We start from the raw sequence: 72089 nt of genomic DNA on the forward strand, positions 1-72089 counted from the left end.
CTTGTTATTGATATCTAGTTTTATTCCATTATGGTCAGAAAAAAATACCTGATATGATTTTGATTTTTTTGAACTTTAGACTTACTTTGTGACCTGATATATGGTCAATCCTAGAGAATGCTCCATGTGGTGATGAAAAAAAATGTGTATTCTATAGCTATTGGATGAAATGCTCTGTATATATCTATTAGATCCATCTGGTCAATGGTGCCATTTAAGTCTGATGTTTCCTTGTTTGTTTTCTGTCTCGATGATCTGACCATTGCTGAGAGTGGGATGTTAACATTCCTAACTATTACTGTCTTGTTTTGTATCTCTCCCTTCAGATCTGATAATTTTTGCTTTACATATCTGGTTGCTTCTGTGTTGGATGTAAATGTATTTATAATTGTTATATCCTCTTGCAGTATTGATCCCTTTATCATTATGTAGTATCCTTCTTTGCCTCTTAATACAGATTTTGATTTAAAGTTTTTTAAATTTGATATAAGTATAGCTATTCTTGCTTGCTTTTGTTTTCCGTGTGCATGGAGCATCTTTTTACATCCCTTTACTTTCAGTCTTTGTCTGTCTTTATAGGTAAGGAGTGTTTCTAGTAAGCAGCATATGGATGGGTCATGTTTTTTTGTTCATTCAGCCAGTCTGTGTATTTTAATTGGGGCATTTAATCCATTTACATTCAAGGCTATTATTGATATGTGAGGTCTTACTCCTGTCATTTTGTTGGTTGGTTGTTGATTATTTTGTTTACCCTTTGCTTCTTTCTTCCTCTATTATTGTTCTTCCTTCCAGGTTGGTTGTTTTCTGCATTGATATGGCTTGCTTTTTTTCTTTTTTTACTTTGTGCATCTACTTTACCAGTCACTTTTATATTTTCACAATTTTTTTTTGGGGGGGGGAAGCTAGTAGGTGGTGAATTCCCTTATTTTTTCTTGTCTGAGAAAGACTTCATTTCTCATTCATTTCTGAAGGATAGCTTGCTTGCTATAATATTCTTCACCAGCAATTTTTTCTTTCAGTGCTTTGAATACATCATCCCATTCTCTCCTGGCCTGTAGAGTTTCTGCTGAAAAGTCAGCTGTTAGTCTAATGGGGATTTTCTTGTAAGTGACTTCATGTTTTTCTCTTGCTGTTTTTAGAATTCTCTTTGTCTTTAGCTTTGAAAAGTTTGACTGCAACGTGTCTTGGGGAAGACCTATTTGGGTTGAATTTATTTGGGGACCTTTGAGCTTCCTAGATTTGGATTTCATATCTTTTCCAAGACTAAGTAAGTTTCAGCTATTATTTCTTTAAATAGGTTTTCAATATATTTTTTGACTTGTTCTCCTTCAGGAATGCCCATAACTTGAATATTTTTTCACTTGATAGTATCCCATATTTCTTGTAAGCTTCATTCATTCCTTTATATTTATTTAATTTTTGTCTTCCTGTGTTATTTCAAAACCACTATCTTCAAGATCGGAAATTCTTCTACTTGATATAGTCTGTTGTTGAGATGCTCAGATGTGTTTTTTAAATTATTTCATTCAATAAATTCTTCAATTACAGCATTGTTTGATTTTTATTTATGATATCTATTCATTGAATTCCTCATTCAGATTGTGAATTGTCTTTCTGATTTCACTAAATTTGTTGTCTGTATTCTCTTGTATCTCAGTAGAAGTTTCCTTAAGATAATTAATTTGAATTCCTTTTCCTTCAAGTTGGCAATTTTTGATCCTTTGGGATCAGTTACCAGAGCATTATTTTGCTTTTTGGGTGGTGTCAGGTTGCCTTTTTTTCCCCCATGTTTCTTGTTTCCCTGCTTTGTTATCTGTGAATGTCATGGAATAGTCACCTTTTTGAGTTTTGTAGTGTGGCCTCACATTGAGAAAGATTTTCACTGGCAAATATTTTCCAGGGGGTCAATTGGGTACAGTGAAATGGCTTTGTTCAGGATGTTGTAGTAGTGTAAACTCTGTGTAGTTTCTTCAGCTGTGATCCACTTTCACTATGTCTGCACAGGTCACTTACTCAGTAGACCTGCTTTGGAGAGTCATGGCAACAGTGGCACAACTTTGCCAGAGGAAGGATAGCTGGGTTTATTCATAGGCCAGGGGGTGTGTACATGCACCTTGTGGGTCAGTCATCTTGGGAGCTGGCTCACTGGGGATGTAGTTGCCGGATTGATTCTCAGGCTGGGTGTGTGGCTTGTCAGGGTCTCTGCAACCGGTTTGTCAGTGGCACGGTCACCATGCTGCTTCTGTGACTAGGAATGGTACTGCTAGGGGCACATCAGCCAAACTGTTCCTCACTTGGATTCATTTGTGTATATTGACTCAAAAATTCAGGGGCAGGTCTTCCAGGAGTATGACAGTTGAGCTGTTTCTCTGAGCTAGAGTCATGGGTATGCCCTGGCTTGGCTAGCTGAGTGCCGGTCTACCAGTGGCCCTTCTGCTGTGTCACTTCTTGGGGCCAGATGCAAGGTTTTACTTCCGTCAGCAGTTTGGGAGCTGATCTGCCAAAGGCTGAGCTGCTGAGGCATTTCTCAGAAAGTGGGCAAGAGCTTTAGGCTGGGCTTCAGTGAGTGGGCCCATCCAGCTGCTTCTTGACTGGTGGGCAGGGCTACTTGGCAGGCCTTCACTGAGAAGGCCTAACCAGCCTCTTCTTGGGTAGTGGACAGGTTTGCTAGGCAGGCCTGCAGTGAGGGGGCCTGTCCAACTGCTTCTGCCACTAGGTAGCCTGCAAGAAGGGAGTTTGTGCAGCAACCTGGGACTGGCAGCAAAGCTGCTAGGTGGGACTGCTCAGGATGGAACTGCCTGGCTGCTTCTGCAGGAGGGTATGATGCACTTTATTTTCACCAGCCCAAGGGTATATTCATTAGGGTAGAGACCTGTGAGCTGTTTTTCCAGATTGGGGGCTCAGGTGCACACAACTCAGTCAGTTGATGGGGCTGAAAGGTAGGGGGAGGAATGGAGGGTGGTCCGCATGAGACAGATCTGCCTTTCTGATCTCAGGCCTGGGACCTGGGGGTGCATCAGTCAGCAAGTCTAGGGTTGGCTTCCTAACCCTAGAACTAGAGTCACAGCCACTATGGGCACAGGCTTCTAGCTGCTGGGATCAGGGCATTGTAGCTTCTCATGTGTGTCTACTGGCACAAGGGCAGAGCCTCAAGGTTGGGGAAGCTCCATGGTTACTAGCCCCAGGACAGTGCACACTCCTGGCAACAGGTCTGGTTTCAAGATGGTGTCATCTTGCATTGGCTTGGGTCATGAGGGTTGGGGGTGGGGAGTGCACAGTTTGTGCTCCTGTTCTACAGTGATGCAGTGCATGTACTCTAGGCAGCTCTCCAGTTGGTTCCTGGCTTGTCCTGCCAAAGGATCTGCCAGACTCTTTGATGTAGATGAGGTTAGTATGGGTCCTCTGCCTACCTTTTCTCAGCACAGGAAAATCCCTCCTGTACAGATCTTGGTGCTGGAGATGTGGCAACTAAGGCCCCATGCCTCTTTCTCCTCTCTATGCTGCCATCCTGGGCTTTTGTGCTCCACAGGGATCTCACCAGTCTCCTGCTGCACTCCTATGCTCTCCCACAGATGTTCCCATCAATATTTAGCTGTCTATTTGTTGTTCTGGTCCTTTTCTGTGGGATGAATGAGCCCTGGGCACCTCTAGTCCACCATCTTGTCTTGCCTCTCCTGCTCTGCTTTATTTCTGCCTATAAAACTCATCCACTATGTTCAGCTCATCAGAGCTCTTCTATTTTGTAGAGTGGATGCTGCTCAGTTCACAAATTGCTATTAAAAGCCAATCAGATGTTTGGAAGTCAATTTGTTGAAATTTCATTTCTTGACAGTAGCTTTCAAATTTTATTCACTCAGCTGCCTCAACACGAGCATAAAATTTAATCATTGCTGCCCTTGATCTAATCCCATAATCTAGTCTACTTTAACTCTTCTTCCCCAGACAACCCCCTTATAACTCAATCACCTTCTTCAGTTAATATAAGCTCATACATGCACATGCATGGGCACACACACACACACAGGTCTGGATAACATCTGAAGTCTCTTCTCTTAAATTGCTTGAAAATTTTAACAAATAAAAAATTTTAACAAATATAATACCAAACAAAAACAGATAGGCTTCACTCTGAAAATCTGATTTTAAAAAAGAGCTTTTATATTTGTGAAGATAACCTGTCTTCTCTCTTCAGTGTCTAATGCGATCAAATTTTGCTAAACTAAAAAGCTTCTGCACTGCTTTCAACTTCTAAAAAAAACCAACCAAAGGGGGGGAAAAAACAGAAAGACAGTAAACATATTACCCTCCTCTTATTTGGATTTTCTTGAAAAAACAGGGATGCAAAAGCAGATTTTTTTTTTTTAATTATTTTTTTTTTTTTGACTGGTAAGGGGATCGCAACCCTCGGCTTGGTGTTGCCCCCACCGCGCTCAGCCAGTGAGCGCACTGGCCATCCCTGTATAGGATCCAAACCTGCAGTCTCAGCGCTACCAGCACCGCACTCTCCCGAGTGAGCCACAGGGGCCGGCCCCAAAAGCAGATTTAAAATTAATTTATGTATGGTGTTGGTGCAGCCTGTGCTGACTAACCAGAATAATAGGTCTCAAACTATGGCAGGGAACCTTGTTCAGCCCACAAAAATCAAAGTCATGGATTCTGTGTGCCTCATGCAAGTGTTAAGCAGTGGTAAGTACATTTATAAAAGTTTTTCTTCTTGGTATCTAGAAAGCAACCATTTGCCAGAAATAAGAAGAGTGCATGATTTCAATATCCAGATTGGTTTTGCCAACCCAGACCCTCCTTATAGAAATGTAAAGGTGGATATAAGATGTATGGGGTGATGGAATGACTCTGATTCTGTCTTTTCCTGATTGTGGGGACTGAGAAACTCCTCTGCCATGGGACGCTCAACACAGGAAGAGAGAGGAAAATATTTGAGGTTCATATTTTTTACAGGAGTCAAAACACCTTCCAATGTTTGCTTAGATTGTAGAACTGATTAAGTGATGTTGTTATCCCTGTCCTACACCAGAAAAAAAAAAAAAAAAAAAAACTGTGATGGCTAAAAGTTTGGGACAATCATCTAGGGCTTTTTCAAGTGTATAACAAAGCAGAAGAAAATGACATTAGCTGTTTACCCTGATTAAAATAATGGAGGAATTAATCCTGGCTGAAGATAAAGCAGACTCCAAAATGTACTGTCTCTGGCAAAATCATTGTGTTCCCTGAGATTCCATGAAGTCACAGTAAGCATTCCCAGAAACTTCCTGAGTGAATTCCAGAAGAGCTGGCATGGCCAATCAATGCCAATTCAACACACTCTGAGCTTTCCCAGTAAAAGGGAGCTATAGTGTTGATCCAAGTCATTTTTGTGTGCTCTGACCTAAGAGAAAAATAATCCTTCTGAATCAGGGATATCACAATGGTGTGAGCTGTTTTCTGGTTTGTTTGTTTGTTTGTTTGTTTTTTGTTTTAACTCAGTGTATAAATATCTACACCTCCATACAACACCCAAAATGACTTTTCATTATCTCCTTATAATTTTCCAATTAACACTAGCTGAAATGTCTGATGGCTTCGGTGAAGAAGTGGCATTATGAAAGTTGGTGCTACAGAGGTCTGTTTCTTCGAACCTTCTAGATTACCTAACACAAAGTGAGAAGCTGTTTAGCATGCGAATAGATGCATAGAAAAAACCATGGAGGACTGGAATGTTTCCTAATATTCCAGGAGATGTAAAAGTGTGATAGTTGAGGGCTGCCCAATCTAAACAACCATTTCACTCTTGCCTGAAGCTACTTGAGGAGGAGAGAGTTCTACCAGACATCTTGCTTTAGGACCTAGCTTCTGTTCAACCTTCTTTGTTCACTGTATGTCAGAATACTGTGCAAAAGGGAGAGCAGAAGAAAGCGACATTCTCTTTCTGTTGGATGTAAACCTGGGACCAATTGGGCCTGGAGCTCCAAGCAACCACCTTGCCATCTCACAGAACCTGAAAACAAAGCCACTGTTCAAGAAGCAGAACTGAGAGATAAGAACATTTAGGTTCTAGTGGCCTCTGTTGTGTCTCTGGAGACACCTGTGCCTGAAACTGGTTTTATCTTAACACTTTTCAGTTAGGAGAGCCAAAAAATCCACCCCCAGCCCCTACCTTAGGTTTTTGTTTCTTTGGAATTTTTTTTTTTTTTTTGGCTTAAGCCAAGTTTAGTTAGGTTTTCCATAGTTGCATAAGCAGGAGCTGATACAGATGGTGAATAACTGAATCTACAAAATCTATTCCAAAATTAGAGTTCCCAATGTTCTAGGTTAATTAAATTATAAACTGGGTGTGGTGTGTCTCACAAGTAAAATTGAAATCTGAAATAAAAATAACATAACTCATCAGCCAAATTTGAGCATAAAATTTTAAAACCCTACAGTGTTCCACCATTGGTACTATTTTGTAGGATAGATGGATGGAAAGAGAGAGAGAGAAAAAGAGAGAGAGAGAGTCTTACTTGGAGGTCTGTAGTGATGCTGATATTGCTGAGACATTTGTAGCCTTTGGAGAGATGATCTTATAAAAGTGTAAAACCTCCCTCCCTTGCACAAAACATAGTGTATTGTCTTCATTGGAATCAATGGTATTGTGAATGCCCTTGGTTCCATGATTTCTAAATCACATGTTTTTCCTTTTTAAGATTAAAGGGGCATACCGCAATGGTACAATATCTTAATAAGAGATCCCCAGTTTCCCTTTGGCTGATAGATTGCTTTTAGTGCAATGAAATTTAAACTATACAGAGAAAATCTGTACCAGGTGGTGACCTTTCAGGGACAGTGTTGAAATCTGGTTTATGAATAAAGCAGGGTGTGGTTACAAGGGGCAGGGACAGATAATTCTCTTTTGGCAGCTTGGTAGATATATGGAGTTAAACTGCTGAAACAACCACAAAAGTCTTTTTCTAGAAGAGAAAAATAAAAACCCAATAGCAGTTTTACTTTGGGCCAAGCACTGTGTTAAAAATGCTTGAGGTATGATCTCATTCAATTCTAAAAGTGATGTAGATTTCATATTATTATGAACATGTTGCAGATGAGGAAGTTAGAAGGGAGTGGTTAAATATTTTGTCCAAAATTCCAGAGATCACCAGTGGTGAAGGCTGGGTTTGAACCCATGTCTGTCAAATTCTTAGCCTCATGTTCTTACCAACTAAATGATAGCTCATCCCTGTTGCCACTTCTAATCTAGAGCAGATTTTATAAATACTTTTTTGCTCCCTTTCATGCACAGGATGTTTTTCCCCCTGAAGATTCTCATATCAAAATCCTTTTTGTTGAAAATCAACATGCACAAAATATTGATTCACAATCATGAAACCATGTTTTATTTTTCCTGATAATTTTCTTCATCTCTATCCCTCAGTCTGGAGTAGCACAAGGAAATTTTTTTTTCCTCATCTGATTTTGAATTAAAGGAAAAAATATACCACTTAATTTTTTAAAGCTTAAAATCTCAATGTTCTTTCCTAACTCTGTGAAGTAGGGTTTTTTTGTTTTGTTTTGTTTTGTTTTGTTTTGTTAACGGCAGTGAAAATTTTTAAAGCCTCTAAAATATTAAGAAGGTAGAAATCAGATCTATCCTTACTTAGCATGCATCCTTAGATGTGTTTTGGAAATCGGTGATCTGTTGGTCAGTTGCCTGATAGCAGCACTATTAAAGGGGAGTAGCTTTCTAGAAGAAGAAATTCACCCTCATATCTTCTCTGGTTAAGCATTACTTGATCACAGAAAATGGCAAATGTACATGTTTGTGAGTCTTGTATAGGATGCTTGGGGATCTGTTTTTATCTCTAACAGGAACACATTCTTAGCATAGGCAAATATTGTTTAATACTGAGGTGTCTGGAGGGAAGTGAGCATGCTGGCCAACTGGAATCAATTTAATTAAGATTTCATATTGGTTAAGACAGACTTTTTGGTTAGGACAGATTTTTTTCTGTTTGTTAAAATTTTAAGGCATCTTTAAACACTACTTTTTTAACATTAAAATTTGAGGACATGAAAGGTTAAATTTCTCAGAATTAAAAAGAAATTTTAAAAAATATATTACATTTGAAAAAGATATAGGCTTATCATGGAAAACAGTATGGAAGTCCTTCAAAAAACTAAAAATAGAATTATCATATGAGTCAGCCATCCCACTTCTGGGTATACATCCAAAGGAATTGAAATCAGTATGCCAAAGAGAAATCTTCACTTCCATGTTTGTAGCAGCTTTATTAAAATAACTAAGATATGAAAGCAACCTATGTATCTGTCATCAGATGAATGAGTAAAGAAAATGTGTTATATATTCATATATACAATGGAATACTATTCAGCCCTGAAAAAGAAGGACATACTGTCACTTGCGACAACATGGATGAAACTGGAGAATATTATGCTGAGTTAAATAAGCCACAAACAGAAAAGCAAATACTGCATGTTCTCACTGATATGTGAAATCTAAAAAAGTCAAACTTATAGAACAACAGAGTAGAAAGGTTGTTGCCAGAGGCTGGGGAAGGGGATGGATGGAGAAAGAAGAGATGTTGGTCATAAGGTACAAAGTTTCACTTAGGAGGAATAAGCTTTAATGATCTATTGCACAGAAGGGTGACAATAATAAATAGTAATTCATTGTATATTTCAAAATTGCTAAAAGAATAGATTTTACATGTTCTCACTACAAAAAATATGATAAGTATGTGAGGTGCTGGAAATGTTAATTAACTTGATTTAATCATTCCACAATGTAAACATATATCAAAACATTACATTGTGCCCTGTAAATATATTTATTTATTTATTTTAATTAAAAGTAAAATAAAATTTAAAAAATAGTCTTACTATTACTGACCACACAGGTGTCCCACACAAGTTACTTATCTTTCTCTATATACACCTTCTCAGTTTAAACCAAGAAGTATTTTCCTAAAACTAATATATGCTTTGAACATTAGACTTTTGGAAACAAACTTATCTTAAGCATCCAAATATCCTGAAAGGAAAGTAAGAGGCAGATGTAAAAACTTTAAAATGAAGGTGGTTAATAGGAACTCTGAGGAAGGGCAGCTCTTCAGTTAAGGAAGGTAAAATCCCGTTTTACCCTGGTCAGCAGAAGCCTCATTATGCAGAGAAGAGAGGATTCTGTGCGGGCTCCTAAGGCCAGCCATGTTCCTGAAGAGAGAACATGATTTCTTACCAGGTTAGTAGCATGCAGCCCACCTCTGAGAATATGCAACTAGAGAACAGTCCAGTTCTCTTAACTGCCATAGCTGTCACACTGGTAACTAAGAGTACTTAATTCATCATTCAATTGTGGTCACATTATATAAAGCAATAACTGCTCAGGTAACCATCACCATGCCCTGCATCAGGGCAATGGAAAAACTGGCATGGTTGCTGCCTCTTCAATAAATTGTGCTGAGAAAATTGGACATCCATGTGTAGAAGAATGAAACTAGACCTGTACCTCTCACCATATACTAAAATCAACACAAAATGGATTAAAGAATTAGTGCCCTGAAACTATAAAACTCTTAAAAGAAAACATAAGGGAAACACATCAGGAAGTAAGACTGGGCATAGACTTTATGAATACAATCCCCAAAATACAGACAACAAAAGGAAAAATAAACAAAAGGGATTATATCAAACTAAAAAGCTTCTGCACAGCAAAAGAAACAATTAACAAAGTGAAAAGACAATGAACAGAGTGGGAGAAAGTATTTGCAAATTATGCATCTGACAAAGGATTAATATCCAGAATATACAGGAACTCAAACAATTTAACAGTAAAGAAACAAGTAACCCAATTAAAAAATAGGCAAAGGAACTGAAAAGGCATTTCTCAAAGAAAGACATACATATGGCTAACAGACACAGTAAAAAATGCTCAACATCACTCAGCACCCAGGAAATGCAAACCCAAACCTCATATCATCTCATCTCAGTCCAGTTAGACTGGCTATTATCAAAAAGACAGATAATAACAAATGCTGGTGAAGATATAGAGAAAAGGAACCCTCCTACACTGTTGGTGTGACTGTAAATTGGTGCAGCCATTATGGAAAATGGTATGGAGGTTCTTCAAACAACTACAGATAGAACTGCCATACGACCCAGCAATCCCAGTGCTGGATTTATACCAAAAGGAATGCAAATTATCATGTCAAAGGAACACCTGTACTCTCATGTTTATCACAGCTCTATTTACAATAGCCAAGAGTTGGAATCAACATAAATGCCCATCATCAGATGAATGGATAAGGAAAATGTGGTATGTTTATGCAATGGAATACTACTCTCACATAAAAAAAGAATGAAATGCTGCCATTCACAGAAACATGGATGAATGTAGAGAAAATTATGTTGAATGAAACAAGCCAGACACAGAAAGAGAAATACCTCATGTCCTCACTTATATGTGGGAGCTAATAAAATAAATAAATAGAAGAAAGAAAGAAAAAAAAAGATACTACAATCACAATGATAAGTTAAAGAGAAGATAATAGAACCGAGGTTGCCGGGGGGTAGGAAAGGGGGAGAGGAAGGGGGGAAAAGAGAGGAATTGGTAAAGGGCCTCAAAAAGCAATTACTTTTGTGCAGTGATAAGTATACTTATTATCCTTACTTGAACATCTTATTGATACTGGTTGACCATACTTATTGAACACTGGTATTGATAGATATTCAATGCTGTATACTACAGACATGTAGAATCAACTATGTCCCAATAAAAAAACAAAAAATTAAAAGAGGGAAGAGCAAGGGAATGGTGCATGTTAAGGAAAGTCATATGCTAGGAAATGGCCAGCTTTATAATTACAGATCATTCTATCCTAGGCAGCCTTCTCATATATGGAAAACAACAGTATCTGACCCACAGTAGTCACTCAAAGGGTTGCTCATCTACCTAAAGAGAATCATCCAGCATTCATTTAACAAGTAGGCATTTCAGTATTGGTTATTGGTGGATCATTAATTACATTGTAAATAGGATTTTCAGATGAAAAGTCTGGAAATAAGTCATTAATTGAGGTTCCCTTTAGGGGAAGGAATAATAACAAAAACAACAGTAGAGAAATTAGAAGTTCTGTTAGATGATCTTAAACATACTATACACAGGCTAGTCAATGCATTTAACAAAAAAAGAAAAGAGCAAACAAGAATCCTCTCGAGAATTCTGTTCTTTTCATGCTAGAATTTTTCAGGAGCCACAAAAGGAGGTTACTCTTATCCTAGAATGCTGCCAGTATGGATCTGGCCATCACATCTTGGGCATGAGTGGTGACAATCAGCTTTGTATCTCATGAATATTTATAACCAGTAAAAAAAAAATCAGCATCAAATCCATGGACTGAATTGTTCCACTGTGGCATGAACAGTTCTCAAGAGCTGGAAAGATTCTGAACACAAGTCTCCAATGTGCCAAGAGGCAGTTAGCTAAGCCTAATCCTTTATAAATAAATAATTTGCTGTGCAAAATTTCTGTTAGAGACACAGGGCTATTTGGAATAAAGAGGCGGTAGCTGGGGCCTCCTCTTCAAACTCAAAACAAGATCTCTTTCAAACTCTAAAAACATTTGGCTAAGCATGTTCCTAATGCCTCTGGATCTTGAGATTTGGACCTGCCAGACCAACTACAACAGTGATTAAGTACCCACTGGGTATCGTGTACAAGTGAGTTCAGGGGGAGTTACAAAGAAAGCCTATAATCTGGTCCCTGTCCCCTGAGAGCTTATGGTCCAATGGAAAAAGAATTACCACATAATTGTTTACAAGAAATGCTGGACTAGAGCAGGCTTTTAGCCAAATTGCTTTAAAGTATTTCCAAAGCTGTTTGATCAGCACGCTTGTTGGCAGACTTTCCTTTCAAGGATCCCTCCCTGTCTGCTTTGTTTCTTATGCATAATCTCATGTGGCACACTCAGGAGCTTTGTACTCCAGGACACTGCCCACAGGACATACCCAGGTGCCCACAGCCAAAAGCTGATGTATTCTCTGATTTTTATGATCTCCAGTCTGGTAGAAGTCATTTTTGGAGCACCATTATAAAAAATTGGGCCACCATTTTCTGGCTAAAGAGAGTCGAATGAAGTTGCTGTTAACTTCTCCCTGAGCCTTGAAACAAATACAGTATTGCTGATGGTTGTGCCTTATAATTATTTACAGATGACCCAGCCACGTCAATGTGCAGATGGAATGGTAGATTTTCAGCACTAGTTTTTCTTTTCTTTTCTTTTTTTTTTTTTTAACACCCAATTTGTTTACTGGTTACTTTAGTCAAGTTAACTGGGATTAAGAAGATCAGAGACAACAGTGACTGCAGAAAAGAAATCTGTGACTCACGCAAGTGTCAGAATCATAAGTTTGGGTGGGACATAGTAATCATTTGAACCATCCCCTTACCTTCAAGTAGGGCCATCTTTAAATCATTGAGGTTTTTCCCCTTGCTATACATGTTCATATCTTTACATATTTTACATGTATCTATATCTGTGAGTGTGTGTGTGCATACTGCATGTATATACAGTTTTGGTAGACAGTTACAGTTGCAGTTCCCACTGAAGCATGCATTCCTCTGGGTATTCATACCTTGTGTAGGCTGCACCCACACTGGCTCTGGGCTCATTGAGACATAATCAAGCACTATGCAAACAGAGGCTTGATAACCACTTGCATATTGAGACTTGTCACCTCAAAATACTTGCTGTTGGAGCCCTGAGCAACATTGTAAAGAGATCTAGTGACCCAGCCAGGACAGCACAAGTTATAACAGTCATCCCCACTCAAGAGCATGAGTGAAGAAGCAATCTTAAGTAGTTCAGCTCCTGTCCAGCCAAACTACTATGTTTGGGGTAGTGTGTGTGATAAATAACTTCAACAACCATCTGTGTCTGTGTGTATGGCCTCCAGAGAAGTCCCCCAACTTCCTTCTTATATTTTTGTTTTATTTTTTTAACTGTAGAGTATTTAATAAGTAAAACAAAGTAAATGAACCCTACATGCACAATTTAACTAATTAACAATTGTAAAGTAAACACCTGTGACACCACTACCCAGGTCAAGAAATACAATATTGCTAGCACCCAAACACATGTTGGATTCTCTTTCCTGATCAAACCCTCTCCCATAGGTAACTTTTGTCTTGATCTTTTTATTTTAATTTCTTAGTTTTTCCTTATAGCTTTGCTACTAATGTATACATTCTTAAACAATATGGTTCAGTTTTGCCTGTTTTGAACTTTCTGTGAATGGAATCACTCTGTGTGTATTCTTTTATGACATGTTTCATTTGCTCCACTTATATTAGTGTTGTTCATCCCTGCTGGTGCACATCACTGTAGCTAGTTCATTTCTCCTGCTATATAGCAGTCCATTCGTTATATGAACATACCTCACTTTATTTATCCATTCCACTCTAAATAGACATTTGTGTTGTTTCTATGAACAACTTCTGTCATCATGCTGTGTATCATGCTGTTGTGAACTTACATCCCGGTGCTTGAGTTTCTCTGTGGCTGCAATCCTCAAAGAGTGATCAGGGGACCCTGGGGGTTCCCCAAGACACTTTCAGAGGATCTATGAGAGCAAAACAATTTTCATGATAAAACTGAGACTTTCCCTTTCCATTTACCATGTCTCATAAATGTAGAGTAGAATTTTCAAGAGTCTACATCACGTGGTATGGCACCTGCTCAAAAGCAGAGGCAGATATGAGAATCCAGTTATCCTAAAGCCAGACATTAAAGATATTTGCAAAAATGTAAAACTATGCTGCTCTTCTGCTTAAATCTTTTCTGCTTTTGAAATTATAATTGTTTTAATTAAAGTATGTTTTTAGGTTAACATTTATTTTCAATATTATTTTAACAACATTGTTCTTTTTAAATGAATTAATAAATATGTTAATTTTTTCTTATTTTTAATTTCAAATACAGTAAATATCTATATACAAAGCAACATAAACAAAACTCTTCATAATTTTTGCGTGTAAAAAAATTCTGAGACCAAAAACTTTAAGAACTAATGTTCTGGGTCATAATATATATATCTATCAAAATTTAATAGATAATGCCAACCTATTTTCTAAAGAAATTGTATGTTTTTCTCTCCCACCAGCAACAAATGAGTTTCCTCTGTTTCATAAACTCATCAACACTTAATTTTGTCATATTTCTATTTTCAGATCTGGTGGAGTATAAATGTACCTCATTATAGTTTGGTTTTGCATTTCTCTGATTATATCCCTGATGGAGTTTGGATGTATTGTCCTCCCAGAATTCATGTGGAAATTTGATCCCCCAATGTGACAGTGTTGGAAGCTGTTTGAGTCATGGGGGTGGATCCCTTATGAATGGGTTAATCCTCTCCCTGGAGGAGGAGAGGTAGTGAGTGAGTTCTCGCTCTATTTCCCATGAGAGCTGATTGTTTAAAGGACCCTGGCACCTCCTCTCTCTCTCTCTTGCTTCCTCTCATCATGTGATCTGCTTGTACCCGCTGGCTACCTACCACTTTCCACCACGAGTAGAAGCAGCCTGAGGCCTGAGCCAGACACAGCTGTCCCTGAATGGTAAGCCAAATAAACCTCTGTTCTTTATAAATTACCTAGTCTCATGTAATTCTGTTATAGCAACACAAAACGGACTAATACAGTCCCTATTCATAGGAATAGTGGCCACTTAGACTTCCTTTGTATCAGCTGCCTGTTTCTATTATTGATATGCAAAAACTTGATACATTTCAAATATAATTTTTAAAATTAATTATACATATTGCCGGTATGTATTAAAAGCATACTACTGCTTATCTTTTCAGTATTTTTATAGCTTTTTGATGAACAGAGTATTTAACAGTCAAATTTATCAATCTTTTACTTTATGGTTATTTTAAGAAATCCTTTCCTACCTTGAAGTTATTCTTGTTTATTACCTACTAAAGCTTCATATTTTTACTTTCAAACTTTGGCTTTAACCTTACTAGAATTTATTTTTATGTATGGTTTAATGTCCATTTTTATTTATTTTCCACTTGTATACTCAATTGTCCTAGGATCACTTAATGAAAATTTCTTTTCCCCACTAATCGCTCATGCCACCCTTGTCATATATCAAGTATCAGTCTATGATTTGGCCTGTTTCTGGGCCTCTTTATTCTATTTCACTGGTCTGGTCTATTTGTCCCTATGCAAAGCTGCATTGTCTTAATTCTGTCTTTATAATAAATCCAAATAGCAAGTTTCTCTCACATCCTTTTTCTTCAAAAATGTCTTGTGTTCTTGGCTCCTTCTTGCATTTTAATCTTGTGTTACTTCCCCCAGTTTGAAATCATGCAAAGTGTGGGAGTCGTGCATTGCACACGACAGTAGGCAAACGTTTGTTGGTAGAAAATTAGTGCAGGAGTGAGTATTTAGGGCCCACAAATGATTCGTCTATTTCTAATCTAGTAAACGGAGAAATATGTCTATGACCCATTAAAAATGAATTTTATCTATTAGTAATCAAATTAATTGGAATGGAAAATTCTTTTTATTGGTCTTACCTGATTTATTGAGCTGAATTTGATAACTTAATGAAATTGAAGCAAAGGGAGAGAAAAGCATGACTTTCATTTTTCTAAAACTGTGGCTAAATCCTTTATTTCCTCCAAGTTTTCATTACCATATTAGAATCCGACTCAGCCAGGATGGCTGTGCCTTGAGGCATTTCTTCCTGGAGTGACTCAAGAACAGAGATTAAGTAAATCACTACTATATACTGGAACCTACACAGCTGGTACACAGTAGGTACCCAATAAATAATGATCACATAAGAAAACAAATTTCTCATTATCTTGAGTCTGAACACTGCAATTCAGAAAGAACCTGTAATATTCGCGATGGTCTGAATGTTGGTGTTCCCCCAACATGCATATGTTGGTCATAATATCCAATGTGATAGGACTAAGAGGTGGGGCCTTTGGGAGGTAATTAACTCATGAGGGCTCCACCCTCATGAATGGGATTTATGTCCCTATGAAAGAGGCTCATGGGAATTCCCTGGACTCTGCCATATGAGGACACAGGAACAGGGCACTGAAGCAGAGAGCCTTCACCAGACACCAAAGCTGCTGGAACCTTAATCTTGAAATTCCAGCCTCCAGAACTGCAAGCAACAAATTTCTATTATTTGCAAACTACCCAGTATAAGGTATTTTGTAATAGCAGCAGGAACAGACTAAAAGAATATGCTTCTAAAAACTTTACTTATTAAGATAAGGTAAAACATTTAGGCCTCTCCTCATTTTTAAAAATGGCTTTCCTCACTGTACTTTTTCACCTACTCCGAGTTACCACATTCTTTTCCAAATTTTCACTTAGGAACCTACTTTTTCACTAACTCTTCATTCTTAAGTCTGTGAAATTTGGCTTCCACTCTCTATTTCTCCAGCCACTGCTGTCTCAAAGGTTTAATCTTCCAGTTGTCAAAGTCAAAGCTTTATCTCTAATGATAGGGTCATTTTTCAAAGATGATAACTACTTATAACCCTACTGTTAACCCCTGTTTTCCACGAATATTTTGTCTTTGATGAGGAGGAATTGTAAGTAATCATTGGGTATAGCTCAAATGCCAGTGTCTACAGGGGACCTCTCCTGATTACCCTGTCTGGGAATGATCTCACCTTCCCTAGAACACATATGCATTTCCCTGAACCATAATTTCCCAAGCTGTGATGCATATTACACTAGTGTCCACGTAAAATAGTTTGTGAAAACCTCCAGTGCCAATTAAGATCTGAAAACTCTTTATTATAACCCCTCAAGCAGAGTGATAATGCATGTTAGCATATTACGTTCTGATAAGCCCCATAATAAAGAAAAAGATATAAGTTATTTCAACATTTCTAAAATCCTTGGCATGAAATCCTTTTTACTTATAACACCTATTAACATCTCAGGGGATGTGAATGGTACGTTGAACACCATTCAAGAAATGCTACTCTGCTTTTCACTTGATTCTTATGTTGTGCTGAATTTTAGTTACATGCATACACACCTTTCCTCCCTCTCTTGAGTAGAGTGCCCTCAAAGCTGTGGCCTTTTCCAATATACTTTGGTGTCCCCATGAAACCATGCTTCCTTCCCAAGGGCGGATGAAAAAAATTCAGTCACAGTCTGTAGTCCTGGACACTATGGAGAGATTATAATTCTGAATCTGAGCGATTTTATTTGTAATCCAGTAAAATTACTGCCCTAAGGTCATACTGAAAAGTTTAACTATCATACTTGGGTTGAAACTGAAAACAACTGTGAGAGCCTAAACATGTATTAAGCTATGTCAAGATAGTTTAAGGAAAGAAAACATGGAATAGTAAAGTTACATTCCTGGGTGTATAGCATGTGGTTATTAGTAATGTGTCCAGATCAGAAAATGCCTGTTGATCAGGTACATCAGAATCCCTTGGGGGAGCTTATTAAAATATAGGTTTCTGAAGCTTATTGCAGACCCATTGAATTATTTGAGACATGGATTTCAGGGTATCTGCAAATTTGTTTTAATAAAATTTCCAAATGATTCTATACACATTGAAGTTTGAGAAAAACTGTTCTAAATGTATAAGTATTGGCATGTTCAAAGAAAATACTTCTCCCTTTACATTTTAAGAAAGCAGTTGCCTTAGGAGACAACATATTTATTTCAATGACATTGCTGTTTCTCAGCCCATTTTGGGGGAATACTCATTTTGTGTTGTCGTAAGGTCCTCTAAAACATTCTTTGACATCTCAGTGGTGCAAATCTGCGTTTTTAATCGAGTGTATTTGAATGTTAACAACTGTCACAATCATTCAAAATCACATTTGGTGAATGAGGTAAATGACCAAGCATGGTAACACAGTTTGGGGTCCTAAATAGGGTGTGATTATATAGCAAATTAAACTAATTACCTTGGGTAGCTCTCAAAAAATACTAAGATGAGTATGTTTAACAAAACATACGCATGTTTTTACAATCACTATATCTATAATTAAAAATTGTTACAATATTGCATTTGGCTTATGAAAACAAATATTTTAAATGCTCTGTTTCTAAACATCCCTTAAAATACATGTATGCATTACTGTTGTACCAGAAATGTGTACACATGGGTATTAATTCAACATGATGCCTCAAATTTTGTCCATGATGATGACTTTTTAGCACACGTGTTTTCAGCTCAAGTTTTAAGTGCATGAAATCAAGAGTTAGAAGCCAGACTGGAAGGAGTCCATGAGGACTACATTCCCAATTTTTGAATAACACTTTCACTTGGCTATTGTTGCTTGATCAGATGTAAATCCACTGTTTTTAATTTTTACTTTCTTTGTACTAATTTTTGTTTTAATTCTGTCAGGTTCTGTCCTGCGTTCTTGACTTCTCAGTCCTGGTGCCTCCAACAACCTCAGTTATTTGACCAACTCACCACAGATTCACATTATCCTTGCTTCGAGGAGACAATAGCAATAGCCCGTGATCAACAAATCTGTATATGGTTTAATAGACTTATGGATTAAACACTATTGCAACTTTCAAGGCCTTTTGTGTTCTAAACAAGTTTACAAAAATAGTCTCAATATTACCAAAACTAACAATCAAAAATCTCTTAACTGGCTTCCCCCAGTTAAATTTACTTTTAAAAATCTTTCTAAAGGTCACTTAAATTTTCAAAGTCTTAGTTCTGTGATTTGTATAAAAATAAAAAATAGTGAAATTGACTTCAAGGGGTTTTCAAAAGAATTAAATTAAGTGATGCAAGTAAAAAATATAGCACAGTATGTAGCACACTAAGTCATCAAAAGTGTTAGCTATTGTGACTACAATCAGAAAACGCAACTGGCACAGGACATGATGTATGTGGTTGAATAAACAATACTATTAATATTGTTATTTTCTTTTAAATCTTACTGATGAAATTATCAGAAAGATTCATCAATCAATAATTTAATTGACTCAATTATGCACCCTCAGTGTAGATACAATGTTAAATTCTTAGTTTTGTACATTCCCTAATGTGTTTTTTTCCTAATGTATTTTTGATTCTAAATAAATATTATTAAAAGCATGAATTCCCATGCTGAGCTTGACTTTCTGGCTGGGATCTGTCAATACATTAAAAAGTCACTAAATTCTGAGATTTGCTAAGACTTTAGTGAAGTACTTTTCCACTAGGGAAAAGAAAATTAAGGAATTAAACAGAGGTTTTATGCATTTAAATAAATGGTTATAAGAGCTAAGAAATGTTCAGTTTATTTATAAGTAGTAAAAATAACCTAGAGTACAGAAAGATGACCTAAGCATCTCATATTCTAAGCCAGACCACTTTTTGATAAAAGCTAACTTGAAGGTCAAAAATAGTTTAGTAAACTTCTCATTTCTATATTTTCTTTTCTTTTCTTTCTTTCTTTTTTTTTTCTTTTTCTTTTCTTTCTTACTTTCTTTTTTTCGTTTTTTTTTTTTTTTTTTTTTTTTGGTACTGTGCCACTCTGCACTTCTTGGCTCTTACCAGAGCAGAGGAAAAAAAGTGCCAAAATGTCATGAGATAGGTGACTCTCAGGGGTACTTCTTGTCAAGCAGGAAGTGCCAGAGATCTTGTAAAATGTCCAATGCAAATCTTATTTTGCAGACTCTTGAGGTTTGCATCTGGATACACATCTGCATTTTCTGGGTGCTGGGCCAAACTGAACGTTCAGTTTATCCATTGCTAATAAACATGTCAGCAGTTTCTCTGCTCTCACATCTGTTGTGAAAAATGTTATCTTTCCTGAAGTGTATTTATTTTGTCTTTAATACCAGCTTTCATGGATTACAAAATAAAGATCCTTCACTTAACAAATTCAATAGCATATGCTGGAAAGTGCCTCACAAGAGTGATGAGATAAATTAAAGATATAATATATATCTTGGATCCTGAAAAGGGAATCAATAAAAGGAATAATGATGACTCTCAGGAAGGCTATGCCAATTGATATAACTTGCCTCTTAATCAAGTTTATCTCAAAATCTATTCAAGACACTCTATGCCTCACAGGAATTCAACAAAAAGTCTCAAAAATCTATTATCAGTTGCCTCATTATTAAGGCTGTTTTCAGTCAAGCTTATGACTTCCTTCTCCAAGGAGACAACCCTGGGGCACTTGCTTCTTATTCTGTGTTCTCCAGAATACCTGCTCTCTGCAATTTATTCATGTTGGGGCTATTAGAAGATCCAATAAAGTTTGTTTATTAAGATGCTTTAAAAACAAAACTGTACAGTGTCATATGAATGGTAAACTATTGCCAGTATTTCTTCCCTTTTCTATTCTTTCATTTTATTTCTTAGTCAAGCACATTTATTTCAGGGTCCATTCCATCCTCAGCAATTTTGTCTCCTTGCTTTCTCTCACTAATATCCCACCCTCTTAAAATATGTAATCATAGAAAAAATGTTGTGTCTCTTACATAGGTGAGGAAATGCATATTTGTAAATTCACCAGCATGTGGTTTAAAGAAGCAAGTGGAAAAATCCTGATACCAAGTATGTGGTAAATGTGATTAGAACAGTCAAAGATGTACATATGTCCTCTTTAGACTCTTCCTCTGATATTACAAATATTTCTAATACCACATACCACCCTCTAAAATCCCAAGCCATTTTCTGTCCAAGTGGCAAATGGCCAGTCTCTGCTAAAGTCAGGGAGGGAATGGGGTGAAATTCTTTAATCCTGTCACCCTGTCCCTTCAGCCCCATAAGGTAAACCAACAAACTGTGTACTCAAGTTTCAAGATACTTGTACTCAGGATTTGTATTATCTTCAACTTTTGAAGTACTCTTGTATATGAGGTTCTTTGCTTAAGTATTAGGACAATATCAAAAAGAAATGCATCTTTGAATGGAAAGTGATTAGTTAATAAAAGAAAAAGCAAAGACACAAATAGAGAGGAGGAAAAACAAAGCCCCAAATTTGTCTTCTAAACAAAACTCACTTAGATGAAATAAAAATCATGAACTGTATTTTATTATTAAAGAAATTCAATCTGCAGTTAAAATCTTTTCAGAAATGAGGCGCCAAGTAAAGACATTTTACAAGAGAGTTCTATCAAACTTTCAAGAAACAGATCATTTCAATCTCATACAAAACTTTTTCAGAGAGGAGAAAAAAGGAAAAATGCCCAACTCATTTTATGAGGCTAGTTATAGCCAAGACATTCTTAAAGATCTATGTTATAAGGACTCTCCTCACCAACTATCTTTCCTTAATATAAAAGCTCTAATAATTAAGGGAGTATGCCGTTGGTGCAGGGTTAGACACAGCTCAGTGGAATGAAGTAGAGAACCCAAAATAAACTCATTCAAATATGGAAGCCTGATATGTGACAGAGCTTTCATTGCAGTTTAGCAAGAAAAGATTATACTTTTCAGTAAATAGTACTTGTCCATTTGGTGATTCATAAGAAAAAAAATGAAATAAGATTTGATCTCATCCTGTGAACTCACACCAAATCCATATAGATTTAGAGCAAAATTTTATAATTTTGCGGAAAATAACAGAATATATTCATGAACTCAGGGCAGAGAAGAATTTTTTAAACAAAATGCAAAACTGAAAATCATAGAAAAAATAAATAAATTCGACTGCATTAAAACTTCTGAACACTGAAAGACAACATTAAAAATGTAAAAAAAAAATCACAAACTGGCAGAGAATATTTGTGATACATTATGAACAGAAAGCTTGGAATCTAGCATATATAAAGAACTACTACAAGTGAATAAAAAGAGAACAGAAATTGCAATTTTTAAAAACATAGGCAAAATGAATGAACGGGTATTTTTCTATATTAGAAGAGGAAACAGGAATGGCCCATATACATATAAAATACGTTCAATTTCTTTAGTAACTAGGGAAGTACATATTAACACCAAAAATGAGTTAAAATTTCACACACACACACCCAAATTAGAAAAAAAAAAAAAAGTTGGACAAATCCAAGTGTTGGTGAGAATGTAGAGCAATGGAAGTATACATTGGCACAACCATTTTAGGAAATTACTCAGTAATGTTGAAAATAGCCTATGACCTAGTTATCTTACTCTTAGTTTTACACCCTAGAGAAATTCTTTAATGACTAAACTAGGAGACATGCATTATCGTGTTTATTACAGCACTTATTGTAATTACAAATAATTAGAAATAACCAAGAGAGTATGAATACATTTTGGTACAGACATATAATGGAATTCCTTACTACAGGGAAAGTTAATTAAACAACATGCATGGATATGCATTAATTAAAAAAAATAGTAAGCTGCAAAAGCAAGTCACAGAAGGCTATACACATATGATGTCATGTTTGTAAACCTCAACAAAAGCAAAACTAAGCATCTCTTTGGGGTATATGCATAAGTGGTAAAGTTATAAAGAAGAGCAATGGAATAATAAATATTTAGAAGGGATAGGTAGGAAGATAACAACCAGGATGTGCCTACATTGACTTCAATGACAAAAACAATGTTCTATTTCTTAAACTTAATGATGTACTCACAGGTATTCTTGTTATTATTCTTTAAATCTGCACACATGCATATATTTAAGTTACAGAAATGACGTTGATTGACATATATAGTTTTGTATGTCAAATGTAATAAATATAGAAAGAAAGACAGAAGGAAAAAAGAGTGTCAAGAATATAGGATGTATTAGTAGAAAGAAGAGGATAAGCTCCGGGGAACTTAGCAGGGTACTGTGCATCGAGACCTGAATAAAAAACATGCCAATCAGTGACCAAGGACAGAAAAGAGGTGACAGTGACTGTCAAGATTACTTAGGCTTCTTGGAGAGAAATTTCGATCTGAAGCCAGGAAGGTGTTAAGTATAGAACTAAGACAGAAATATCTAAAGAGTTGAACTTGGCCTGAAGGGAGGGTGAATGGGCAAAAATAAGGGTGAAGTAAACAAAGCCTTAATTTCAGGAGAAATGGGCATCATTAACAGAATTGGGAACTCTTCCCTGTGGGTAAGCTGCACCAGAGCTTTGTTGCCTGTTAAGAATCCACCACAAATATTTCTATTCATAAGGGTCAGATTTTATGTTTATGTGGACCTGGGGTATATAAAACATGTTCTCGAGATGGTCTTTTATAGGAATGAAATAAATGGACTAAAGAGTGATATGTGAGCTCTCTCCAGAGGTAGTAAAGCAATCCTTCTGTAAGGTTTTAAAGGACATCAGAGGGACACTTATAAGATGACCAAAGAGGAAAAGTGACTAAGTCACAATCAAACTACCTACATTCAATGCTTATTTTCAAACAACTATGTAAGTGGATTTAAAGCTTGGCTCAGACATTGATTAGACATGTGACCTTGGGAAAGGTTCAGCATTTCTCTGTGGTCCAATTTTCTCATCTGCAAAATGGAGTTGGACCTTTGCTTTCTTTAGTATTTTCTAGTTCTAGCATTCCATAATGATAAGATTTACAGATTCAATGATTCAATTCCAGTTGTGGTTTCCCTATTCAGACAGACTAGCTAAAAGAGAAAAATGTTCGGAAAGACTTTTACTTTCCCCAATTTTCCATTTCCAAGTTTGGCTTAGAGGGACCTCCTCTCTGCAGAGGAGACGTGGGCTGGCAGTCCAAAGGGTAATCATCTTCTAGCTTTGAAGTCCTGTCCACCTCTATGTCATCATTGGACATTGAATATTTTATTCCTTAAATATATCTGTGGGACTGGCACACCACTGGCTCAGCCTGGAGTGGCCCTTCATCTAGAAAGTGTCTTTTGATGTCAAGAGCTTTAGAGGCCTCTTTGATTTCAGTAAAGAATGCTTGAAGGTGAAAGTGAGTGTAAGTTTTTTTTTTCTCTTTTACCACATAGATTTTCTATTTTATGGCCTTCAAAAATAAAGTAATTTTTATCTTAAAAGCAAATATTTCTACTGCTTTTAAAACGCCAGTATTTGAAAACCAATACATACTGGAAAATAACGTGGGAAATAGACATGCAGAACATGTAATAATGATTGAATACATAAAGCATTTTTCTCTTGTTTTTCTGTGACAGCTGGATGAGTTTCAACTTCCTGCTCATGGCACAGGCTTTAAGCTTTCAATTCTGAGGCTTTTCCTTTTCTTCCTCCTCCCTGCTTCCCTATCCCCTTCTTGCCTCCTCCTTCCTCTTTGGGAAAACACAAATGTTTTTGATTACATAATAGCTGCAAACTTTATATGTCCCACTTCAGTTGTTACACATCATAAACAGAGGAGTGAACTTCAGACGCCATTAAGACAAAGGTTGGTCTGGGTTGTTGGGAGGACTTTCTTGTTGGTACGGTGAAAAGAAAGTTTCTGTAGAAAAGAAGATGCATCGGGCCTGTTTACAAACTGTGCTCTGACTACCAACCACTTAACCACTCAGCCTAGAGTGACAAGACCTCAATTCCAGTTAAGGCCAAAGTGAAGCCTGGAGTCCAGAACCAACACAGTCCCTGCAGGATTCGCTTAGCCCAGTGGGAGCTCTAATATGTGAGGGCCGATCAACACTGGGATGTTAAGCGAGGACAGGCAGAGCCTGTAGAAAAACACTGTGCAGCGCGCACGCCGCATTGGTTCTAATTCTCTCTTCTCCTTTCTGTAATTTTCTTTTACGAATAAAGTTCTTTGAATGACATAATGCTCGGGTAAACAATTTGGAAACGGAAAGGGCAAGGCAGCACTGTTCAATCAGCCATCTACAAATATTTATTGATCACCTACTGTGTGGTAGGCACTGTTGTAGATACTCGGGCTACCTCAATGAATAAAATTAATGAGTGTCTCTACTGGAAGGGAGAAAGGGAATTTTAAAAAGCAGTATGAATAAGTGCATTATGGAGCCTTTTAGAAGGTCATGGCAAAAAAAGAGAGAAGCTGATCAGTCCTATGGAAGAATAGAACAAGGAAGAAGTATACGGGAATGCTGTCTGGGGTGGGGGATTGTCATTTAAAATAGGATGGTTAGTGGAGCCTATGTTTAAAAAAATGACATGTGATCAGAGACAATTTTGAATCCTGAGAGAAGGGAAACTAGTGATATTTTCATATTTGAAAAAAAAAGTACTGGATAATCTCCTTTTGCCTGTTTTCTTGGTAATTTTTTTAAATGCTATCTGGTAATGTGATTCCAAATGATTATATCATACTTCTGAATACATTTAATTCAATACAATAGAATAAGTTTTATTGAGCCTCTACTACATAATAGGCATAGGCACAGTTTTAGGTCGTGGGGGTGCATTATTAAGAAGAAAGTTGGGATCTTTGTGCTCTTGGAGCCTCCATTCCAGATAGGAGAAGCAAACACACAGAACAAGGTGATTTCAGATAGTTGTAAGAGTTATGCAGAAACAAATAGGCTAATAGCAGGTGGGTGGCAGGACAGGCCTTAGATAGGGTGGTCAGGGCCAGGGTTTGACTTGGATCTCAGATCTAAATAAGAAGATTATGGTAGGCGGGTGAAGAGTTTTCCTAGCATAAAGAATAGGATGTACAAAATTTCTGAGGAGAAGATGCCATTGACCTGTTCTCATAACAGAATGAAAGCCAGTGTAGCTAGTGCAAGAAAGAGAATGGCAAGAGATAATATCTGAAAGGTAGACACTGTTATGAGTTGAATATTGTCCTCCAAAAAGATGCTGAAGTCCTAACTCCCAGTGCCTGTGAATGTGACCTTATTTGGAAGTAGGGTCTTTGCAGATGATCAAGTTAAGATGAGGTCATTAAAATGGGCCCTATTTCAATATGACTGGTGTCCCATAAAAAGGGAAAATTGGACAAGGAGAATGCAGTGAAGATAAGGCAGATATATTGGACTGATGTATCTACAAGCCAAGACATGCCAAAGTTTGCCAGCAAACCACCAGAAGTGAAGAGACATGGAACAGATTCTTCCTCACAGCCCTCAAAAGAAACCAATCCTGTTGAAACTTTGATTTAGGACATCTAGTCTCCAGAATTGTGAAAGAATAAATTTCTGTTAAGTCACTTGGTCCGTGGTACTTTGTTATAGCAGCTCCAGGAAACTAACACCAGCAAGGATAAATACCCTAGACATTTAGAGTTCAGTCCAAGTGTAGTGAAAAGATACTGGATGACCATCTTTAAAAAGATCATATTGATGTTGTCATCTGGTTATGAATTATGACGAAGGAGAGCTTGATTTCCCCCCAAAAAGCTCAATAGAACTTTACTCCACATAGCCTTTAGAGAACAACCATCATATATAGGATAGTTGTGATTTTTGAGCATTAATATTTAGCATTCTTGATCCTTAAAAGTAACTTTTTGGACAGAAGTTTTAAAAAACATACCATGCCCATTTTTGAATGCTCAAGACAATTATGTGGTATATAATTTAACCCTTTTTTATGATTCAGAAATATTCATTTCAGATAACAAAACATTTATTGTTTTACTGTGAGGGGATGTAGGAGGCATTGGAAGTGCAAGAATAAACAAGGCTGTGCTCTTGCTGAACTTGTAGTTGATAGAGAAGACAGATATATAAGGAGATAGTCTCAATCTTTGACGGTAAGTAATAAGTGGAGGTATATGTAGGGCTCTACAGGAGCACAAATGAAGGATTCAGTAATGCTTTTGTGGCGGACATGGTGCCTGAGTCAAGTACTGAAATCCACTGGAGAGATGAGAGTCAATAACGACTGGCCAAAAGGAGAAAGGAGCGTACACTCCAGGAAGAGGGCGAGCCTACCCAACCGAGACGGTGTGTGGCTAGCTATCAGCACACTGGCAGCCCTACAAATAAGAAGGTGACCGAGATCTGAGGGTGAGAAGAGAGGCTTGGTCGTGGAGGTCCTTGTACAGCCTGGCCAGGTGCTTTGACTGCTCGGGACGCAGTGGGAATCCACTGGAGAGATGAGTGTAAGAGCAAGATGCACATTTCTGCCTACATATCAGTCAGAGTTTTTTGGTGGCAAACAACTGAAATTGACCCTAACTAAAAGGAATATTTTGGAAAGACTTTTGAAGCTTTTAGAATTGAAGAAAAAGCTGAAGGAATAGACCTTGGGAAGGATCATCCGAGAGCAGCCCCAAGAGAGGGGTGGCAGATGAAAGTCCACGTACTCCTCAGGGACGCACCAGTTACAACCATGTTCCTTGAGAAAACAATTATTGAACAGAAATAATATGTGTAAAGTGCATGTGTACAAAATGCCAAATAGTACTGAAGCAATGATATCATAAGAAGAAAAGAAACCACCTGCATCCTGATTTCTACTCCGAAGAACTACTTTTAACCATTTTAGTTTCTCTTTCTAAACTTTATCTCTGTATTTATAAGTTTAAAACAATGCTTACACTGCTAACCAAAAACAAACATAAAAATATTATATTGTCTGCCATATGGAGAATAAGTTGAGGGAAGTGGTCAAAGTGGAAGCAGGGAGATTAGTTAGAAGGCTATTACCTCAGTGCAGAATTGATTGTGTCTTGTTTCTATGAATCTGAATAACTTAAACATATGCACAATTTGCCAATAACGTACACTGTTATAAATATAAACATAACATGGTTGTGATGGGACAAAATGTTTACTCATCATAAATCAGAAGCATTAGGTCTGCCTCCAAACATAGTTGTAATGCAGGCAAAGCATGAATACATATTTTAGGGTTGAAAGAAGCCCTTTTACAGGAAAAGATATTTGGAATGTATGGGTTTGCTTACGTTTCTGTCTTGTTTACCAGCAGAAATGCAGGCTCAGTCAAACCTTTCATTTATTGACTGAGTAAACCTCAGAAGAAAAAAGAAAACAGGCTTTAATTCATATATTTAAACATTTTTACAAACATATCTATATAGGTACATATGATATACAAATATACATATATATTCCAGCATATGTACATATCCATATATGAGTACAATATATTCATTATTTTCATATGCTACACCTTTGCCTGGATGCATTCCTGAATTTTGGATCCCCAGACAATGTTAGCCATTTTGGTCTTGGAAGTCAGTACCAATTTTGGTGACTAGAAAAATGAATACACAAAAGGGGTTTCCTATGACAAAGAAGAGAGAGAGAGAGAGAAAAAAAAAAAAAACATGGTCCTTACATTAGCCATTTCTTTAATCTGTTCTGCTAGACTCGTTCTGGAGTTTTGATTATTTAAAACTTTACAAAGCTTTTGAAATCCAGAAAACAGAAAATTCTATAGGACAAAACAACAGGTTTCTTCAATGAGTAAATAGCAAGAAAAATAAGAAAGAGAATAAGGAGAAACCCAAAATTTAAAAGAGATGTGAAATTAAATTCAGTGTGTGAACCTTGTTTGGATCCTGATTCAGACAAACCAATGGTTAAAAAAAGAAAAGTACGTGGGATAATCAGAAAAATCTAAACTTTGACCAGAGGTTTGATTATGTTAAGGAATTATATTTTCACTACTCCTGGATGTGAAAATGATATTTCACTTACAAATATGTTTGATGATCCTTATCTTTTAGAGATACTGAAACTTTTTTTTTTGTATGGGTTGATGTGATGTTGAGGTTTGCTCTGCCATAATTAAATGGCAGAAGGTAGAAGTATAGATGAAACAAAAGTGACCTGAGTTGATGATTATTAAAGCTGGGTGTGTGGGCAGTCAAGGAGGAGGGGAAGCCCATTGTATTAGTCTCTCTACTTGTGTGCATGTTAAAATTTTCCATACTAAAAGGTTAAAAATGTACCAACCTAAATGTCCATTGAAGGATGACTGGAGAAGGAAAATGTGGTATATACACACAATGGAATACTACTCAGTCATAAAAGAGAATGAAATTCTGCCATTTGCAGTAACATGGATGAGCCCAGAGAAAATTATGTTAAGTTAAATAAGCCAAACATAGAAAGAGAAATACCACATGTCCTCACTCATAAGTAGGAGCTGAATTAATAAACAAACCAATAAGCAATAGAGAAAGAGAGAAAGATAAAGAATGAAACAACAACCACAGTAATACATTGAACTTTTAGAAGGAGAGAATAGAGCTGTCTTTACTAGAGGTGGAAAGGGGGAGGGGAGAAGAAGGAAGGTTAAGGACACAAGAATGACTACATATTGTCATGACGAAGAAGCTAACTCTCCTGATTTCACCATCACACATTGTACACAACTACTGATAGTCCATCTTTGTAACCCACAAATATGTATAATCAATTACACTTCAATAAAAAAAGGTTAAAAATGTTTTTTCCTATATAGTATATCTGAATATAGTTCAAAGTTTTCAGAAAATAATTTAAAATGTTAAATTTTATAACCTAGATTGCTGTAGGACATCATTAAAAAATAACATCTACAGTAGTCTACTAAAAAATAGAGATGGCATTAGTTTTTACCTAATACTTTATGTCCAGCTAATTCCAATGTACATATTACTTTAATATACAACCTAGTCATGGATGTGTGTTACAATTGTAATATTATATAAATTATAACCTGTATCAGATGTCTACTGATCCCCACCTCACATTTTTTTAGCCTCACCCCAAATTCCCACCCTGGAGGCTTCCATTCACTCGAGCCTAGAGCATCTCAACTCAACTATGCTCTGCTCTCACTTTCTGCCCTAGGGCTTCTCAGGGGATGCCAGCAAGCATCCATGGACAGCTGGCACTTAAACAATGGTGGATGAGAGACCATGTATAAACACTTCTCCTGCTGGCCCTTGGGTGGGCAATTCTCAGAGGCATTCTATGTGCTTCTCAAAAGATCCTGGTGACCCTTCGACATGATGATTTCCATTCCTTTGGGTATATAACCAGAAGTGGGATTGTTGGATCATATGGTAGATCTATCTGTAGATGTTTGAGAAACTCCCATACTGTTTTCCCATACTAATTTACAGTCCCACCAACAGTGCAGTAGCGTTCCCTTCTCTCCACACCCTCACCAGCATTTGTTATTCTCCATCTTTTTGATTATAGCCAGTCTAATTGGGGTGAGCTGATAACTCCCATGTTCATCACAGCTCTGTTTACAATAGCCAAGATATGGAATCAACCTAAATGTCCATTGATGGATGACTGGATTAGGAAAATGTGGTATATATGCACCATGGAATACTACTCTGCCGTAAAAAGGAATGAAATTCTGCTATTCGCAACAACATGGATGAGCCTGGAGAAACTTATGTTGAGTGAAACAAGCAAAACACAGAGGGAAAAATACCGTACATCCTCAATCATAAGTGGGAGCTAAGAGAGAAAAAAGGAAGGAAAGAAAGACCACAGTGGTGTGCTGGACTTGCAGAGGGAGAGAACATACCCAGGGATACAAAGTGGGGTGGGAGAAAGGGAGGTCAGGGATTAACTGGGTGAGGGACACAGGGTATAATCGCAATTTGTGGTAATGGGAATGCTGCCAGTATGGATCTGGCTGTGATCTTGGGTACAAGTGGTGACAATCAGCTTTGTATCCCATGAATATTCATAATCTATAACAAAAAAAGAAAAAAAGATCCTGGTGAGATCAAGCTCTATTTACCCACAGAGTGACCAACTTGGCAATACACTTATGTTTTGGTTTCTGCACCTTCTTTGTTTTACTGCCCTTGGTTCTCACCCTTGCTTCCTAGGATCACATCTCAAATAAATTTTTTTACACAAGTTCTTATTACATGCTCTGCTTTTGGAGGGAACATAGCCTAAAATAAGACAATTTTAGAAAGTGGTATTATACTTGAAGAACTAATTTTTCTCACATATGGTGTTACAAATTCCAAAATTTATAGCAGAGACACTACTGATCATTGATACTCATTTGTATTTAAATATCTCAGTTAAAAAATAAACATCCATTTAAAATTTCAGATAGTTATATTCAGGATAATATTTCCTAAATCTAAGTGTACATTATAATGAGATAATGTACTTTTGAAGAGCATGGATTTTTTCTGGAAGCCCAAGAATCAATACTAAAAAGAAAAAATAATTCAGGTGATTCTCATGCTCAAACAAGTCTGAGAATCTCTAATCTAGATGACGTGCTGCACCAAGGGAGAGTATCTCCTGAGACTTACAAGAACAATTCTCTTGCCTTCAAGTCAGACTAAAAATAATCCTTTTTTTTTTTTTTTCTGGGATGGCTTAGATAGTAAGCACACAGATTCTGCTACATCTTTTGCACTTATAAGATTCTTCATTATAGCTATTTTGAATCTTTGCTGTCACAGTTTAAGATTTTTCTTCTGTTCCACCCTGCAGGAAGATGAAAAACAGCTTGGTTACTTGGTCTCAAAATATAGTTTGCATGCTCTTAAATCTCCTTTAAGAAGTTTTTAGGTTAGAAAGTCCCCTTCTCTTTCATTTTTTCTCACAGGTCTTATTTTGCAACTCTTTAAATCATCTTTATAGGTCCAAATCCTCCTTGTCAACTCATGTACTTAAAGAAGTGAGTCCATTTTTCAAAACCTGAAAAAGTCTGAACAATCCTTTGAAACAGTCCTCAAGTAAAATTTCATTGTTGAGTCATGAATAGAAATAGTCATATCTCTTGACACTAAACAATTCCACCCACATTAGCCAGTATCATTGAGGGGTAACTAAGGCACTTGAAGTCATGTCTCTGCTCTGTGAGATGCCTGTGATAGACCACAGTACTGCTTCATGTATCAAACTTTAACATGTATCATAATTACCTGGAGGGACCTGTCAATATACGATTGCTGGAACCCTCCTTCAGAGTTCCTAATTCAGCAGATCTGGATTAGGGCCTGAGAATTTGCATTTCTAATATGTTTCCAGGTAACGTCATACCTCTAGGGACCACACTTGAGAACCACTGGAATAAAAAGATTATTTACTTCATAGGTACATTGGATTCTCTGGACACAAGAATGGATATTAGAAGTCGAGCAGTCTGTTTTTGTTTTACAGTTTGTTTTAAAATGAGCTTTAGCAGAGCCGGGTGACATTGCCAAAGGCCATGGAGCAGAACTAAAATCTCTCTACTCCCATCTCAGGGCTTGCTGATATTATATTACTGTGTTCATCAGTCTCTGTGACCATGATTTTCATGGTCCTAATAATGTTTGAAGTCTGTGAACATTTCAGATAGTTAAAGCTAGGTCTTTAACTTCTTAAGAGATGATTTTAACCATTTCACATAGAAATCTTTCTAAAATATATTATATGCTTCTGAGCCTCAGGCAGAATATATAAAACATAACTGAATCTATTTTTTTTGAGTGAGGGGTTGCTACTATTGATATTCACATTTATGAAGCATCTAATATGTACCAGGTACTTTTCTAGGAGCTAGTGATAAAGCAGAGTACAAAACTGTAAAGAATAGATAAAACTCCCTGTCCTCGGGGAATTAGCATTCGGGTGAGAGTAGCTGAAAATAAGTGGGATAAATAAGTAGTATGTTGGACAATGATAAGTGCCAAGGAGAAAAATAAAAGAGACTAGGGAGATAAGAATTGTTGGCATGGTGGAGGGACTGAAATTTTAGATAAGACAGCCAAGGAAGGCTTCAAAGAGAAGTTCATTTGTGTAAAGCCTGAAGCGAGCCACGCAAAGTCGTGGAAAATAATTCTGACAGAGGTTACATACAGCAAGTGCAAAGGGCCTGGGGTAGGAGTATGCCTGGCATGTTTGAAGGACACTGGTTACTCATGTGCTGGAGAAAATGGAAAGGGAAGATAGTACAAGATAAGTTCACAAAGGCAATAAAGTGCCAGATTCCACAGAGGTCATTGTCAGGACTTGAGTTTCTATTCCAAGTGACATGGGGATTCATTGCAGGATTTTGAGCAAAGGAATGATATGACCTGACTTCCGTTCTAACAAATTTTCTCTGACTGTTGTGTTGAGAACAGACTGGAGAGTCAAGAATGTATACAGGGAGACAAGTTAGATAGTTAATGCAAAACACCAGATGAAAAATGACAGCAGCTTAGATAGGAACAGTAGCAGTGGAAATGGTAAGAAGTTGTCACATTGTGGATATGTTTTGAAAATGAAGTCAAAAGAATTTGCTGATAGGTCAGAGTTGGGTTTTTGGCTTGAGCAATATGAAGAATGGAGTTCACATTCAGTGAAATGGAGAGGACTGTGGGAAGAGTAGATTTGGTAGGAGAATGGCAGATATCAAGAGCTGATTTTAGACATACTAAATTTGAGATGTCTATTAGATGCTCACATGAAGATACAAATAGGCAACTGAGAATATTGGTCTGGAACTCAGGGAAAAAAAGTCTAGATTAGAGATATTAATTTGTAGGTCATTAGCCTATAAATATAAAGATCTTTGTTGCATTAAATTATCTAGAGACTGAGAAGAGATAAAAAGGAGAGGAGATACAAGGACTAATCCCTTAGGGCACTCTAACATTTAAAGATTGGGGAAAATGAGGAGAAATCAGCAAAGACTAAGACGGAGCAGCCAGAAAAATAAGTATATCCAAAGCGATATGAGAGCAGGTTGAATTTATAGCACAGTTGCAGGTAGTGTATAAAGGCAGAATTGCCAGACTTTGAAGGTTCACTTAAGATTGCATTGACTTTTCTCAATGAAAAAGGAAGCAAGTCAATGAAGAAGAAGAAAAGACCACAACAATATGTTGAACTTTCAGGAGAGAACGAACCTAAAGATACTAGAGATGGCAGGGAGGGAGGGAGGGGATTTGGGAAGTGATAGGTCAGGTAAAGGGCATAGAGAAATATCATGATTTGTAAGAATGAATATTCTAATAATAAAGAAAAAATTAATAAAAAAAGAATGTAAATACAAAACGAGAACAATCAATATGGTGTGTGATTTTCTCTACTTGTATTCAGCTGTATGGGGGTAGACAAGGAGTAGACAGTTGTATTTTACTTTCTAAGTTAAATCTAGGTAAGTATATAAAGTAATTGATAGACAAAGTAGTTGAGGGTGTTTGCTAGGGGGATGATTAATATTTGAACAGGAAAATGAAGCTGGGAAAGAGGTAAAGCTGGTTAAAGAGGGAAGTAAAGACAGGAAGGGGGTAAAGGACAGTGAAAAAGTGGCAGGATCAGTGAGTATCAAATTACTGTATTCTAAGCCAGAAATGTCTCTAGAGAATTTTGACTTAATAAATTTAATTTTTTTTATTGGAAGTAGATGATGTATTGATTATAAAAACTGTTAAGACAGATAGGGTTCTTTATCTTACTGTGAACAACACAAGATTCTATCCTTGTTTTTGTTTGTTTTCAATAGCATTTTCTGTTTCACTTACTGTGATGCTTTAAAGTTCCTGATCTGCCATTGCTATCTGTTTGTCTACCCCATTTCTCTACACCCACCTCCCTCCCCAACCTCCAACACATACCTACTCTTTCCTGATGCTTCCAGCGGACCATGGAATGAGAAATTGAATTATTAAGAATTGTGTGTAAGAGTAAATACGACTTTGAGAAGTTGAAATCAGACTCACAAAGTCTTTGTAAAAATGTTCAGAATTCTAATCAGAAGCCAGCTGCTGAAGCTTGAATCCAGAACTAAGATACTTGCTACCTTTTTCTCAGAAAAATTGCGAGTAGTTATATATGCTAGATAAGCAATTTCTCGGGAATCAGATCTGAAGTTAGATCCAAGCTTCACTATTTGCTTGATGAGAAACCTTGGGTAACCCACCTAACTCCCCTCTGAGCCTCAGTGTTCTCACCTGCAAAGACAAGTTTCTTAAGACTACTCCCTCTAGACCTTAAGCCTCTTGAAGGTAAGGGCCATGTCTTATACATTGTTGTATACCTACTACGTAATGTAGTATGTCAGCCATAAAAGATGTTTAATACTTTAAAAAAAACAATAAATGAGTGAGAATCCATAAAAGTAAATATTTTTAATAAGCTGCAAAACCACATTCAAATGAAGTAAATAGTAAACAAGGTCAAGCAACCAACTGTACTGCAAGCTCTACTTTTGGGGAGAATTGGATTTGATTTTGTGAGTCATTTAGGAAGAGATCAAATGGTGAGGTCACATGGGACAAAGCTAGAGTGATACATTAAAATATATATGGAGCCAGCATACTTTTACATATATCTGCCATTTCTCCAAATACCATGTGTGGTTGGCTGAATCATGACCCCCCAAGATACACATATCCTAATCGCTGAAACCTGTGAATGTTACCTTATAGGGCAAAAGAGACTTTGCAGGTGTGATTAAATTAAATATCTTGAGATGAAGAAATTATTCTGGATTATCCATGAGGGCCCAATGTAACCACCAGGATCTTTATAAGAGGGAAGCAAGAGATCAGAGAGACAGAGGTGATATGACAATAGATGCAGAAGGGGAGAGAGAGAGAGAGAGATTTGAAGATACTATGTTGCTGGCCTTGAAGATATAGAAAGGTGGCCATGGCCCAAGGATGTAGATGGCCACTAAACAGTGGAAAAGGCAAGAATTCATTTCTAAAGCTTCCAGAAAGAACCAATCCTACTGGCACCTTGACTTCAGCCCAATTAAAATAGATTTCAATCTTCTGGCCTCTAGAACTAAGATAATAAATCCACGCTGTGTTTGTGGCAATTTTTTATAATGTCAAAAAAAACTAATATGCCATGTTTGCAACTAGTATGAAAAAGCATTTCTGAAAATTCAATTGAAAATAAAGATAAATATATGTGACTTCCTTGCCAATGTACTATAAACACCAGTTGGTTTTAGCAATTCAGTAAGTTGGCTGAGGATAATTTTAAGGGAAAAAACACTCTGGATATGAAATAAAAATCATCTTCATATTTTATGATATAAGAAAACATGATTAGGTGATTGACAAAACTTGCCTGGACACCCACAAATGGAAGATTTCTTGCCTCTTCACGGGGTCATGTGATTCTCTTCCACAGTGCACTTTGGGACAACAACCCTTTCCTTTTATCCTTTGCCAGTTTTCTTATTTCCTGATAGGCCCATCACAAAACTGTTTAGGTGGCAAGAACGTTAATGATTATTTTGGTAGACAAATTATGTCTTTGTAAATAGGTAGAATTTTTATAATGTAGTATCCTAATCAGGTTTTTCCAGTCCCCTCTAAATCAGTTTCCCTTGGCTGAACTGTGTTGTTGTAATCCTACCCCTCTGTACTGGATACTAGGCAAATCCCTGATTTGAGGAAAGCAAGAAAGCATGGTGAACCAACCCAAGCTGAGGGAAGTAATCAAAGAAAAGAGCAGGTGTTACAGGCTTAAAGGATCAAGCTTCTCTCTGTATCCCCAAAATGAAGGGATGTGGTTAAAAATTGCTGTTGCTCAAAATGACCAAGCTAGTTTCAGGAGCTTTGTTAATGATTTTGCCATCTGGTAAGGCAGAAAACTTTAAAGATTTGGGGGTTTTTGTTTTGTTTTGTTTTGTTTTTTTGGCACAACATTATAAGAATATAAAATATACATGAAAAGCTTTGGCTATAGCAAACACTGCAACACTTTGTCAACAGGCATTGTTTACCTAAAGGCCAATTAGTACAAGAAGACACCTTAGGTAATTGCTTTTCAAATGGAAATACAATTCCTAAGATGTATGCCTAAAGGTGATGGACCTCTTCACCAAAGCTTTCTCTACAAGGCACCGTAAGTCATCCCAATGACCCAAGAGAAATGGAAACTACGTAGTGTATGAGGTTCCCTTCGAAACTTACTCATACTGGGAGGTGAATTGGGATAGTGAAATAACCTTGAGAGAGCCCCTTCTTACTATGAGAAAAACTTACATGGGCTAGGGTGCAGTCAGGACCACTTACCACCACAAGGAGACAACCAGCAAAGTTTAAACAAACTCTTTTTACATTGAGGACCTACGACCTTGGATAGAAAGCAATAAGGACACGTAAAATTTTTGTTCTCTGTCCCTGGGGATGATAGAGTCTTTGCCTTTATTTTTTGATATTTGGATGGGAGCTGATAGCTCTCTAACCCCATGTATAAATATCAGAAGGAATGTGTCAAGATAGAAGCCAACAATAAATTCCCCAACAAAACTTGATGGAAGCTGCTTCTGACTCATTAGGGAGCAGGGAAAGAAACTCAAACACAGAAGGAAACCAACAGACTAGGTATAAGGAAAACTGTCTATCCACTGAAGGTCTTAGCCCCAGTATTGTAGCCTTGAAAAAGGACAATATGCTCAGGAAAAACCCGAAAGCGTGTAGAGAATCAGAAAAATTGGAGGAGTCAGCTCTAAATAGGGAAGGGACTCTCAATACAAGTGAGGCGAACAGAGACTGACCCCCTCCTCCCAAATAAAGGAGGCAAGAAATATGTTTAAAATCCAGGATCACTTATATTTCCCTGATGAACATTGGGAGAATTTAGCCTTTATCTAAGTTGTCCTTTTACCTGTGGAAGTTGCCCTCTGGGATACTCAGCTCTAGACAGATATTCAGGGTCCTGGGCTAGGTACTACTCAACTCCCATAGTTCTAGAGAAGACTCTGAAAGAGATGGGCTTTATTTTTATGGGATTACAGATATTTTATGAAAGAGAAGTGTGGTTAGTAGAAAGCCCATCAGGCCCTTTCAAGCTCAATTCAGCCACTGTGTTTCTGAGGTCTGGGCTCTACCTGATTAGTCATCAAGCTCCATATTAAAAAAAAAAAAAAGTAAAATATGATATTTTGTTTGTTTTGTTTTGTCATATTTAGATACTAAAAGGGTAGGCAGAAACTTGAAGAGAAGACCAAAGGAAAGAAAACGGTTTCTATCAAAGGGATCAGATGCCCAAGGTCCATAATGAAATGGTCACCAGAAGTGATGAATACTCTTGTCATAATAATCTGGAACCAGATTAACACTGCAACATCAAGTAGGGATATTCCGTAATTCTGTAGAAACTTAAAAAAACTAAAAGAACGGTGGCCTCAGGTTTTTTTGTTTTTGTTTTTGTTTTTGTTTTCTTTTTTTGGCTGGGGTGGATGGGAAAGGAGGTGTCTCCTTAATTTGTCCCAGCACTTCTGTAGCAATTGCCCTTCTCTTTTTAATCTGCTGCAGGGGATGAGGGTGGCAAATAAGAATCAGTTGCTTCATCGCTCTAGTGAGCCTCTGTGTTTAAGGGGTGATGCCAAATGTAGTATATGTGCGAGAATGGAAAAAGTTTAAAGTCATTAAGGATTGTTCAAACCCTCTCAGATCTACTCTACATCTTTTAAATATCTGTCTCAAGACTTGCACCTCCTGCCTAGGTGGAATAATAGGATAATATTTATTATACCCATGGAACAGCCAAAATAACCAGGCAAAGTATATGGAACAATAAATATATAGATATGAAGCAATAAATATATGGATATTAGGTAACAGAGGACAATGATCCTTGAAAAACAGAAAAGAATTAAAGTGAGCCCTACAATTATTTCAGATTTATGCCTTGTGACTTTCCAGGCCATTTAAAAAATTTTTTTAATTTGTTTTTTAATTGAAACAATTAACTATACATTTTATGGGGTACAGAGTTGACTGTCAGTATTTGTGTACAATATGTGATAATCAAATAAGTATTATTAGCATGTTCATCATTACAAATCATAATTATTCTTTGTGGCACATGAAGAGGGAATCCAGGTGGAGTTCAGGAGACTCCCCGAATTGAGGAGACAGAGCTAAGAGTTCAGGGAGACCAAGACAGCTAGACTCACAAGACAGAGAAACATAGAATATAAAGCTACATAGAGAAAGAACTCTGGGGACTTACAAAGTGTCCCTGTTAAGTATTCATCAGAATACTGATCAGTGCATGCAAGTAAAGAAACCATCCAAGCCATGGAAACAACCACCTATAAAAGTTTAGTGGTGATAGTATCTGGAAATCACTTAGGGCCAGGAAGAGTATCTGCTCTTATCACCAGTGGAAAACTTTATAATTCACACAATGAATTAGGAAGAGTACTTAGTAGCGTCTTGCCTCAGTAGTGAATTAGTCCTACGTCAAATAATAATCTGGTCCCATCTAACAAATCTTAAGAGTGGCACACAAAAAAATCAAACTGTTTCTAAGTAACTTAACTGCATCTCAGAAGAAAGTTCAAGAATATTTATAGAAACATAAAAATATTCAGTAACTTAAAAAGTATGATTTACAATGTCTGGCACCCAATAAAAAATTATCAGATATGCAAAGAAGCAGGAAAATGCAATCCATAATGGAGAGAGAAGGCAATCTATTGAAATCAACACAGAACTGACACAGATGTTTGAATTAGTAGACAAGGATATAAAAAGTTATTGTAACTGTATTCCATATGTTCAAAAAGTTATGTGGAAACATAAAAGAAAAATTTAAAACCAAAACAAACTTCTAGTGATGAAAACAAAAATGTCTGATATGAAAAATACAGTGGATGGGATTAGCGGCAGATAGAACCTTGCAGAAGGAAAGATAAGTAAATTTGAAGATAAAACAATAGCAACTGTTCAAGATAAGGGACACAGAGGAAAAGGATTTTAAAAAACAAATAAAACAGCATCAGTAATCTGTGGAGCAACTTCAATTAGCCTAATATAGATGGGTCTGCGAGAGAGAAGACAGTGTGCAAAGAAAATACTTGAAGAAATAATGGCCATTAGGAAAAAATTGATTAAAATAATGTAAACCCAAAGATCCAAGAAGCTCAATTAATTCCAAATACAAAAAATATGAAGAGAAAAGTGTACCTACCAAGGCAAATTATAATCTTTGTGAACTTGTAATTACAAATTCAATGTCTTCATATTTAATAAAAACTAGGGCTATTCAGATTATCTATTTCTTCTTGAGTGAGTGTTGGTAGTTTGAGTCTTTCAAGAAATTGTCCATTTCATTTTTAAAAAATTTTTAAAAATTTGATTATACATATTTAGAGAGTACAGAGTTGACTATCAGTATTCGTTTGTAGTATGTGATGATCAAATCAATATTATTAGCATGTTCATCATTACAAATCATAATTATTCTTTGTGTCCCTTACCCAATTACTCCTTAACCCCCCTCCCCCTTTCTCACCTCTAGTAACCATAGGTCTGTTCTTTCCTTTTGAAAGTTCAATGTTTTATTATGGTCTCTTCTTTCCTTCCTTCCTTCCCTCCTTCCTTCCTTCCTTCCTTCCTTCCTTCCCTCCCTCCCTCCTTCCTTCCTTCCTTCCTTCCTTCCTTCCTTCCTTCCTTCCTTCCTTCCTTCCTTCCTTCCTTCTCTCTCTCTCTCTCTCTCTCTCTCTCTCTCTCTCTCTCTCTCTCTCTTTCTTTCTTAGCTCCAACTTATGATTACAAATTGTCCAATTCATTTAAATTGATGATCTGGTGAATTCTACCAAACATTAAAGGAATAAATAATACCAATTCTGCACAAACTCTTTCAGAAAATTAAAGAGGAGAGAACATTTCCCATCTTATTATTTTGTTCCAGTATTACTAGAATCCCAATCCAGAAAAAGACATTATAAATATAAATAATGATAAAGTCAATATCATTTATGAACAGAGATACAAAAATATCTAAAAAATATTTATACAAGCAAATATAACAATAAAAATAAAGAATAGTATATCATGAACAAGAGAGGTTTGTTCAATGAATGCAGGGTTGATTTAACATATAAAATCAATCAATGTAGTCCACCATATTAAACTATTAAAAAAAAACATGCTATCATCTCAATAGATGCAGAAAAAGCACTTGACAAATTCCACATCCGTTGCTGATTAAAACTCTCAACAAACTAGGAATAGAAGGGAACTTCTTCCACTTGATATAGAACATCTGTGAAAGATCTATAGCTAACATCAACCTTAATGGTGAAAGATTAAATGTCTTCCCCCTAAGTTCGAGAATAAGGCAAAAATGCCCACTCTACCACTTCTACCCATCTTTGTACTGGAAGCTCTATCTAGTCAGTAAAATATGGTAAGAAAAATTTTTAAAAAGATATCTAGATTGGGAAGGGAGAAATAAAAATTTACTCACAGACAGCATGGTTTTCTATGTAGACAATACAATGAAAGCTATGAAAAAGCTACTAGAACTAAAAAGTGAGTTTAGTGAGGTTACAGGACATAAGATCAATAAATAAAAATAAATTGCATTTTTATATATTAGAAACAAAAAACTTGAAATAAAAAACATGATTTATAATTGCATCAGAAAATATACACTGCTTAGGGATAAACCTGACAAAAGATTCACAAAACCTATACGCTAAAAACTACAAAACATTGCTAAAAGAATTTAAAGACCCAAATAAATGGAGCGAGAGATTATGTTTGTGGATAGAGAAATTCTATACAGTTAAGATGTCATTTCTCCCCAAACTGATCTATAGATTTAAAATCTCAGCAGACTTTTTAAAAGAAATTGGTAAGCTGGGTGTAAAATTCCTATGGAATTGCAAAGAATGTAAAATAACAAAAACATCTGTGTAAGAGAAAAATAAAAGTTTTTAAACCAAAAACTTATTTTACAGCTATGTAATTATGATAGCATGGTATTGGCATAAAGACAGAAAAACAGATCAATGGAAAAGAATAGAGTACAAAAATAGATACATACATATACAGACAACTGATTTCCTACAAATATGCCAGGCAATTCGGTAGGGAAAGGATTCTATTGAACAATTGGTGCTGGAGAAATTGGATATCCAAAGGCAAAGTATGTCTATGATCCATACCCTAAATCATGTGTATACACTCAAAAGGAATCATAGACCTAAATATAAATACTAAAACTAGGAATTTCCTAAAGAAAAAAATTGGAGAAAACTTTTGTGACCTTGGGTTAGGCAAAGATTTCTTAGTTAAGACACCAACAGTATGATCTATAAAACAACCCCCCAGAACTGATCAGTAATTGATACTTCTTTAGAATTAAATATTTTTGCTCTTTGAAAGACATTGTTAACATGAAAAGACAAGCCACAAACTGAGAGAAAATATTTGCAAATCATAAATCTCATAAAGAACTTGTATCTGAAATCTATGAAGAACACTTAAAACTCAGTAATAAGAAAACAGATGCCCAATAAATAAAATGAGAAAGGATTTGATCAGACACTTCAGCAAAGTTATCAATATGGCAATTAAGGACATGAAAAGATGTTCAATGTCATAAGTCATTAAGGAAATGCAAATCAAAACCATATCACTACACACCTACCAAATAGCTTACATTAGAAAGACTGACCATACCAAGGACTGGTGATGTAGAGAAACTGGGAATGATGGTGGAAATGCAAAATGGCGTAAACATATTAGAAGACAGTTTGGCTGTTTCTTTAAAAAGTTAAACATGTACCTACAATATTATCCAGCCATTCTATTCCTCTATAGAAATGAAAGCATATATCCATATGGAGACTTGTACACCAATATTCATAACAGCTTTATTTGTGATAGCAAAAAAATCAGGAAACAACTCAAATGTCCATCAACAAGTGAATTGACAAGTAACTTGTGTTATAGCCATAACATGGAATACTACTCAGAAATAAAAGGCAATAAACTCTTCATAAATGCAACAACAAGATGTGTCTCAAAATAATTGTCTAAATGAGAGAAGCCAAACAATAAGAACATGTGATATATAATTCTACTTCTATAAAACTCTAGAAAATTCAAATTAATCTATAGTAAGAGAAAAAGATGAGTGGTTGCAAGGGGAAAGGAGAGAGGGAGAAGGACAGACTACAGAGGGACAAGAGGACAATTGTGGGAGACTGACATGCTCACTCTCCAGGTTATGTTGATGGTTCCATGCAAATATACATATTTCAAAATCAACCATATTGTACACTTTAAATACATACAGTTTGTTATGTGGTGATTATACCTCACTAAAGCTATTAAAAGTCATCTATCTATTTCAGTTCTGTTTACCCACTTTTTTCACTGCCTTAAGTTGATCCTTAATTAAAACTTTGCTTTCTGCTCCCTAATTTTTCTCAGAAAGTTACCCTTTGTTTGAAATTCTAAAAAATGAATGCCTCCAGCTTAGAAGGTCTTATGGATATTACCAGTGCTACTTAGTTGTCAATTAAGAGTATTTCCATAGTCCAGCTTTTATGTTTCACAAACTTTTTATGTCAAGTTAAGCAAAGAGCTATCAATCAATCACTACAGAAATGATGGTGGGAGTATACATATCTTCCTAGGAGCCTAAGAGTCACCAAATTATACCAACTATGTGCCTGGCAGATAAGAAACTTTCTATATTTTATTTTCATTCACTCATTCATTTATTCAAACAAGGGATAATTATTGAGTGCCTACTATATGCTAGGCAATGTAATATTATTCAATACCTAATACATACTAGGTAGGTACTGTGCCAAATATTTAGTCATTAATAAAAACTCTTTTATGTAGGTATTTATTATTATCAATTTATGGATTGGCAAAGTGAGGATCAGAGAGGTTAAACACTTGCCCAATTTTACATTATCTTGGAAACAGGAATCTTAGAACAGTGATTTTTTTCTATCTGCATGTGAAATTGAAAAATATCTTTCTCCTTGCATCCTGAAGTCTTTCTCTGGTTCTCTGGTTTGGGAGAAAAAAAATTGTCAATTACATAGTCACACACACACACACACACACACACACACAGTTTTTGTAAGGCCTTTGCAATTTTCTTTTTAGTTGTTACTTTATTCCCATTCACCAGGACTATTTGTATTCACTTTAGACTCTGTAGTTTCAAGGTTGCATCTAGCTTCCAACCCTCTCCTGTGAGGTGAAGATCGCAAGGATATAAAAGAGACTGGTTAACAAATGTCAATAAGGCACTTCAAACAGATTGGGATATATAAATTGAAAGTTGTTATTCTTCCTGTAATAGAAGAATTGGTTGAAATGTTGAATTTCCATTAAAACCTTTCATTGGTAAAATTGGTTATTGCCAAAGAAGCCTAAACAACCAGTGGTTCAGGGTATGGTAAGGGATTCTGAAATAACACCTGAACAGCATGAGGTGCAGGTATTTTTCAAAGTAAAATAAAACTGGAAGCAAAGGGGTCATGCACCTTATAGTAAGGTGAGACGTCAGTTATGCCCCATGGGATGTTCAAAGGGGCACAGCAGCTGTGAAGAAGGGGAAGCTGGAATGGAGCCACATAACATATGCCTTACTTTCATTTATGGAGCAGTCTGAGCACAGAGCAGATGGCCTTGTACTTTGATGAATGATCAGAAGGGAAGTCCATGGATACCATAGAAAATAGGAACATACAAATGTTTTTAGGGGACCATGTGTCAAGGAGAACTCCAGATGGGGTGGTTAGCTTTCTCTTACCTTCAGACCAAAATCCATCAAGAACTTGCAATTGGAATGGATGGTCAATAAAGAAACAAACAAGATCAAATAGGTAATGGTGTGGGATGAATGTCATTTTCTTCATCAAGCTTCCCCTCCAGGAACACAGACCTACATTCTTTCTTTTTAAAGCATTTGCCCCACCATTTCTACTCTCTGAAAGTCTGTCCCTGCTCCTTGTGCACTATCTGAACCTATCTGTCCTTCAGGACTCTGCTCAAATTCCATATCTCTTCAGTTTTCCCATCTCATAGTGATTGTTCCTTCTTTATGCCTGATTTGCTCACAGTTTGTATCAACCATTGTGTTTTTTGTTTGTTTGTTTGTTTTTTAAAGATGACTGATAAGGGGATCTTAACCCTTGACTTGGTGTTGTCAGCACCACGCTCACCCAGTGAGCCACGGGCCAGCCCCTCAACCATTGTTTTTTAATAATAAATGCAGTACAGTATATGATATTATTTTTATAGATAAAGATATCTCAGGCTATCAGTAACTTGAAGTCTGAGACCATTTTTAAACATGTTAAACTTCTCCTTCCTAGCATGGTGCTTAGAATACACCAGATGTCATGACTATATTTTTTATGTGTTAATCAAGGTCATAATGTAGATAACTTGTCACATTTGAGACTTTAAAAAAGCTAATATTTAGCCCCCCGAGAGCACATGTAATTTTGAGAAGCACTGCAAGCAGAGGAAAGCTATATGGAGTGCCTGGACTATTTGGAAATTAACACAGTATTCATAACAGGTATTTAATGGCCAATTACCAAGGGCATACAAAGAGAAGCTATTTGGATGAGATGCTGAAAATAAATAGCTTCAAATTAGGGCAATTGACAGTTTCTAGCCTTTTTATTACTCCTGATAATGTCCTTTTACTCTTCAGGATTTCTTTGGTTACTATTGACAGAAATCAAGTCTAATTGGCCTGTGCAATAAGGAAATTCCTTTATTCACAAGTTCTGGAGCACACCTGAGCAATGAACAGAACTGAAAGAAGAATCAGAGTGTCAGGGCCTTTAGCCAGAGACTCAAAGCCACAAGATTTCTTTCGTGTCTGTCTGACAATTGTCTCCACTTGGCTTCATTCAGCAAACATGCTGTCTACACATCTGCTAGCAGCCTCAGGTTCACATCCTCCTGTCCTGGAAACCACAGAGAATATATTAGTCCTAGGGAAGGATTACAAAGGACCTTTCTTAGGTTATGTGCCCATCCTTGATCCAATCACTGTCAGTAATGAAATGGGATACTATGATTGAGTAGACCTGAGCTATCCACCCTTCCACTCTGTAGCCAGGGAAGAAAGTTTGTAACAGGAAAGGAGGAACAGAAAGGTTGTTGTTCCAAGAAAAATAATAACTTTCACAGTCCACTATGGGCATGTGTTGCTGAATGATAGGTAAGGGAGTGCACATTGGGAGGGAACTGTGAAATTGCTGAAATGAAGAAAACACTTTTACCTATATAAGACTTTATCAAAATGTTCTCCTTTGAGCCAGGCTAGGGACATTGCACTGCTCACTTCCTGGATGCCATCTCTGTTTTGATGGCAATCAAGTTTCCCAAGATTCCATGAGCCAAGTGAGGCTCTAGGTTATCCTGGAACCCCTGGAATTCAAGTCTATTAAGGAAAAAGATCAGGTAATTTTGTTAGTGATGCCTGACAGCATTAGTTATTGGGATGGGTCCAAAAAGAAATATGCAGTCATGCGCCACATAACAATGTTGCAGTCAGTGACACTGTGCATATACAATGGTGGTCCCCTGGATTATAATGGAGCTGGAAGGATGATAGGCTATATCATGTAGGTTTATATAAGTGCACTCTCACTCTTTCATTGATGTTTGCACAACAATGAAATTGCCTAACAATTCATTTCTCAGAATGTATCCCTATTGTTAAGGGACACATGACTGTATTTCATTATCTTGAGGTTGATGGAAGTCCTACAGAACTGACAGACAGATCACATAAAAAGTGCTAAGGAAACAAGTACCATAGGTGCATCATTCCCTTTGAATTGCCACACTGATTTCATGTCTGCTGGAGTGTAAAGGTAAATCCAGGGAACAGTCTTATTTTTCTTTGTTCTTATTCCCTGAAAGAATTTGTTGCTGCCATCACATTAAAAGATGGCAAAAATTCTAAAGAAAGTATAAATTGCTCCAAAAATATTCAGATAGTTCTGTTTTTAAAATTCTTCTTGCGAAGATAAAAATTATGCTAAACTGATTGAAGACCATTATTGAGAACATTAAAACATCTACAGGTGTATCATTATAATTTATATCTGAAAAATAGGCATTTGACTATGTGAGTCTCTAAGCATGCACAAAAAGAAACCAGAAGGAAATTCTGTGTTGCATTCCATTGGAGACTCACTTCTTGCTTTGGGGAAGTACTTAACTATAATGTAGAGCCTTTGCATTGTCTGTTACTCTGCTTCATGGCTTCTTGGATAGAATCTCTAGCTCACACTAAATCATTCCATCTTTAACTGCACTATAAGCAGCAGTTTGTCAGCTGAGATAATTTCTCAGCTTTTAGACATGTTTAAAGTGAAAACAGAGGGAAAATTGTCTGTTACAGATTTACTCTTATCTTAATGGGTCTCCTAGGAATGGATTATTTTGGTCTTCAGCATTCCTTCTTTGGAGTCCACTTCCAGAGTTTTCTTACCTTGGTTCCCTTCATTCTCACATTAACCCAGAGTTTTCAAAGGTTTCTATTCAGACCTTTCGACTTTGTTAGTTTCTAAGAAACTTTAATGTCTATGTAACACCTGCAACTTTTCCCTCTGGGTCTGTGCACCATGAGGCAGACGCAGTGTTAAATAACTACCCAATTTATCAAACAGTGTATCCATCCTTGGGACTCTCCAGTGCTCTAAATCACAGGCTACAATGAGCGGCATGTAAATGGCCACATTTTTCTTCATTAGTCAAGATTAATGAAAGGAATGTCTCATTTAAGAAAAGTATTCATGCCTAACAGTCTCAAGAATCAGAAGTCATGATTAAATACCAATTATAGAAAGATTGAAAAGGGTTATAATCCTTAAGCTTTGATTTTTAAAAATCTCAAATTTCCATGGTGTAGCTTTTAAATTATTAAAAATCCCTTTTAAGGAAGTCAAACTCAAATGAACTATTTCCAGACTTCTTTCTCATTCCTTCACAGGGAAAAAAAAAAGTATTTTTCCCATAATGTGAACAAAACTCCCTTCAGAATACATTCCCCCTCCTATTATTGAATTACACATGAATCGTCATTGTATAACTTGATATTTTCAAAGTAAACACACCCACGTAATGGGGAACCACATCAAAAACAAGAAATCTTCTCAACCCCCAGAAGCTCCCTGTGCCTTTTTCCAGTTGTTATACTGTCCCCCCGTCCCCAACTCGACTAAGGGTAACAACAATTCTGACTTATAACACTAAAGAAAAGTTTGGCTTGTTTTTGAGATTTATATCCCTGTTCAATATATACCCTTTTGTGTCTTGCTACTTTCACTCAACATGTGGAGTGAGCTTGATATGTGTTGATGCATGTAATAGCAGCCGGATTACTGTCATTGCTATTTAGTACTACATCATATGCATAGGGCACAATTTTTTTTATCCATTGTGTTATTGATGGAAATTTGGCGTATTGTCAATTTTGGTTGTTATGAACAGTTCTACTATAAACATTCTTTTGCATGTCTTTTAGTTATCAGATGAATGAACTTCCACTGGTATATACCTAAGAGTATAACTGCTAAATCATAGGGATTTTATATATTATTCTTTAATATAAACTATCAAACAGTTTTCTGAATTTGTTGTACCAATTTACACTCCAACCAGCACTGTGTGAGTGTTCCATTTGCTCAAAATCCTTGCCAACACAATCTGGTGGCTTGTGGTAGGTTCATATTGAAGTTTTATTTGTATTTCCCTGAAGAACTATTGATTTTGAGCAATTTTCAACATGTTTATTGACCATTTGAATCTCTTCTTTTTGGATGTGCCTGTCCAAGTCTTTTGCCCACTTTTATTAGGTTGTCTGTCTTTTTCTTATTGATACATAAGTGCTACTTGTACATTCTCAATATGATTTCTTTGACATATATGTGTATTGCAAATATCTTTTTCTACTCTGTGGTTTGTCTTTTCACCCTCTTAATGGCATCTTTTAATAGAAAGAATTCTTAGTTTTAACCATCATCATTGGTTCTTGGTGCTGTTCTAGGATCTAGTTCCTGCTTACAATGATTAAACTTATAATGAATTCTCAGAATGTGTGGTATATACTGAAAACTGTATCTGCACCTTTAAACCCAACATCTTCTAGAATTCATAAAACGGCAAAAATTTTACTCATGCTACGAGTCTACTGACCTGCAAGCAGCTCAGTCTCTCTGAAAGTACAATTTTGGCCTAGTTTTGAAACGTATATCCCTGTTCAGTATGTCCCCTTCTGTCTTGTTACTTTTACTCAACACTACATTGACAGAGATTAATCCATGGTGATGTATGTAACTGTAGTTTGATTATTGTCATTGTTATTTGGTACACCATTACATACATAAAAGACAATTTATTCATTCTGTTATTGAAGGACATTTGGCTTATTTTTGGTTAGACTGCAGTGCTGTCACACCAAAGGACTTATCTGAATTCAGAGGCACCTCTGAAACTGAAATGTTCCTTCAGAGTTGTCCAAGTTGGGGCTAGGAACAAAGTCTTTATAACTTTCAGTCTTTGGACAAAGGCTGCCCTGAGAAAGTGGTGTGACATCAGACAAGGGAATTCTAAGAGAGAGCTGACAGACAAAGGATTTCAGCTAGCAGTGCTCTCAGCAGCTAGGGAAATAATTATCCTTCCCACCTAAAGGGGAAGGTGGGCAGGTAGAGGCTGGACAACACAGCACAGCATCCACTATAAAACCTTTCCACACACACATGTAGTAATATCACAGTTCAATTACTTTATTTTTTTAAATAAATTTAATGTAGCCTAATTGTACAATGCTTATAAAGTCTACCATAGTGTACAGTAATGTCCTAGGACTTCACATTCACTCACCACTCACTCATTGACTCACCCAAAGCCACTTCAAGTCCTGCAAGGCCTCAGAAGAAATCAACCCTGTTAACATGTTGATCTTGGACTTGTAGCCTTGAGAATTGTGAGAAAATAAATTTCTGTTGTTTAAGCCACCCATGTGGTACTTTGATATGGCAATTCTAGCAAACTAATACATATTATTCTAAGTTAAAACATTAAACTTTGTTAATTTGCCACTTTAAAAAAAAATCACAAATTGAATTTAAAGTCAATTGAAGTCAGTTAGTGTTATGCCTCTTGCTTTATTTTCTTGCTCAGGATTGCTTTAGCTATTCGGGGTCTTTTGTTGTTCCAAATGAATGTTAAGATTGTTTTTTCCATTTCTGTGATGATTGTCATTGTCATTTTGATGGGGATTACACTGAATCTGCAGATTGCTTTGGGAGGTGTAGACAGTTTCACAATGTTAATTCATAGACACTCAGACCAGTGGAGCAGAATAGAGAATCCAGAAATCACCCCTCAGGCTTACAGCCATCTGATATTTGACAAAGGCAACCAAAACATACACTGGGGAAAAGACTGCCTCTTCAGTAAGTGGTGCTGGGAAAACTGGATATCCATATGCAGAAGAATGAAACTAGACATGCACCTCTCACCATATACTAAAATCAACTCAAAATGGATTAAAGACTTAAGCATAAGACCTGAAACTGTAAAATTACTAAGAGAAAATATAGGTGAAACACTTCAGGAACTAAGTCTGAACACAGGCTTTATGAACAAGAGCCCCAAAGCACAAGCAGTAAAAGAAAAAATAAACAAATGGGACTATATCAAACTAAAAATCTTCTACACAGCAAAGGAAACAATCAACAGAGTGAAACAATAACCTACAGAATGAGAGAAAATTTTTGCTGACTGCACATCAGACAAGGGATTAATATCCAGAATATACAAGGAACAAGCAATTACACAGGAAAAAAACCAAATAACCCAATTAAAAAATGGACAAAGGAGCTGAATAGATATTTCTCAAAAGAAGACATATGAATTGCCAACAGGTACATGAAAAAATGCTCAACATCACTAGTCATCAGGGAAATACAAATTAAAACCACATCGAGATATCACCTTACCCAATTAGACTGGCTATATCAAAAAAGTCAGAGAATAACAAGTGCTGATGAGGATGTGGAGAAAAGGGAATGTTCCTACGCTGTTGGTGGGACTGTAAATTAGTACAACCACTATGGAAAACAGTATGGAGGTTTCTCAAACAACTACAGATAGATCTTCCATATGATCCAGCAATCTTACTTCTGGGTATATACCCAGAGGTATGGAAATCATGATGTCAAAGGAATACCTGCACTCCCATGTTCATCGCAGCTCTGTTTACCACAGCCAAGATATGGAACCAACCTAAATGTCCATCGATGGATGACTAGATAAGGAAAATGTGGTATATACACACAATTGAATACTACTCTGCCACAAAAAAGAATGATATTCTGCCATTTGCAACAACATGGATGAGCTTGGAAAAACTTATGTTGAGTGAAATAAGCAAAGCACAGAGGGAAAAATACCACATGTCCTCACTCATAATTGAGAGCTAAAAGAGAAAGAAGGAAGGAAAGAAAGACCACAGTGGTGTGTTGGACTTGCAGAGGGAGAGAGCATATCTAGGGATACAAAGTGGGGTGAGGGAAAGGGGGAGCAGGAGGGATGTTAGGTATTAACTGGGTAGGGAACACAGGGTATATTCACAATTTGTGGTAATAGGCATGCTGCCAGTATAGATCTGGCCATCATATCTTGGGCATGAGTGGTGATAGTCAGCTTTGTACCCCATGAATATTCATAAAATAATAAAAATAAATAAAGTCAATTGATAAGAAACAAATTTAACACACAAAAATTAACATCTTTAATGCATAAAGAACTCTTAAAAAGAATTAGAAAAATCTGAACAGAAATTTGTTGAGGGACATGAGCAGATAAGTTACACACCCCAAAGAAACACCCATGGCTAATAAATGCATTCACAGATGTTCTTATAGGCAGGGGTGGCAGCCCTTAGCCCTGGGTTGCAAGACCCTGGGCATGCTCTGTTGCTTGCCTGGTTGTAGCTGGAGGGTGGTGACCTACAGCCCCCAGCCTCACAACTCTGGGTGTGCTCTGTTTGCTTGGTTGTGGGCAGGGGCAGGGTGACCCACAGGCTCCCGACCTCAGAACCACAGGTGTGGTCCATTGCTTGCATGGTTCTTAATTTGCCAATCCTTTAGTGGAAGGCCAAAATTCTTATTTTGATTTAGTAACCACTGATTGGAATGTCATTTTGTTGTCTTTTATTAACCACACCCACGAACAGTATTGTCTATGATTTTCACTTCTGGTTTATTTCAGGTGAAGAGAGAATTTTAGGACAATGTGAAGCAACTTATATGCATAATTTTAGATTTATATGGCTTGTATTCAATCTTTTCAGTCCCAGCCCTTTTCTAATTTAAGAATCTTTTAGCCATTTATATTTATCAAGTCTTTGCAAAGCACTCATAGAAACTATTGATTTCCCCAATATATCTTTTATCACTTTGTATACTATTTAGTTAAATCATGTAAACAAATAAATAATACAACTGGTATAAACAGGTTAAAAAAACAACTTACTCTTGATAAACATATAACTCAAATTGTAAGATGTGAGGCATACAAGCATACTAGAGTGTGATCTACTAGCTACAGACTTTGGTAAGCTATGGGTATTGGTGAATATGTTTTACAGAAAACCTGGAGAATCAGTTAGGGTAGCTTTAAAAAGTGTATTTTATATTCAAAAGCAACAGCATAACATTTTCAAGACAAATCTCATTTGAGAAAAACCTTCACAAATGCTTGACACTTGAGAGTGATGAAACACTGTTTCAGGTCCATTTTAAAAGAGAAAGTGTGATCTTTACAGGTCATTCAGTTTGAGTATATCAATCGTGTTGCACAAATCTCCTACACACTCACTAACTTTGCTTGTTCTATCAGATATTGAGAGAGATATGTTAAATTCTCCAACTATGTCTGTGGATAAATCTACTTCTTTTAATTCTGTAAGTTTTTGTTTTCTATATTTGAAGACTATGTTGGGAGTTTCAAGATGGTGGCGGCTGCGGTGGCTGGCGTGGAGTAGCTGAGGTGGAAAAGGTGGCCACTGGGCCTCAGGCAGCCAGGAAGCTTGTGGACCTTCCTCTGGCCATCTCTTAAGGGAGGACTGCTGCTGCTGGCCGGTCGTGGGGGCTCAACGCCACTTTGCCCCCGGCAGGAGAGGCTGCCTCATTTACAGGCAACAGCTTTGAAGTGTGGAGCAGGAAAAGAACTGATTCTTAGCTGCAAAAGCGAGTCTTAAAACAGGGAACACGGCGCCAGGGCTGCTGTGGATGCAGCCAGGATCCCGGAGGCTGGGGCCGCACTGAAGGCGGCCAGCTGCCCTATTCAGGATTCGAGGTTTCAGGCCGGCATTAAAGAAGATTCCTGGGAGCGCCCGAGCGGCGCCGCGACTGAACAGCCCGAGTTGGCAGCGCCGAGAACACGGAAGGCAACAAACCAGAGACAGAGCGAGCGCCCGACCTGGCACAGCACTGTGAGTGATCCCTGGCACAGCTCTGTTCGGGGGGGGGGGGGGTGGATGCCCACGCGGCTCCCGCCTGCACCACCAGGCCACTCACTGCCCCGGTGCTGCCTCCATTTTCCCAGGTGCGGGCAGCTCCGCCCTGCTCGGCCATCACTGAGCCCATTTGCTTGGCCTGGCGCGGGGCTTTCCGGACCCTGCGGGCCGGCCTCCTCTCCCACTCCCTCCGCGGTTCTCTGGCGGGGCTGGGGGTGTGGGGCGTCCCGACCAGTGTTGGGAGGGCTAGGAAGTATGGGCGGGCCGATTGTCACTCCACCACACCCTGGACTCCGGCCCCGGTAAACTTCCTGTTACTGGGAGGCAGATACCATCTCTGCGACCACCAGTTTGGAAAAAAGCCTAACGAATTTCTGGTTGGGAATAGTGTGGTAGGAGAGTTCCCAGGTCCGCTTGAACCTGCCGGAGAGCAGGCTGCAGGCGGGCACTAGACTCGGTTTATACCGGGGGGATACAAAGGTGAACAAGACCCGAGAAAGATCTACACAGTGCTACAAAGGCACCCAGAGAGACCGGTCGTCTGTGCCTAGCAGAAACCTGGTAGACTTCCTGGGCGAGGCGGTGCTGAGCAGGGTCTTGAAGGTCCAGCTGACAGACGAGGGGTGCAGAAGACACACCCCAGCCCAGCACAGTGTGCACAGAGGGGGGAGACGTGCGGCCAGGGAGGCGGAGACTCGACAGAAACCACACACCCGGTGGGGTCGCCACTGCACGATCTAACAGCCTGGGCCAGAGCACACCGAACGGGGAGAAGTCCTGCACAGGAAGTGAAAGCTCAACAGAGATCACACACCCTGTGGTATGTGATCCACCAACCCAGCAGAGTACAAGCTGACCAGAAAGGTGACTCCCCGGAGAAGCCCAAGACCCGAGGCAACCACACACACAAGGCACTAGAGGCCAACTGAGCAGTCACGGCGGGAGCCATACCAAATTGGCAACCACAGCAACATCCTAGTTAGTCATTAGTCTCAAACCGGTGGACTGTGAAACCCCCTGCCACAATGAATAAACACCAAAAAAAAGATACCAGAAATACAAAAAATCAAGAAAGTACACCACCGAAAGTTAATAAATCTCAAACTCTAGATCCTATAGAACAAGAAGCCCTTGAAATGACTGACAAGGAATTTCGAGTGATAATTCTAAGGAAACTGAATGAGATACAAGAAAACTCAGCTAGACATCATGATGAAATGAGGAAAAGTATACAGGATCTGAAAGAGGAAATGTACAAGGAAATCAATGTCCTGAAAAAAGATGTAGCAGAACTTGCTGAACTGAAGAAGTTATTCAGCGAAATAAAAAACACAACGGAGAGTTTAACCAGCAGGCTTGTCGAAGTTGAAGAGAGAACCTCTAAACTTGAAGATGGGCTGTTTGAAATAACACAAGCAGACAAAAAGAAAGAAAAAAGAATCAAGGACATGGAAGAAAATCTGAGAGAGATATCAGACAACCTCAAGCGCTCAAATATCCGAGTCATGGGTATTCCAGAAGGGGAGGAAAATGGAGATTCCATTGAAAACATATTCAACAAAATAGTGGCAGAAAACTTCCCAGGTATAGGAAAAATCACAGATCTTCAGATCCAGGAAGCTCAACGATCTCCAAACGTGTTCAACCCAAAAAGGCCTTCTCCAAGACATGTCATAGTCAAATTGGCAAAACTCAGAGACAAAGAGAGAATCTTAAAAGCTGCAAGAGAGAAGCGTCAAATCACCTATAAGGGAGCCCCAATCAGATTAACATCAGACTTCTCATCACAAACCCTAAAAGCTAGAAAGGAATGGGATGATATTTTCAAAATACTAAAAGACAAAGATTGCCAGCCAAGAATACTCTACCCTGCAAGGCTATCCTTCCGAAATGAGGGGCAAATAGTATATTTCTCAGACAAACAAAAACTGCGGGAGTTCACTACCACAAGACCACCCTTACAAGAAATCCTCAAGGGAGTACTGGGTTTGGTTCCTGAAAAATAACTACCACTGCCATAAAAACCTAAGAAAAATCTAAACCCGCTAGTACAATAAAAATGGCATTCATGAAGAGAAAACAAGCTAACAAAAACACTATCTACAACCTAAGGAACCAACAAACAAAGAAACCAAACAGTAAATCAGAAAGCAAGGAACAAAAGACACCTAAGACAACCAAACAACCAATAAAATGCTAGGAATAAATCAACACCTTTCAATAACAACTCTTAATGTTAAAGGCTTAAATTCCCCAATTAAAAGACACAGACTGGCTGACTGGATCAAAAAGCAGGACCCAACTATATGCTGCCTACAAGAGACCCACCTCACCCATAAAGATTCACACAGACTAAGAGTGAAAGGATGGAAAAAGATTTACCATGCAAACAGAAAAGAAAAACGAGCTGGAGTGGCTATTCTTATATCTGACAAAATAGACTTTAAACTAAAAACCATAAAAAGAGACAATGAGGGACACTACTTAATGATAAAAGGACTGATCCATCAAGAAGACATAACAATCATAAATATGTACGCACCCAATGTTGGAGCAGCCAGATTTATAAAACAAACTCTATTAGACCTAAAGAAGGAAATAGACACTAATACCATAATAGCAGGGGACCTGAACACCCCACTGTCAATATTAGACAGATCATCTAGGCAAAGAATCAGTAGAGAAACACAAGATCTAAACAAGACTCTAGACCAACTGGAATTGGCAGATATCTACAGAACATTCCACCCAACAACCTCAGAATATTCATTCTTCTCATCAGCACATGGATCATTCTCCAGGATAGATCACATATTAGGTCACAAATCAAGTCTCAATAAATTCAAAAAAATTGGAATTATCCCATGTATCTTCTCAGACCACAATGGATTAAAACTAGAAATTAATAACAAACAAAACTCTGGAAACTATACAAACACATGGAAATTAAACAGCATTCTACTTAATGACATATGGGTCCAAGAAGAAATCAAGCAGGAAATCAAAAAGTTTATTGAAACTAATGAAAACAATGACACATCATACCAAAACCTGTGGGATACTGCAAAAGCAGTATTGAGGGGAAAATTTATTGCATTAAATGCTCACTTCAGAAGAATGGAAAGATGGCAAGTGAACAACCTAACACTTCACCTTAAAGAACTAGAAAAACAAGAACAATCCAATCCTAAAGTTAGCAGACGGAAAGAAATCATTAAGATCAGAGCAGAACTGAATGAAATTGAAAACCAAAAAAACAATTCAAAAGATCAACGAATCAAAAAGTTGGTTTTTTGAAAAGATAAATAAAATTGACAAACCATTAGCATGGCTAACAAAAAAAAGAAGAGAGAAGACTCAAATAACAAAAATTAGAAATGAAAAAGGCGATATTACAACTGATTCATCTCAAATACAAGGAATCATTCGAGACTACTATAAACAACTATACGCCAACAAATTTGAAAATCTGGAGGAAATGGATAAACTTCTGGACACACACAAGCTCCCAAAACTGAACCGTGAAGACGTAGAAAATTTGAACAGACGAATAACAATAAAGGAGATTGAAGCTGTTATCAGAAGGCTCCCAACAAAGAAAAGCCCAGGACCAGATGGATTCACAGCAGAATTTTACCAAACATTCAAAGAGGAATTGACACCGATTCTTTACAAACTATTCCAAAAGATTGAAACGGACGCAAATCTCCCAAACTCATTCTATGAAGCAGACATCATCCTGATACCAAAACCAGGTAAAGATATAACCAAAAAAGAAAACTACAGGCCGATATCCTTGATGAATATAGATGCAAAAATCCTCACTAAAATACTAGCAAACAGAATGCAGCAACACATACGTAAAATTATTCGCCACGATAAAGTGGGATTCAACCCAGGGATGCAAGGTTGGTTCAACATATGCAAATCAATAAATGTGATACACCATATTAATAAAATCAAACACAAGGACCATATGATCATCTCTATAGATGCTGAAAAAGCATTTGATAAAGTTCAGCACTCATTCATGACAAAGACCCTCTATAAGTTACGTATAGAGGGAAAGTATCTCAACATTATTAAAGCCATATATGCCAAACACACTGCCAATATCATCCTGAATGGGGAAAAGCTGAAAGCTTTTCCTTTAAGAACAGGAACTAGACAAGGATGCCCACTCTCACCACTCCTATTCAACACAGTGTTGGAAGTACTAGCCAGAGCAATCAGAGAAGAGAAGGAAATAAAGGGCATCCAGATTGGAAAAGATGAAGTCAAACTGTCCCTGTTTGCAGATGACATGATCCTATATATCGAACAGCCTAAAACCTCTACAAAAAAACTGTTGGAATTGATAAATGATTTCAGCACAGTAGCAGGATACAAAATCAACACACAAAAATCAGTAGCATTTCTTTTCTCCAATAGTGAACATGCAGAAGGAGAAATCAAGAAAGCCTGCCCATTTACAATAGCCACCAAAAAAATAAAATACTTAGGAATTGAATTAACCAAGGAGGTGAAAAATCTCTATAATGAGAACTACAAACCACTGCTGAGAGAAATTAGAGAGGATACAAGAAGATGGAAAGATATTCCATGCTCTTGGATTGGAAGAATCAACATAGTGAAAATGTCCATACTACCCAAAGTGATATACAAATTCAATGCAATCCCCATCAAAATTCCAAAGACATTTTTCTCAGAAATGGAAAAAGCTATTCAGACATTTATATGGAACAATAAAAGACCATGAATAGCCAAAGCAATGCTCAGCAAAAAAAATAAAGCTGGAGGCATAACACTACCTGACTTTAAGCTATACTACAAAGCTATAATAACCAAAACAGTATGGTACTGGCATAAAAACAGACACACTGACCAATGGAATAGAATAGAGAATCCAGAAATCAACCCACACACTTACTGCCATCTGATCTTTGACAAAGGCACCAAGCCTATTCACTGGGGAAGGGACTGCCTCTTCAGCAAGTGGTGCTGGGATAACTGGATATCGATATGCAGGAGAATGAAACTAGATCCATACCTCTCACCGTATACTAAAATCAACTCAAAATGGATTAAGGATTTAAATATACACCCTGAGACAATAAAACTTCTTAAGGAAAACATAGGAGAAACACTTCAGGAAATAGGACTGGGCACAGACTTCATGAATACGACCCCAAAAGCACGGGCAACCAAAGGAAAAATAAACAAATGGGATTATATCAAACTAAAAAGCTTCTCCACAGCAAAAGAAACAATTAAAAGAGTTAAAAGACAACCAACAGAGTGGGAGAAAATATTTGCAAAATATACATCTGACAAAGGATTAATATCCAGAATATATAAGGAACTCAAACAACTTTTCAAGAAGAAAACAAGCAACCCAATTAAAAAATGGGCAAAAGAGCTAAGTAGGCATTTCTCTAAGGAAGATATACAAATGGCCAACAGACATATGAAAAAATGCTCAACATCACTCAGCATCCGGGAAATGCAAATCAAAACCACATTGAGATACCATCTAACCCCAGTTAGGATGGCTAAAATCCAAAAGACTCTGAACGATAAATGCTGGCGAGGCTGCGGAGAAAAAGGAACTCTCATACATTGTTGGTGGGACTGCAAAATGGTGCAGCCTCTATGGAAAATGGTATGGAGGTTCCTTAAACAATTGCAAATAGATCTACCATACGACCCAGCCATCCCACTGTTGGGAATATACCCAGAGGAATGGAAATCATGAAGTCGAAGGTATACCTGTTCCCCAATGTTCATCGCAGCACTCTTTACAATAGCCAAGAGTTGGAACCAGCCCAAATGCCCATCATCAGATGAGTGGATACGGAAAATGTGGTACATCTACACAATGGAATACTACTCAGCTATAAAAACGAATGAAATACTGCCATTTGCAACAACATGGATGGACCTTGAGAGAATTATATTAAGTGAAACAAGTCAGGCACAGAAAGAGATATACCACATGTTCTCACTTATTGGAGGGAGCTAAAAATTAATATATAAATTCACACACACACATACACACACACATACACAAACCGGGGGGGGGGGGAAGAAGATATAACAACCACAATTATTTGAAGTTGATACAACATGCAAACAGAAAGGACATTGTTGGGGGGGAGGGGGGGAGGGAGAAGGGAGGGAGGTTTTGGTGATGGGGAGCAATAATCAGCTACAATGTATATCGACAAAATAAAATTTTTTAAAAAATAAAATAAAATAAAAAAAGAAGACTATGTTGATAGATATATAGATATTTAGGATTATTTTATCTTCCTGTTGTACAAAATGTCACTCTTTACCTATTGTAATTCTAATCACCTTAAAGTCTTTTTTGTATAGTGTTAACATAGATAAACCAGATTTCTTTAGGTTGTTGTTTACATGGTCTATATCTTTGTACCTATTAACTTTCAACCTTTTGTGTTCTTATATTTAAAGTGTGTCTGTAATAAAGAGCATACAGTTGTGTGTATGCTTTTAATAAAAGTCTAGTGACTTTAGCCTTTTAAGTGGAATATTTAGTCCCACTATATTTAATGTAATTACCAATACATTTGAGTTTAAACCTACCATTTTACTATTTGTTTTCTATTTGTCTTTTGTTAGTTATACATGCTTCTACTATTTTTACTGGTTACTCTAGATATTACAACATGCATCCTTGAATTATAAAAGGCTGATATAAATTAGCATTTTTACATTTCCTACAAATGCAAGTACCTTAGAACTTTAACTTCTTTGTCCCCATCCATTTTTTGTGCATTTCAAGTTAAGTATTTTGATTTTGTATGTATCCTTTAACCTCACAAGACATCATCATCATAATTATTCAGATTCACCTCAATATTCATCCTTTCTGTTTTTTTTTTTTATCCTTTCCATTTCTTTTTATCCCATTTTAATTTCTTTTCACTTCTTCCTGTATTGTCATGCTTCCATCCAGGATCATTTCTCTTCTATCTTTAGAACTCCCATTAGAGTTACCTTTAGTAAATATCTGATGATTATGAAGACTCTCAGTATTTGATTGCCTGGAAATGTCTTTATTTGGCCTTAATTTTGAAAGATAACTTTACCAGGTACAGAATTTGAGGTAGAAAATTCTTTTTCATCAGCTATTTGAATATGATTTTCCACTGTCTACTGGCTTCCATTATTTCTATTGAAGTCATTTGATATTCTTGTTTTGATAATCTGGCAGCTTTTAAGATTTTTCTCTTTCTCTTTGGATTTTAGCAGCTTTATTATAATGTATCATACTTATGGGGTGTTTTTTTTCTTCATAGTTTTCTTCTTGAAATTAATAACACATCTTGAATCTATGTCTTAATATTATTCAGCAGTTTGATGAAACTATCAACCATTGTCTCTTCAAATACTTGTTTTGCTCCATTCTCTTTCTCTCCTTCTAAGACTATAATTACAAATTAAATAGACCTTTTCATTATGTCCTATATGTCTCTTTCCTCTATATTTTCCTTTATTTTATCTCTTTATATTTTATTCTCAAATTTTTTTTAACTGACTTATCTTTCAATTCACTAATTCTATCTTTGGCTATGTCTACTTGGCTCTTAAACCCACATATTAATTTTTAAAAATCAGTTATTGTGATTTTTTTATTCTAGAATTTCAATTCAGTTATTTTTATAGATTTCAGTTTTCTGACAAAACTCTTCATTTTGTCCTCTATTTCCTTTAAAATATTAATCATAGTTATTTAAAAATCCATGTCCGATAACTCTAATAAATGGTTCTACTATAGGTCTGTTTCATTTTTCTCCTGTTTTTTTCTCTTCATTTTTGATCATTTGGTCTTGCCTCTTGGAATGTCTGGCAATATTTTATTAAATATTAACATTGTATATAAAATATTTTAGAAATAGCTTGAAGCTTTTGATAATATCTCCCTCCACAGAACATGCACTTTGCTTTGGTGGACTATTAATCTAGGATGATCACTTTAATATAATTATGAATTAAACTGACATAGAGTTTGTTTAAGTCACCATAAGGGCTGACTCTGTTCACTCTTACTCCTAGATTGTAGCCCTTTAAGGGTCTCAACTGAAAGCCTGGTTGTTTACATTCACAGACTCCAATATGTAATTTTTGTCCCCTCAGTCCCACAGGACTGCTAAAAGCTGTCCTCAATTTCTCAATTTTTGGCTGTTTTAAATTGGGATATACCTTGATGGGAAAAGCAGCACCAAATGCCAGGTTCAGCTCTTGAACTTTCCATTATTTTGAGGATCTTGAACTCTCAATTTCTGGCTGTCTTATGTCTCTCCAATGCTATCAAAATGACTTTTTAAATGTATTCAGCATTTCAAGTTGTATTTCCTGAGTAGACTTCTAAAAGCATAATTTCTTGGTCAAAGTTGTAGACATTTGAAAGCTCTAAAACCTTTTTTCCCTACAGTCTACAAAATACAGTCTAATAATTAGGCTTAGTTTTAAGTGAATATCTATAACTTTTTATATTTTAACTTGAGAAGAAACAGAAAAATATTTTTATCCTGGAAAAATTTTTTTCCACCCATGCAGCCATAACATTTTATTAGTGGAATTTCTACTTTCTTCTTTACACAGCAAAAGATCTCTTTGGGCTTGATTCAAAATACATTAAACTTCATCCATAAAGATCTTTTATTCTTAGGAACATGTTTCATTTTATATCAAAGAGGGGGTTCCCATGAAATTCATGTTGTAATCTTAAAAGCAATTGCTTCAATAATTGCTTAAATAGAGGTCTGGTGAGCAAAGTCTAGAAAGCAGAAAGCAACTTAAAATTTTGCACATGGTTTGACATTTTCAATATATATGGGAGGCACGACAATGTCCATGCATCTTCTCTTGCTACCCGCTAAGAATGCACCATTTCTTTCTCATTAAAATGACTATTTTTAATGAGTCAGTACACGACTTGGTTCAGTTTGTGAGAGGTAGAAAACACTCAGGTTCTGCACTTTTGAATGACAGGACCAAATGCTGTGTGGCTACCTCTTTAAAAAGCTACAAGAATATGGAGTAGTCTAGGGGAGGCTGACTTTAAATTACCAGACACGTCTATTATGAAGTGTTGAAAGGAGAAAGAAAAACAAATAATAAAGTTACAAAATAAAGTTTATTTTATCAAAATTAAAACTGCTTCCTTTCCTCCACTTCAGAGTAACCTTGAGATGGAACAGTCTGAGGATTACATTGCTATAATCCCTTAGCAGTTAGTTCCACAGCAGGAGGTGCCTACTACAGACAAAATTATAAGGTTAGGAATGTTCACAATTCAGTGACCTGATTGGTTGACTATTCTTCAGGGCTTTAGAATCAAATATTTATACATCTAAATGGGAGCAAAGAAAGGAAAACGGTTTGTAAAGAGAGTCCCAGAGCACGTCTTATTGAAATAACAGATGGAAATATTATATTTTTGAAACATTCTTTCTATGAAGAAGTCTTTTGAAGTATGTTTTCATAGGTTAAACTAAGCCAAAAGTGGAGTAGAGAGAGAGAGAGAGAAAAAGGATTTTATTTTCAAATGTTTGGTGTCAGCAGAGTACAAAGTTAGCACTTCCCAAGAAAAGGCATGTCCCAAAATACAGTGCAGCACAATGTCTTTCCAAAGTCTCTACTTCACATAACAGTCCCAGGGGAGAAATAATTTAGAATACACTTGATTGTCACTGCTAGTGTGTATGTAGAATCTGCCAAATCTTGACCTATAACATCTTTGTAAATTGTGTATAGCCTCTCACCACTGAATTTTTCATGTTTCCTAAGCTGATTGAAACCCAAGCTAAGACTCAGGACAATATCTTGAAGAAGGTGTAGGCCACCTCATACTTGCTGAGATTTTGGAAAGAAGTAAATTAAGATTGTAGATTTTGTGTTACTTGGGCAATATTGATGGGTCTTCTAGTCAGAGTTTATAGAATAAATATGGAGACATGCAATGCAGGGCACAAAGTAAGAAAGCAGGCAGAAGGCCAAATGAAAATTTCTTCACACTTTATTTTCCTGTACATGGAAGCCTGTATACCCATGACAGAATAAACAGTTCAGAATTATTCTGCTGTCCTTCTAGGAAAAATATCCTATTACTAAGCAATCAATTTGAAGTGGTCCATGGTCAGTCCAATTTCTCCATCACTTAGCTTTCAGGACATGGTTTGGTTATCCTGCTAATCTCAGCTATTCACTGGATCTGCCATATGATGATGTGATTTACTGCATGGCAACTGGCAGTTATTCTGGCCAAGGAAAGAGAGAATCCATAAGAACATGATTATTTTGACCTTGTACCCAGACATGATCTGTGACGGAGGTCTGAATGCAATTCCTGGTTAAATCTATTCTTATGGGGAACAAAAGGAAGACTAGAGTAGGAGAAGGGCTAATGGTTGGGATGTGGGACACGAAAGAACTCCTGTTGGAGTTATAAAATATTGGGGGATTTGGTGTTTGCATACAGGTCCTGAGCACCAAACAATAGCCAGTTGGAAAAGGGCAAAAATCCAGTAATCTATGACTTCTAAAAAATCAAGGTGTGCAATCAGATGGCAACCTCTGCCAAAGGAAAGAAGGGAGAAAGAGGCAGTAACTCACTCCACTTACTAGTGGGCCACTTTACAGCAAAGCAAGAAAATGCTTTAGTGATGGCTCCTTGAGTGACAGCATCTGCTCAAAGAATTGACTTAGAGAGCCTCAAAATCTCAGAGTCCCAGCCAGCAGCAGAAAGAACTCTTGGCAGAGCTGTTTCCTGTACCTCTTTTGATCACAGGGCTCAGGCTTGGAAAGGTTCTCACCAGTCTTGTGGTTTCCTGGTTGTGCGTCAGTACAATCTGGCTGAAACACTTCACTTCCTTCAGGCCAGCCCCTCCACCAATAGCTCCTGGCTCCATGGTTCACTCTCTTTTCCAAGGACACTGCTGGCTGCAGAATGAGCCTTGTATGAGAGGCTTGCAGCTGGGGTGCTAGCTCTACCCTCCTTGTGATGGAGATCCTACAGGGAAATAAAGTAGGTTTAAGGAGTCACACAAAATGTCCACAGAAGCACAGAACATTCGAATCATTGAATGGTTCCCACACAATCTCTTCTCCAACACAGTGAGCAATAGAATCACTTGGAAAACTGGTTAAAAAGTAGAGATTCACAGTCCAATCTTACATCTTCTAAACCAGAATCTTTGAGTAGGCAATGGGAATATGTTTTTAAGAAACTACATGGCAATTCTGCTGTGTAGTCACTGTCTAGTATAATATACCCAATTTCATAAGTTACGAAACTCAGGCTGCCCTTGAATTAATTAAATTCGCCAAGGTAAACCAGATGGCCTAAATCTCACATAGTGCTCTTTCCATTGTATCGCACTGTTCTCCACTCTTCTTTTTAGTGATTCTGTAATTGTTCCTGAGTCTCATGATTCCTAATCATGCAGTCTTCCCATGTATTTCTTTGAAAAGAACCCATTCTGCTTACATTGGGTCACTTTCCAACCCTGTTACCTTCAACTCAGGTAGTGTTATAAAAATGTGTAAGTTTAGGACAGCTATCAGAAAAGGTAGTGTTCTTGTTCATCTGTTCTTGGTGAGAACATTTATATAATGTGACACAAGGAACTGGCAGTTGGAATAGCTCACAAATACAAAAAAAGAATTCCTCAGATGCTTTAGTGAGTAATAACGTCATTCAAAAATTTCAGGGTTATTTATAGAACAAGTTCTGGTGGGTTGTTTGGGGAATGATACAAAGTAGGAGGGGTTGAGTAGAAGACTAAAAGATTTCCCAATGAAAATGGATGATTTTCCTTTAGAAACTGAGTAGCATTAGAAACACTAAGTTTTGTAATGGATCAGAATCATCATAAGCTAAAAGTAGAACCATGAGTGTTATACACGCTTTATCATTCCTATGTTTATGGACCAAATTTTGGACTATGCCACGAGGCACAGACTAGCTCACAGATGTCATAATACTGTGCAGATAATTACTTAGTAGTATATGCATAGAAGAAACTTTTAAAAGAGTGCAAGAATAAACTTGTGATTGGCACTACAAATGTTGGAGTCATATATCTGGATCAAAATCCCAGATCTACCATTTTCTAGTTGTGTGACCTTGAGGAAGTTATTTAACTTTTTTGAGTCTTAATTTCCACACCCATAAAATGAAGCCTGACAGGGCTCTTAAAAATATTAAAGCATGGGAGAGGGAGTAAGATTTAGGGAGGAAGTGCTAGGGTTATTCAAGAAAACAAATGGCAAACAGAAAAATGCAGATTAACAAAGGTTATCTAAGGAAAAATACATCTAGACTAATAGGACCAAAAAATGTAACAAACTAAAAGTATTTGTATGATAATTAACCTAAAATTTTAGGCTGAGTTTTGTCACTAAATCCCTAGAATCCTATAACCATAGACGAAATGTATCCAACCCTAGGAGTATGTAAAGATTGTTGAACATGCCTAGAATATATATACTGGATAAACCCTATGAAATTAAGGATTTTTATTTGTTTTGTTCACTACTGTGCCAAATGTTTAGTTGTGGAATGAACAAATGGGTTGGTGGGATCTAACAAGGATCAAAAGCCTTGATACCTCAACAAGGGAGGAGGCCAATTAATATATAGTGAATATACAAATACTTCTGTGCCTCTGGATGACTGTCTATCCTGTGTGCAGCTGTGCCGATTCTGTTCGTCATGACAGCCAAGGATGATGATTAAGTTTTACTGTAAAAACAAAGTAGATGCCCTGTTATGTTGATAAAATGCCTTAAACTCTATATGAGGCCAATAAATCTAGGGAACAACTGCTCAGAGAGAAGTTTTGATATTAGTAACAAACTGTCCAATAAATTGAAGGTATTACTGTTGTTATCTCAAATTAGATGACATGTCAAGAAAGCCACAAGTTTGTCTTAAATATTTTCAAAACATTGCTGCAATGTAATAGAAACTTGGTGAATAAGTATTGGAAGTAAACAGCAACTTAATAAATTCTTCTTGCATTAGAGTTAAAGTCTAATGCCATTAGAAAGAAAGAGAGAGACAGAAAGAGAGAGAGAGGGTTGTGGATTGGATGTCCCCCAAAGCTCATTGAAACTTAATCCCCACTGTGGCAGCAGTAAAAGTGTGGGAAATCCTATTATGGTATTTGAAAGGTGGGTCCTTGAAGAGGTAATTAGATTGTGAGGACTGTGCCCTAGTAAATGGATTAATCCATTGGTGGTTTAACAGTAGAAATGGGTGCAGTTCTGATGGTTTTAAAAGAACACATGAAGAGGTTAGTTCTCTTTCTTGCCTCTGCCATTCTCTCCATGTGGTACACTGAGTCTCTGTGGACAGTTACTACCAAATTAAGGCCCTCACCAGATGTGTTGCCTGGACTTTGGACTTCCCAGCCTCTGAAACTGTAAGCAATAAATACATTTCTTTACAAATTACCTAGTTGCAGGCATTTCTGTTACAAGAAACAGAAACAAACTAAGACAGGGAGGGAGAGAGGAAAGAAGGGAGAAAGGGAAGGATAGAGAAAGGAAGAAAGGAAAATAAAACCAACAAAGAAAACGTAGGATCATATACTTAAACCAAAATAAAAGTAAGCTAGAACCTTCAGTTATTTTCTAACATAAATTCTCTTAAAATATCATTAACTTAACAAGTCAAATAAGTCACTATAAAATGAATCAAACTGTCACACACACACAAAGAAAACCCACAAGAGTAGTTCTCACTTCATAGCTCACTGCTGTGTGCCTAGTGCCTTGGTTAGTGAAAGCCTGGGGTCAGAGAGATAAGGGTTGGTTCTGCCCCTCCCTAGTTCTGTGACTTCAAACAAGCCACTTATCCTGACTGAGCCTCAGTTGTTTTTGTTTTTCTGTATAAGGATGATAAAAATATATACTTCACATGATTTTTGTAAAGTTTGAATTTGGTAATAGATTCAAGTATCTTATACACTCTGAAGTCTCATCAAATGGTCACTATCATTTTCATCATTATCATCATACTGAAATTCTCTGTTTATCATTTAAAATGTGTTACATGATCTGGTATGGAAATTGAGCTGGGAAATATATTCATTGCTGGAGGCCTTGGAATGAAAATCTAAAAGATTTATTCCCCTGTGGCATTTGAGATGGCTATACTTAGCGTTCATATATATAGCCTTATGCTCATGAACTGCACACAACATTTACTATCCTTTGCAATGGACCTTTTGGTTACACACAATAGATTTTACCTTTTGCTGATGGAGCAACTAAAGCAAAAATGAAATACTTGGCCTGGGATCATAAGATGAGCCATAATTATCATAATTGTCCAAATCTCAGTCCTGGGTCTATCCAAATAAGCTAAGGTTTCCATGAGGCTTAACAGTGAGTCAACCCTAAAGATATTTGGGACAATTTTAAAACAGCCCAAGTATATTTTGCATTTTTTTTTTTTTTTTTTTTTTTTTGTACAAAAGAATGAACTAAAACAAAGGAATGGAGAATAAAAGGCAGCACAGGAAAAGAAGTAAGGAGTCTTTTAGATTCTGCTGTAAAAACAAAGTAGATTTGATTCATGAACTACAGGAAGATCATTCTGACAACAGAGCAGTGAAATAGTAAGGTCAGTTTCAGAGAAAAATGATTAACATAATCTGTGTGGTTACTAAGGTGGTTGTGCAAGATTTTGGGAAACCTAAAAATCTTTAAATAAAATAAGAAATTCTGAGAGGCCAGAGACTGGAACAGAAAGAACATAGAAGTAGGAGTGAGAAGACCTGGCTCTGTCTGTTATTAATTGAACTGCTTTACGGAGATCACATAGCTGTTCAAATAGGATATCTATCCTACCCATATAGAATGTTTATGAAGACACAATACTAGTGTTCTGAAAAGTAAAAATAATATACACACAATAGTTACTACTGAAACTTATTTATTATTGAGCTGATTATTTCATATCACCCCCCCAAAAAAAACCTGAAAAAATATATCTTTAAGTTCCATTGTCCTTTACCCATAAATATGTTTATTAACCAGTAGGTACTGTATATTATAAAAAATTAAAAGACCTACAAAATGTGAATTCAATACTTCAAAAATTTGGCTAGAGGATAAAACATAAAAGGAAAAAATTATAGAGAGACAAATCAAGACATATTTTGATAAACTACTTAAGGATTTCTATAAAAGACTTCTACAGAAATTTATTCAAGTTGATGAAAGCTGGAATAGTCATGGAAAGCAAAATAAAAGGAAGTTGGATTTGAGGCCAGACATGAAGGATTTAAGCCATTAAAGTGAAAGGGTGGTGTTTTTTATATCATATTGAAGAGTTAGAAACTTGCCCTATTGACACCAAGGAGTATCTAAAAAATTTTGAGTAATGAATTTTTAGGAAGATTTATCTAGCAGGGTTGTTTTAGAAAGAACATAAAAGCAAGGAGACTCATTGGAAGATATTTGTAATAGTTCAAATACAGAAAGAAGGACCTAAAATATGATGGTCATTGTGGACATTAAAATAAAGCAAAGTACCAAGAGATTTTTAAAGAAATTTCTTGAAAAAGAATCTAGAAAACCCGACAATTGATTCCTTGAATAAAGTAATGATCAGGATAAAAATCAGGCAAAAGTGACTGTAGTTTTAATCCTCAGTTTGAAAAAAACAGGGTACCACTTAACAGACATAGGATGTGAAAAGGAGAGAATGATTTGTAGTTCTCATTGTGGAGATCTCTTACTTCCTTGGTTAAATTTATTCCTAGCTATTTTATTTTTTAGATGACTATGGTAAATAGGCTAGCTTTCTTTATTTCTTTTCCTGCTACTTCATTGATGGGTTATAAAAATGCTACTGATGTTTGCATGTTGATTTTGTATCTTGCAAATATACTGAAATTGTATATCAACTACTAAGATTTTTTTGTAGAGTCTTCAGGCTTTTCTATATATAAGATCATATCATTTGCAAACAGGGATAATTTGACTTCATCTTCCCCAATCTGGATGCCCTTTATTTCTTTCTCTTGCCTGATTGCTCTGACTAGTATTTCCAATACTATGTTAAATAGGAGTGGTGAGAGTGGGCATCCTTGTTTTGTTCCTGTCCTTAAGGGAAAAGGTGAACTATAATTCATGATTATATTGGCAGTGGATTTGTCATATTTGGCTTTTATTATGTTGGGATACTTTCCTTCTATATCTAATTTGTTGAGAATGTTTGTCATGAAGGGATATTGAATTTTGTCAAATGCTTTTTCTGCATCTATTGAGATAATCATATGGTTTTCATCCTTGATTTTGTTGATGTGGCATATCACATTTATTGACTTGAGTATGTTGAACCATTCTTGTATCCCTGGGATGAATCCTACTTAATTGTGGTATATAATTTTTTGATGTGCTGCTGTTTCTATTTGTTAATATTTTATTGAGGATTTTTGCATCTATGTCCATCAAAGATATTGGCCTATAGTTTTCTTTCTTTGTTGTATCTTTATCTATGAATAAATTTAATCAAGGAGGTGAAAGATCTCTACAATGGGAACTAGAAATCACTGTTAAAAGAAATTAAAGAGGACACAAAAGGTGGAAAGACATTCTGTGCACTTGGATTAGAAGAATTAGCATTATGAAAATGTCCATACTTACCTGAAGTGATCTACAGATTCAATGCAATCCCCATCAAAATACCAATGACATTCTTCATAGAAATAGAAAAAACAATCCTTCCTGAGACATGGAGCCAGGCACTGGAGCCTCCACCCACAACCAGGCACACCACCAGCACCACAGGGCCTGCCCAGGGTCTTGAGGCATGCAGCTGAGAGCCACCAGCAACTGGGTAAGGGGCATGCCAAAAACATCACCTCCATGTGGGTGGTCCACCACAGCTACCACAATAACCACAGCTGCCGAAAAAGAGTCTAGATGCCAAAACCACCGTGCAGATGGTCCTCCAGCCACCACAGTACATTGACACAAGGAGAGTTACCAGCAGAGACCAAAGAAAAGAATAGGATGTCTCTCTCCACAAAGCCCATTCCAGAGAGACAGAAGTATCTGTTCTATGATAATATTGGGGGACCTGAACACACCTCTCAGCATTGGACAGATCATATAGACAACAAATCAACATAGTAACTATTACTCTATCAGAAGGAGAGAAGAAATCTAGGGTTATCAGAGGCAGGAGGGGGGAGGGAGAGGGGCATGTAGAGAAGTTGGATAAGGGGCATAAAGAATAAGTACAATTTATAACAATATATATGCAAGTAATATTGATTTGATCAACATATGTCAATGTTGAAATCCAAAAATATGTATAATCAATTATGATTCAATAAAAAAATCCTAACATTCATATAGAACAAAAAACCCTGAATAGCCAAGCAATCCTGAGCAAAAAATAAATAAATAAAAAAGCAAAAGGCATTACACTACCTGACTTCAAACTATTCTATAAATCTACAGTAACCAAAACAGCATGAGACTGGCACAAAAACAGACACTCAGACCAATGGAACAGAACAGGGAACCCAGAAATCAACCCACATACGTACAGACAACTGATCTTCGACAAAAGCACCAAGAACACACATTGGGGAAAACACTGCCTCTTCAATAAATGTTGCTGGGAAAACTGGACATCCATATGTAGAAGAATGAAGCTTGACCTGTACTTCTCACCATATACCAAAATCAAATGAAAATGGATTAAAGACTTAAATATAAGACCTGAAAATATAAAACCCCTACAACAAAACATAGGGGAAGCATGTCAGGAAGTAGAACTGGGCAAACACATTATGAATATGACCCCAAAGCAAGGCAACAAACAGAAAAATAAGTAAATGGGATGACATCAAATTAAAAAGCTTCTGCACAGCAAAAGAAACAATTAACAGAGTGAAAAGACAGCAACAGAGTAGCAGAAAATATTTGCAAACTATGCATCTGACAAAGGATTAATATCCAGAACATACAAGGAACTGAAACAACTTAACAGTAAAAAAACAAATAACCAGACTAAAAAATGGGAAAAGGAGCCGAATAAACTTTCTGAAAGGAAGATATACAAATGTCCGATGGACACATGAAAACTGTTTAATATCACTCAGCATCTGGGAAATATAAATCAAAACCACATTGAGATATCATCTCACCCCAGTTAGACTGGATGTCATCCAAAAGACAGAGAATAACAAATGCTGGTGAGGATGTGGAAAATCCCTCTTCCACTGTTGGTGGGACTATAAACTGGTGCAGCCATTATGGAAAATAGTATGGAGTTTCCTCAAACAACTACAGATAGAACTGCCATATGGTCCAGCAATTCCACTGCTGGGTATATACCCAAGGGATTGGAAATCATCATGTTGAAGGGATACCTGCACCCTCATGTTTACTGCAGCTGTATTTACAATAGTCAAGGTATGGAACCAAACTAAATGTCTGTCAATGGATGACTGGAAAAGAAAGGAAAATGTGGTATGTACACACAATGGAATACTACTCTGCCACAAAAGATAATAAAATACTGCCATTTGCAGCAAAATGGACGAACTTAGAGAAAATCATGTTAATTGTTAAATAAGCCAGACACAGAAAGAGAAATGCCTCATGTCCTCTCATAATGGGGGCTAAAAAATAAACAATTAAATAACAAAAAAGAAAGATACAACAATCACAATAATACATTGAACTTTCAAAAGGAGGGAACAGAACTAAGGTTCTCAGAGATGGGAAAGGAGGAAGGGGTAAAGGTCCACAAAAATTTATTACATTGGATAATGTTGAATATACTTATTATCCTCATTTGAGCATCACATATTGCACACAGGTAATGATATTCAACTCTGTACCCCACAGAAATGTATGATCAACTATGTTACAATTTTTAAAAAGGGAGAATGTGTTGGTAACTTTTGAGAATAAAACTTTTTGCACAGTGCTTTGGGAGTGGTAATAGCTCTAGAAATTAGTATTGGTAGATTTATTT

This window comes from Cynocephalus volans, chromosome 8, assembly GCF_027409185.1.
Source record: "Cynocephalus volans isolate mCynVol1 chromosome 8, mCynVol1.pri, whole genome shotgun sequence".
NCBI classification, from domain to species: Eukaryota; Metazoa; Chordata; class Mammalia; order Dermoptera; family Cynocephalidae; genus Cynocephalus; species Cynocephalus volans.